The sequence below is a fragment of the Cetorhinus maximus genome, unplaced genomic scaffold (assembly GCF_964194155.1).
Source record: "Cetorhinus maximus unplaced genomic scaffold, sCetMax3.hap1.1 HAP1_SCAFFOLD_2262, whole genome shotgun sequence".
NCBI classification, from domain to species: domain Eukaryota; kingdom Metazoa; phylum Chordata; class Chondrichthyes; order Lamniformes; family Cetorhinidae; genus Cetorhinus; species Cetorhinus maximus.
This window is the reverse complement of record NW_027598201.1, coordinates 1-51,238: the sequence shown is the minus strand read 5'-3', so window position 1 is coordinate 51,238 and position 51,238 is coordinate 1. Positions and strand designations below refer to the sequence as shown.

The 51,238-nt window shown below is 54.8% G+C and overlaps 2 protein-coding genes across 2 annotated transcripts; one reads left to right on the top strand and one right to left on the bottom strand.

Moving 5' to 3' along the window:
- Nucleotides 1-4,346: 4,346 nt before the first annotated feature.
- On the bottom strand, nucleotides 4,347-34,210 carry LOC144677156 (red-sensitive opsin-like). Its single transcript, XM_078537358.1, has 6 exons — nucleotides 34,059-34,210; nucleotides 31,692-31,988; nucleotides 28,499-28,667; nucleotides 27,051-27,216; nucleotides 23,392-23,631; nucleotides 4,347-5,815 (listed from the first exon to the last, which is right to left on the bottom strand). The coding sequence occupies exons 1-6, from the start codon at nucleotides 34,162-34,164 to the stop codon at nucleotides 5,699-5,701; spliced, it is 1,095 nt and encodes a 364-aa protein (XP_078393484.1). The 5' UTR covers nucleotides 34,165-34,210; the 3' UTR covers nucleotides 4,347-5,698.
- Nucleotides 34,211-37,042: 2,832 nt separating this feature from the next.
- naa10 (N-alpha-acetyltransferase 10, NatA catalytic subuni) lies at nucleotides 37,043-50,642 on the top strand (the record flags this gene model as incomplete). The annotated part of the gene is made up of 7 exons (XM_078537359.1): nucleotides 37,043-37,173; nucleotides 43,625-43,723; nucleotides 45,636-45,694; nucleotides 46,277-46,322; nucleotides 48,238-48,353; nucleotides 49,777-49,821; nucleotides 50,508-50,642. Coding segments are annotated over exons 1-7 (614 nt in total), but the record flags the coding sequence as incomplete, so codon positions are not given.
- Between the last annotated feature and the right edge of the window lie 596 nt (nucleotides 50,643-51,238).

The window sequence follows — 51,238 nt, the reverse complement described above, 5'->3', positions numbered from 1 at the left end:
CCCCTCCCTCACTCCCTCCCTCATCCCCTCCCTCATCCCCTCCCTCACTCCCTCATCCCCTCCCTCACTCCCTCCCTCACTCCCTCCCTCATCCCCTCCCTCACTCATCCCCTCCCTCACTCCCTCCCTCACCCCCTCCCTCACCCCCTCCCTCACTCATCCCCTCCCTCACCCCCTCCCTCACTCATCCCCTCCCTCACCCCCTCCCTCACTCATCCCCTCCCTCCCTCTCCCTCACCCTCACCTCCAGCCGACACTCGGTCCCGTGCAGCAGTTTGACGCTGATCTGCATCGCGCCTGAAGCCGGAGCCGAGTAGGCCGCAGCTTAAAGGGACAGGCACCCGGTCCGAGTTAAAGGGACAGGCACCCGGTCCGAGTTAAAGGGACAGGCACCCGGTCCGAGTTAAAGGGACAGGCACCCGGTCCGAGTTAAAGGGACAGGCACCCGGTCCGTGTTAAAGGGACAGGCACCCGGTCCGAGTTAAAGGGACAGGCACCCGGTCCGTGTTAAAGGGACAGGCACCCGGTCCGTGTTAAAGGGATAGGCACCCGGACCGAGTTACAGGGACAGGCACCCGGTCCGGGTTAAAGGGACAGGCACCCGGTCTGAGTTAAAGGGATAGGCACCCGGTCCAGGTTAAAGGGACAGACACCCGTTCCGGGATAAAGGGACAGGCACCCTGACCGGGTTAAAGGGTCAGGCACCCGGTCCGGGTTAAAGGGAAGAGCACCCGGACTGGCTTAAAGGGACAGGCACCCGGTCAGGGTTAAAGGGACAGGCACCCAGTCTGGGTTAAAGGGACAGGCACCCCGTCCGGGTTAAAGGGACAGGCACCCGGTCCGGGTTAAAGGGACAGGCACCCCGTCTGGGTTAAAGGGACAGGCACCCGGTCCGGATTAAAGGGACGGGCATCCTCCTGGACTGGGTTAAGAAACAGGCAGAGGCTTAAAGGGACAGGCACCCCAGGTGAGTGAAGAGGGGTGGGGTTGCAAAGGGACAGGTACGCAATGGGACAGCTTAAAGGGACATGCATCCAGGGCGATATTTAAAAGGGCTGGCACCCACCTCCCACACCCTCCTCCCCCCCGACCCACCAGGAGAAGGTTACCAGGGTATTCACCATGGGACAAGGAGAGAGGCTTCAAAGAGCAGGACCCAGTTACAGGGAGGCAGTATTAGCAGCATAGCTCAGGATGAGGGAGTTCTTAAAGGCCCAGTCACCAATCCCAAAGGCTGTAGCCACCAGGCCCGAGAGCCAGCTCCCCATGGATCCCAGAACCTACTGGCGTTCAGATGCCCAATGATGAGGAATGCTTCAAAATGAAACAAAACCATTGGTGGAAAATTCAGAAGTGAGTGAGGGACAAACACACAGACACTTGTGCAAAGTGATGCATAATTTGTATTTAACCTAGAAAATAATCTCTATAGACAATCAAACTATCAGACTCTTTTAATGAGAGGTTTAAAATACAATTCACTATCTGGAAAAACCCTTTTAAAAAGCTTTACACCAGCACAAACGTCTGCTCAAGTTGTTAAGCGTTATAAATCCCCATGTCTATATTTATAATGGGTAATCCTATGTCAACAGGTCACGGCGTAATTCCACCTCCCACCAGTGCAGGCACTGCAGCATAATTACAACGTGACAAGTTTACATAGGCAATTTCCAGTCGATGTAAAATTTGCGGCGCAAGTAAATAAAAATCAAGGACAGGTTTTATGATATTACAAGATAGATTTATTACAGGAACGGGGGTGGGTGGGGTTGGAGGGAGTACTGAGGTCTTACAATTTGGTGGCGGTAACAGTGCTTAAGTAAAAGGTGTTGGAAGAGAGTGAGAAATGTACATCAGCCTGGAGTGGGGGGTGGTGGTGGTGAGAAGGCGGGATGGGGGTCTGTAGGGATGCGCGGGTGTGTAACAGAGTGTGGATGGAACTCAGCAATTGCAATCTCCTGCCGGTGGGGTTGTGGGCGGGTGGGTCCAGTTTGACAACTTAGGACCCTCCCCGCCAAAGCTCCTCACAGCCCGGAGTGTTTATTTTTTGAACTGTGGTCACTGTTGTAATGTTGCAAATGCCAATTCATGCACAGCAAGATCCCACAAACAGCCATGTGAGAATGACCCGGACCATCTGCTTTTAGTGATGTTTGGTTGAGGGATAAAAATTAGCTCCAGGACACCGGGGAGAACTCCCCAGCTCCCTCTCCCTCACGTCCCCACTCTTCTCCCAATAGTGGCCGTGGGATCTTTCACACCCACCAAAGAGGGCGGACAGGCCCCGGTTTAACGTCCCATCCCGCTCCCATGGTGCGGCGCTCCCTCAGTGGACAATCAGATCGGAGTATGTGCTCAGGGGTGTGGGAACCAAGAGAAAATATTAGAGAGGAATACTAGGGTGCACAAAATACTGGGAGGGACAGATAGCACTAGTGTAGAGAATAGTAAGTTAATGGGCAAAGTCGGGGTGAGGGAGAAAGTAACAGAATCTAAATCAGGATTACGATGTCTGTGTGTGAGTGCACGGAGTACAGTGAATAAGATTGGGGAGTTACAGGCGCAGATTCCCTTGTGGAAATATGATGTTGTGGCGATAACAGAGACCTGGCTCAAGGAAGGGCAGAACTGGGGTGAAATATTCCCGGGTACAAGGTGTTCAGAAGAGATAGGAAAGGAAGACAGGTGGTGGTATTGGTTAAGGAGAGCATTGCAGTGCTGGAGAAAGAGGGTGTCCCAGAGGGTTCAAGGACAGAATCTATTTGGCCAGAGCTAAGGATCAAAAATGGGGCAATTACATTGCTCGGTGTAGATTATAGACCGTCAACTAGTGAGAAGGACGTAGAAGAACAAATCTGCAGGGAAATTACAGAGAGATGCAGGCATTATAGAGTAGTTATAATGGGGGACTTTAACTACCCGAATGTAGACTGAGACAGTGGTAGTGTAGAGGGCGGAGAGGGGTAAAAGTTCCTAGACTGTGTTCAGGAGAACTTTCTACAGCTGTATGTGTCCAATCTAACAAGAAAAGACGCACTGTTGGACCTGGCTCTTGGAAATGAGGTGGGCCAAGTAGATCAAATGTCAGTGGGGGAGCATTTAGGAGACAGCGATCTTTGTATTGTAGGTTTTGTGATGATGATAGAAAAGGACAAATGAAAAATTGGCAGGAAAAGCTGTAGCTGAACAATGGGCTACCTTCAAAAAGGAATTGGTTCGGGCACAGCCAAGGAATATTCCATCGAAAGGGAAAGGTAGGGCAAACAAACCCAGAGCTCCCTGAATGAAAAAGGAGATAGAAATTAAGATAAAGAAGAGAAAGTGTGCTTATGACAGGTGTCAGGTAGAAAATACAATTGAGAACCAAGAGGAATACAGAAGGTTCAGAGGGGAGGTGAAAAAGCATATTACAGAAGCGAAGAGGGATTATGAGAAAAGACTGGCAGCCAACATAAAGGGGAATCCCAAAGTCTTCTGTAGACATATAAATAGTTGAAGAGTGGTATAAGGAGGAGTAGGGCCGATTAGGGACCTAAAAGGGAATTTACACATGGATGAAGGGGCCATGGCTGAGGTATTAAATGAATACTTTACATCCACTTTACCAAGGAGGTAGATGCTACCCAGGCCATGGTGACAGACGAGGAAACTCTGTCACTAGAAGGGTTCAAAATTGCTAAGGAGGAAGTGTTGATTAGACTGTTGGTACTTAAAGTTGACAAGGCACCGGGACCGGATGAGATGCATCCAAGGATACTGAAGGAAGTGAGAGTAGAAATTGCAGGGGCACTGGCCATAATCTTTCAGTCTTCCCTAGACTCAGGGGTGGTGCCAGAGGACTGGAGAATTGCAAACATTACACCCTTGTTCAAAAAAGGTTGTAAGGATAAGCCCAGCAATTACAGACCAGTCAGTTTAACTCCAGTGGTGGGCAAGATTCGAGAAACAAATATTCGGGATAGAATTAGTAGCCACATGGAAAAATATGGGTTGATAAGGAAGAACCAGCCTGGGTTTCTAAAGGGGAAATCGTGTTTAACTAACTTGCTGGAGCTTTTTGAAGAGGTAACAGAAAAGGTCGATGAGGGTAATGCTGTTGATGTGGTGGACATGGACTTCCAGAAGGCATTTGACACAGTGCCACACAACAGACTTGTGAGAAAAGTTATTGCTTAGGGAATAAAAGGGACAGTAACAACGTGGATACAAAATAGGCTGAAAAATAGGAAGCAGAGAGTAATGGTCAATGGATATTTTTCCGGCTGGAGGAAGGTTTGGGGTGGAGTTCCCCAGGGTTGGTATTGGGACCCTTGCTTTTCCTGATATATATTAATGATCTAGATCTTGGTGTGCAGGGAACAATTTCAAAGTTTGTGGATGATACGACACTTGAGAGAATTGTAAACTGTGATGAGGACGGTGTGGAACTTCAAGAGGACATAGACAAGTTGGTGGAGTGGGCAGATAGGTGGCAGATGGAGTTCAGTGCGGAGAAGTGTGAGGTGATGCATTTTGGTAGGAAGAACATGGAGAGACAATATAAAATAAGGGGTGAAATTTTGAAGGGGGTGCAGGAGCAGAAAGACCTGGGTGTATATGTGCAGAGATCATTGAAGGTGGCAAGACAGGTGGAGAGGGCGGTTAATAAAGCAGATAGTATCCTGGGCTTTATTAATAGGGGCATAGAGTACAAGAGCAGGGAGGTTATGCTGAATTTATATAAGACACTCGGTTAGACCTCAGCTGGAGTATTGTGCACAGCTCTGGGCACCACATTATAGGAAGGATGTGAACACGTTGGAGAGAGAGCAGAAGAGGTTTACAAGAATGGTTCCAGGGATGAGAAACTTCAGCTATGAGGATAGATTGGAGAGGTTGGGACTGTTCTCCTTGGAGAGGAGAAGGCTGGGAGGAGATTTGATAGAGATGTTCAAAACCGTGAGGGGGCTGGACAGAGTAGATCGGGAGAAGCTGTTCCCACTCGTAAAAGGATCGAGAACCAGAGGGCACAGATTGAAAGTGATTTGCAAAAGAAGCAAGTGTGACGTGAGAAATAAACTTTTTCACACAGCGAGTGGTTTGGGGTCTGGAACGCACGGCCTGGAAGTGTGGGGGAGGCAGGTTCAATCGAGGCTTTCGAGAGGGCATTGGATGGTTATTTGAATAGAAACAATGTGCAGGGGGAACGGGGAACAGGCAGGGCAATGGCACTAGGTCATAATGCTCATTCGGAGAGTCGGTGCAGAGACGATGGGCTGAATGGCCTCCATCTGTGCCATTAAAATTCTGTGATTCTGAGTGGGATTCGAACCCACAAACCTCAATATCCTGGATTAATCCTAATCTTAGACAACAGCAAAAGGAGCCCGGGGCCAGACTAAAGGGGTCAGTGGACAAGAAACAAAGACACAACAATGCACATGGCACAGAATACTAGTTATAAGAGATACCGGGCTGACTGTGTGCCAAGGCCCTGGAGAAAGCCTTTATTCTTATCAACATTATTCAAAAGCACAGCTCACGCTGTCGATGTATTACAGCCAAAAGGCCAATGAGGAATCCGGCAGTGTAACAGGAGAATTGTCCAAAAGGGGAAATTGTAGAGTAACTGATAGCAGAGGAGGAAGAGAGCAGACTTCCAGGGATCCCGGTCAGACACGGCAGCATCCCACACCGTTCCCGGGTATTCCGTCTCTCATGCCGGAGAAACTGAGGAGTTGGAAACGGACGATACTTCTGTCTTGGACGTTGAAGAGACCTCAGACCCATCGTCCACCTTCTTCCCAAAGAGTTGCATGATACAGTTCCGGAACTGACAGATTCGAATGAAACACGGTTAGATACAGAGCAACACCCCCTCTACACCATCCCCATCAAACACCCGCTCTACACCGTCCCCATCAAACACTCGGTCTACACCGTCCCCATAAAACACCCCCTCTACACCGTCCCCATCAAACACCCCCTCTACACCATCCCCATCAAACACCCGCTCTACACCGTCCCCATCAAACACTCGGTCTACACCGTCCCCATAAAACACCCCCTCTACACCGTCCCCATCAAACACCCCCTCTACACCATCCCCATCAAACACTCGGTCTACACCGTCCCCATAAAACACCCCCTCTACACCGTCCCCATCAAACACCCCCTCTACACCATCCCCATAAAACACTCCCTCTACACCGTCCCCATCAAACACCCCCTCTACACCATCCCCATAAAACACTCCCTCTACACCATCCCCATCAAACACTCGGTCTACACCGTCCCCATCAAACACCCCCTCTACACCGTCCGCATCAAACACCCCCTCTACACCGTCCCCATCAAACACTCGGTCTACACCGTCCCCATCAAACACCCCCTCAACACCATCCCCATCAAACACCCCCTCTACACCATCCCCATCAAACACTCGGTCCACACCATCCCCATAAAACACCCCCTCTACACCGTCCCCATCAAACAGCCCCTCTACACCATCCCCATCAAACAGCCCCTCTACACCATCCCCATCAAACACTCGGTCTACACCGTCCCCATCAAACACCCCCTCTACACCATCCCCATCAAACAGCCCCTCTACACCATCCCCATCAAACACTCGGTCTACACCATCCCCATCAAACACTCGGTCTACACCGTCCCCATCAAACACCCGCTCTACACCATCCCCATCAAACACTCGGTCTACACCGTCCCCATCAAACACCCCCTCAACACCATCCCCATCAAACACCCCCTCTACACCATCCCCATCAAACACTCGGTCCACACCATCCCCATAAAACACCCCCTCTACACCGTCCCCATCAAACAGCCCCTCTACACCATCCCCATCAAACAGCCCCTCTACACCATCCCCATCAAACACTCGGTCTACACCGTCCCCATCAAACACCCCCTCTACACCATCCCCATCAAACAGCCCCTCTACACCATCCCCATCAAACACTCGGTCTACACCGTCCCCATCAAACACCCCCTCTACACCATCCCCATCAAACAGCCCCTCTACACCATCCCCATCAAACACTCGGTCCACACCATCCCCATCAAACACTCGGTCCACACCATCCCCATCAAACACCCCCTCTACACCGTCCCCATCAAACACTCGGTCCACACCATCCCCATCAAACACTCCCTCTACACCGTCCCCATCAAACACTCCCTCTACACCATCCCCATCAAACACCCCCTCTACACCGTCCACATCAAACAATCAGTCTACACCGTCCCCATCAAACACCCGCTCTACACCGTCCCCATCAAACACTCAGTCTACACCGTCCCCATCAAACACCCCCTCTACACCATCCCCATCAAACACCCCCTCTACACCATCCCCATCAAACAGCCCCTCTACACCGTCCCCATCAAACACTCGGTCCACACCATCCCCATCAAACACTCCCTCTACACCGTCCCCATCAAACACTCAGTCTACACCGTCCCCATCAAACACCCGCTCTACACCGTCCCCATCAAACACCCCCTCTACAGCATCCCCATAAAACACTCCCTCTACACCGTCCCAATCAAACACCCCCTCTACACCATCCCCATCAAACACTCAGTCTACACCGTCCCCATCAAACACCCCCTCTACACCGTCCCCATCAAACACCCCGTCTACACCGTCCCCATCAAACACCCCCTCCACACCGTCCCCATCAAACACTCAGTCTACACAGTCCCCATCAAACACCCGCTCTACACCATCCCCATCAAACACCCGCTATGCACCGTCCGCATCAAATATCCCCTCTACACCATCCCCATCAAACACCCGCTCTACACCGTCCCCATCAAACACCCGCTCTGCACCGTCCGCATCAAACATCCCCTCTACACCGTCCCCATCAAACACTCAGTCTACACCGTCCCCATCAAACACCCCGTCTACACCGTCCCCATCAAACACCCCCTCTACACCGTCCCCATCAAACACCCCCTTTACGCCGTCCCCATCAAACACCCCCTCCACACCGTCCCCATCAAACACCCGCTCTACACCGTCCCCATCAAACACCCGCTCTACACCGTCCCCATCAAACACCCGCTCTGCACCGTCCGCATCAAACATCCCCTCTACACCGTCGCCATCAAACACTCAGTATACACCGTCCCCATCAAACACCCCGTCTACACCGTCCCCATCAAACACTCCCTCTACACCGTCCCCATCAAACACTCCCTTTACACCGTCCCCATCAAACACCCCCTCTACACCGTCCACATCAAACACCCCCTCTACACCGTCCCCATCAAACACCCCCTCTACACCATCCCCATCAAACACCCGCTCTACACCGTCCCCATCAAACACACCCTCTACACCGTTCCCATCAAACACCCCCTCTACACCGTCCCCATAAAACACTCCCTCTACACCGTCCCCATCAAACACTCCCTTTACACCGTCCCCATCAAACATCCCCTCTACACCGTCCCCATCAAACACCCGCTCTACACCGTCCCCATCAAACACCCCCTCTACACCATCCCCATCAAACACCCGCTCTACACCGTCCCCATCAAACACTCAGTCTACACCGTCCCCATCAAACACCCGCTCTACACCATCCCCATAAAACACTCCCTCTACACCGTCCCCATCAAACACTCCCTCTACACCGTCCCCATCAAACACTCCCTCTACACCGTCCACATCAAACACTCGGTCTACACCATCCCCATCAAACACTCGGTCTACACCGTCCCCATCAAACACCCCCTCTACACCATCCCCATCAAACACCCCCTCTACACCGTCCCCATCAAACACTCCCTGTACACCGTCCGCATCAAACACTCCCTCTACACCATCCCCATCAAACACCCCCTCTACACCGTCCCCATCAAACACTCAGTCTACACCGTCCCCATCAAACACCCCCTCTACACCGTCCCCATCAAACACCCCCTCTACACCGTCCGCATCAAACACTCGGTCTACACCATCCCCATCAAACACCCCCTCTACACCATCCCCATCAAACACCCCCTCTACACCGTCCCCATCAAACACGCCCTCTACACCGTCCCCATCAAACACCCCCTCTACACCATCCCCATCAAAAACCCCCTCTACACCGTTACCATCAAATACTCCCTCTACACCATCCCCATCAAACACCCCCTCTACACCATCCCCATCAAACACCCGCTCAACACCGTCCCCATCAAACACCCCCTCTACACCATCCCCATCAAACACTCGGTCTACACCATCCCCATAAAACACCCCCTCTACACCGTCCCCATCAAACACCCCCTCTACACCGTCCGCATCAAGCACTCGGTCTACACCATCCGCATCAAACACTCCCTCTACACCATCCCCATAAAACACCCGCTCTGCACCGTCCGCATCAAACACTCGGTCTACACCATCCCCATCAAACACTCCCTCTACATCGTCCCCATCAAACACTCCCTCTACACCGTCCCCATCAAACACCCCCTCTACACCATCCCCATCAAACACTCGGTCTACACCATCCCCATAAAACACTCCCTCTACACCGTCCCCATCAAACACCCCCTCTACACCATCCGCATCAAACACCCCCTCTACACCGTCCCCATCAAACACCCACTCTACACCGTCCACATCAAACACCGCCTCTACACCGTCCCCATCAAACACCCCCTCTACACCGTCCACATCAAACACCCCCTCTACACCGTCCCCATCAAACACCCGCTCTACACCATCCCCATCAAACACTCGCTCTACACCATTCCGGTCAAACACCCACTCTACACCGTCCCCATCAAACACCCCCTCTACACCGTCCCCATCAAACACTCCCTCTACACACGTCCGCATCAAACACTCGGTCTACACCATCCCCATCAAACACCCCCTCTACACCGTCCCCATCAAACACTCAGTCTACACCGTCCCCATCAAACACGCCCTCTACACCATCCCCATCAAACACTCGGTCTACACCGTCCCCATCAAACACCCCCTCTACACCGTCCCCATCAAACACCCCCTCTACACCATCCCCATCAAACACTCCCTCTACACCGTCCCCATCAAACACGCCCTCTAGACCATCCCCATCAAACACTCCCTCTACACCGTCCCAATCAAACACCCCCTCTACACCATCCCCATCAAACACTCAGTCTACACTGTCCCCATCAAACACCCCCTCTACACCGTCCCCATCAAACACCCCGTCTACACCGTCCCCATCAAACACCCCCTCCACACCGTCCCCATCAAACACTCAGTCTACACAGTCCCCATCAAACACCCGCTCTACACCATCCCCATCAAACACCTGCTATGCACCGTCCGCATCAAATACCCCCTCTACACCATCCCCATCAAACACCCGCTCTACACCGTCCCCATCAAACACCCGCTCTGCACCGTCCGCATCAAACACCCCCTCTACACCGTCCCCATCAAACACCCCGTCTACACCGTCCCCATCAAACACCCCCTCCACACCGTCCCCATCAAACACTCAGTCTACACAGTCCCCATCAAACACCCGCTCTATACCATCCCCATCAAACACCTGCTATGCACCGTCCGCATCAAATACCCCCTCTACACCATCCCCATAAAACACCCCCTCTACACCGTCCCCATCAAACACCCCCTCTACACCGTCCGCATCAAGCACTCGGTCTACACCATCCGCATCAAACACTCCCTCTACACCATCCCCATAAAACACCCGCTCTGCACCGTCCGCATCAAACACTCGGTCTACACCATCCCCATCAAACACTCCCTCTACATCGTCCCCATCAAACACTCCCTCTACACCGTCCCCATCAAACACCCCCTCTACACCATCCCCATCAAACACTCGGTCTACACCATCCCCATAAAACACTCCCTCTACACCGTCCCCATCAAACACCCCCTCTACACCATCCGCATCAAACACCCCCTCTACACCGTCCCCATCAAACACCCACTCTACACCGTCCACATCAAACACCGCCTCTACACCGTCCCCATCAAACACCCCCTCTACACCGTCCACATCAAACACCCCCTCTACACCGTCCCCATCAAACACCCGCTCTACACCATCCCCATCAAACACTCGCTCTACACCATTCCGGTCAAACACCCACTCTACACCGTCCCCATCAAACACCCGCTCTACATCATCCCCATCAAAAACCCCCTCTCCACCATCCCCATAAAACACCCCCTCTACACCGTCCGCATCAAACACCCCCTCCACACCGTCCCCATCAAACACCTGCTCTACACCATCCCCATCAAACATTCGCACTACACCATCCCCATCAAACACCCGCTCTACACAATCCCCATCAAACACCCGCTCTACACCGTCCCCATCAAACACCCCCTCTACACCATCCCCATCAAACACTCGGTCTACACCATCCCCATAAAACACCCCCTCTACACCGTCCGCATCAAACACTCGGTCCACACCATCCCCATCAAACACTCCCTCTACACTGTCCCCATCAAACACTCCCTCTACACCATCCCCATCAAACACCCCCTCTACACCGTCCACATCAAACACTCGGTCTACACCATCCCCATCAAACACCCCCTCTACACCATCCCCATCAAACACTCGGTCTACACCGTCCCCATCAAACACCCCCTCTACACCATCCCCATCAAACACCCCCTCTACACCGTCCCCATCAAACACTCCCTCTACACCGTCCGCATCAAACACTCGGTCTACACCATCCCCATCAAACACCCCCTCTACACCGTCCCCATCAAACACTCAGTCTACACCGTCCCCATCAAACACGCCCTCTACACCATCCCCATCAAACACTCGGTCTACACCGTCCCCATCAAACACCCCCTCTACACCGTCCCCATCAAACACCCCCTCTACACCATCCCCATCAAACACTCCCTCTACACCGTCCCCATCAAACACTCGGTCTACACCATCCCCATCAAACACTCGGTCTACACCGTCCCCATCAAACACCCCCTCTACACCGTCCCCATCAAACACCCCCTCTACACCGTCCCCATCAAACACGCCCTCTAGACCATCCGCATCAAACACTCCCTCTACACCATCCCCATCAAACACCCCCTCTACACCGTCCCCATCAAACACTCAGTCTACACCGTCCCCATCAAACACCCCCTCTACACCGTCCCCATCAAACACCCCCTCTACACCGTCCGCATCAAACACTCGGTCTACACCATCCCCATCAAACACCCCCTCTACACCATCCCCATCAAACACCCCCTCTACACCGTCCCCATCAAACACGCCCTCTACACCGTCCCCATCAAACACCCCCTCTACACCATCCCCATCAAAAACCCCCTCTACACCATCCCCATCAAACACCCGCTCAACACCGTCCCCATCAAACACCCCCTCTACACCATCCCCATCAAACACTCGGTCTACACCATCCCCATAAAACACCCCCTCTACACCGTCCCCATCAAACACCCCCTCTACACCGTCCGCATCAAGCACTCGGTCTACACCATCCGCATCAAACACTCCCTCTACACCATCCCCATAAAACACCCGCTCTGCACCGTCCGCATCAAACACTCGGTCTACACCATCCCCATCAAACACTCCCTCTACATCGTCCCCATCAAACACTCCCTCTACACCGTCCCCATCAAACACCCCCTCTACACCATCCCCATCAAACACTCGGTCTACACCATCCCCATAAAACACTCCCTCTACACCGTCCCCATCAAACACCCCCTCTACACCATCCGCATCAAACACCCCCTCTACACCGTCCCCATCAAACACCCACTCTACACCGTCCACATCAAACACCGCCTCTACACCGTCCCCATCAAACACCCCCTCTACACCGTCCACATCAAACACCCCCTCTACACCGTCCCCATCAAACACCCGCTCTACACCATCCCCATCAAACACTCGCTCTACACCATTCCGGTCAAACACCCACTCTACACCGTCCCCATCAAACACCCCCTCTACACCGTCCCCATCAAACACTCCCTCTACACACGTCCGCATCAAACACTCGGTCTACACCATCCCCATCAAACACCCCCTCTACACCGTCCCCATCAAACACTCAGTCTACACCGTCCCCATCAAACACGCCCTCTACACCATCCCCATCAAACACTCGGTCTACACCGTCCCCATCAAACACCCCCTCTACACCGTCCCCATCAAACACCCCCTCTACACCATCCCCATCAAACACTCCCTCTACACCGTCCCCATCAAACACTCGGTCTACACCATCCCCATCAAACACTCGGTCTACACCGTCCCCATCAAACACCCCCTCTACACCGTCCCCATCAAACACCCCCTCTACACCGTCCCCATCAAACACGCCCTCTAGACCATCCCCATCAAACACTCCCTCTACACCGTCCCAATCAAACACCCCCTCTACACCATCCCCATCAAACACTCAGTCTACACTGTCCCCATCAAACACCCCCTCTACACCGTCCCCATCAAACACCCCGTCTACACCGTCCCCATCAAACACCCCCTCCACACCGTCCCCATCAAACACTCAGTCTACACAGTCCCCATCAAACACCCGCTCTACACCATCCCCATCAAACACCTGCTATGCACCGTCCGCATCAAATACCCCCTCTACACCATCCCCATCAAACACCCGCTCTACACCGTCCCCATCAAACACCCGCTCTGCACCGTCCGCATCAAACACCCCCTCTACACCGTCCCCATCAAACACCCCGTCTACACCGTCCCCATCAAACACCCCCTCCACACCGTCCCCATCAAACACTCAGTCTACACAGTCCCCATCAAACACCCGCTCTATACCATCCCCATCAAACACCTGCTATGCACCGTCCGCATCAAATACCCCCTCTACACCATCCCCATAAAACACCCCCTCTACACCGTCCCCATCAAACACCCCCTCTACACCGTCCGCATCAAGCACTCGGTCTACACCATCCGCATCAAACACTCCCTCTACACCATCCCCATAAAACACCCGCTCTGCACCGTCCGCATCAAACACTCGGTCTACACCATCCCCATCAAACACTCCCTCTACATCGTCCCCATCAAACACTCCCTCTACACCGTCCCCATCAAACACCCCCTCTACACCATCCCCATCAAACACTCGGTCTACACCATCCCCATAAAACACTCCCTCTACACCGTCCCCATCAAACACCCCCTCTACACCATCCGCATCAAACACCCCCTCTACACCGTCCCCATCAAACACCCACTCTACACCGTCCACATCAAACACCGCCTCTACACCGTCCCCATCAAACACCCCCTCTACACCGTCCACATCAAACACCCCCTCTACACCGTCCCCATCAAACACCCGCTCTACACCATCCCCATCAAACACTCGCTCTACACCATTCCGGTCAAACACCCACTCTACACCGTCCCCATCAAACACCCGCTCTACATCATCCCCATCAAAAACCCCCTCTCCACCATCCCCATAAAACACCCCCTCTACACCGTCCGCATCAAACACCCCCTCCACACCGTCCCCATCAAACACCTGCTCTACACCATCCCCATCAAACATTCGCACTACACCATCCCCATCAAACACCCGCTCTACACAATCCCCATCAAACACCCGCTCTACACCGTCCCCATCAAACACCCCCTCTACACCATCCCCATCAAACACTCGGTCTACACCATCCCCATAAAACACCCCCTCTACACCGTCCGCATCAAACACTCGGTCCACACCATCCCCATCAAACACTCCCTCTACACTGTCCCCATCAAACACTCCCTCTACACCATCCCCATCAAACACCCCCTCTACACCGTCCACATCAAACACTCGGTCTACACCATCCCCATCAAACACCCCCTCTACACCATCCCCATCAAACACTCGGTCTACACCGTCCCCATCAAACACCCCCTCTACACCATCCCCATCAAACACCCCCTCTACACCGTCCCCATCAAACACTCCCTCTACACCGTCCGCATCAAACACTCGGTCTACACCATCCCCATCAAACACCCCCTCTACACCGTCCCCATCAAACACTCAGTCTACACCGTCCCCATCAAACACGCCCTCTACACCATCCCCATCAAACACTCGGTCTACACCGTCCCCATCAAACACCCCCTCTACACCGTCCCCATCAAACACCCCCTCTACACCATCCCCATCAAACACTCCCTCTACACCGTCCCCATCAAACACTCGGTCTACACCATCCCCATCAAACACTCGGTCTACACCGTCCCCATCAAACACCCCCTCTACACCGTCCCCATCAAACACCCCCTCTACACCGTCCCCATCAAACACGCCCTCTAGACCATCCCCATCAAACACTCCCTCTACACCGTCCCAATCAAACACCCCCTCTACACCATCCCCATCAAACACTCAGTCTACACTGTCCCCATCAAACACCCCCTCTACACCGTCCCCATCAAACACCCCGTCTACACCGTCCCCATCAAACACCCCCTCCACACCGTCCCCATCAAACACTCAGTCTACACAGTCCCCATCAAACACCCGCTCTACACCATCCCCATCAAACACCTGCTATGCACCGTCCGCATCAAATACCCCCTCTACACCATCCCCATCAAACACCCGCTCTACACCGTCCCCATCAAACACCCGCTCTGCACCGTCCGCATCAAACATCCCCTCTACACCGTCCCCATCAAACACTCAGTCTACACCGTCCCCATCAAACACCCCGTCTACACCGTCCCCATCAAACACCCCCTCTACACCGTCCCCATCAAACACCCCCTTTACGCCGTCCCCATCAAACACCCCCTCCACACCGTCCCCATCAAACATCCGCTCTACACCGTCCCCATCAAACACCCGCTCTACACCGTCCCCATCAAACACCCGCTCTGCACCGTCCGCATCAAACATCCCCTCTACACCGTCCCCATCAAACACTCAGTCTACACCGTCCCCATCAAACACCCCGTCTACACCGTCCCCATCAAACACCCCCTCTACACCGTCCCCATCAAACACCCCCTCTACGCCGTCCCCATCAAACACCCCCTCCACACCGTCCCCATCAAACACCCGCTCTACACCGTCCCCATCAAACACCCGCTCTACACCGTCCCCATCAAACACCCGCTCTGCACCGTCCGCATCAAACATCCCCTCTACACCGTCGCCATCAAACACTCAGTATACACCGTCCCCATCAAACACCCCGTCTACACCGTCCCCATCAAACACTCCCTCTACACCGTCCCCATCAAACACTCCCTTTACACCGTCCCCATCAAACACCCCCTCTACACCGTCCACATCAAACACCCCCTCTACACCGTCCCCATCAAACACCCCCTCTACACCATCCCCATCAAACACCCGCTCTACACCGTCCCCATCAAACACCCCCTCTACACCATCCCCATCAAACACCCGCTCTACACCATCCCCATCAAACACTCGGTCTACACCATCCCCATAAAACACCCCCTCTACAACGTCCCCATCAAACACCCCCTCTACACCGTCCGCATCAAACACTCGGTCTACACCATCCGCATCAAACACTCCCTCTACACCATCCCCATAAAACACCCGCTCTGCACCGTCCGCATCAAACACTCGGTCCACACCATCCCCATCAAACACTCCCTCTACACCGTCCCCATCAAACACTCCCTCTACACCATCCCCATCAAACAACCCCTCTACACCATCCCCATAAAACACCCCCTCTACACCGTCCACATCAAACACCCCCTCTACACCATCCGCATCAAACACCCCCTCTACACCGTCCCCATCAAACACCCGCTCTACACCGTCCACATCAAACACCGCCTCTACACCGTCCCCATCAAACACGCCCTCTACACCGTCCCCATCAAACACCCCCTCTACACCATCCCCATCAAACACTCGCTCTACACCATCCCCGTCAAACACCCACTCTACACCGTCCCCATCAAACACCCGCTCTACACCATCCCCATCAAACACTCGGTCTACACCATCCCCATAAAACACCCCCTCTACACCGTCCGCATCAAACACCCCCTCTACACCGTCCCCATCAAACACCCGCTCTACACCATCCCCATCAAACATTCGCACTACACCATCCCCATCAAACAGCCGCTCTACACCATCCCCATCAAACTCCGCTCTACACCGTCCCCATCAAACACCTCCTCTACACCATCCCCATCAAACACTCGGTCTACACCATCCCCATAAAACACCCCCTCTACACCGTCCCCATCAAACACTCGGTCCACACCATCCCCATCAAACACTCCCTCTACACTGTCCCCACCAAACACTCCCTCTACACCATCCCCATCAAACACCCCCTCCACACCATCCCCATCAAACACTCGGTCCACACCATCCCCATAAAACACCCCCTCTACACCGTCCCCATCAAACACCCGCTCTACACCGTCCCCATCAAACACGCCCTCTACACCGTCCCCATCAAACACCCCCTCTACACCATCCCCATCAAACACTCGGTCTACACCGTCCCCATCAAACACTCGGTCTACACAATCCCCATAAAACACCCCCTCTACACCGTCCGCATCAAAAACCCCCTCTACACCGTCCCCATCAAACACCCGCTCTACACCATCCCCATCAAACACTCGCCCTACACCGTCCCCATCAAACACCCGCTCTACACCATCCCCATCAAACACTCGCTCTACACCATCCCCATCAAACACCCGCTCTACACCATCCCCATCAAACACCCGCTCTACACCATCCCCATCAAACACCCGCTCTACACCATCCCCATCAAACACCCGCTCTACACCATCCCCATCAAACACCCGCTCTACACCATCCCCATCAAACACTCGGTCTACACCATCCCCATAAAACACCCCCTCTACACCGTCCCCATCAAACACCCCCTCTACACCGTCCGCATCAAACACTTGGTCTACACCATCCGCATCAAACACTCCCTCTACACCATCCCCATAAAACACCCGCTCTGCACCGTCCGCATCAAACACTCGGTCCACACCATCCCCATCAAACACTCCCTCTACACCGTCCCCATCAAACACTCCCTCTACACCATCCCCATCAAACACCCCCTCTACACCATCCCCATAAAACACCCCCTCTACACCGTCCACATCAAACACCCCCTCTACACCATCCGCAACAAACACCCCCTCTACACCGTCCCCATCAAACACCCCCTCTACACCGTCCACATCAAACACCCCCTCTACACCGTCCCCATCAAACACCCCGTCTACACCGTCCCCATCAAACACCCCCTCCACATCGTCCCCATCAAACACTCAGTCTACACAGTCCCCATCAAACACCCGCTCTACACCATCCCCATCAAACACCTGCTATGCACCGTCCGCATCAAATACCCCCTCTACACCATCCCCATCAAACACCCGCTCTACACCGTCCCCATCAAACACCCGCTCTGCACCGTCCGCATCAAACATCCCCTCTACACCGTCCCCATCAAACACTCAGTCTACACCGTCCCCATCAAACACCCCGTCTACACCGTCCCCATCAAACACCCCCTCTACACCGTCCCCATCAAACACCCCCTTTACGCCGTCCCCATCAAACACCCCCTCCACACCGTCCCCATCAAACACCCGCTCTACACCGTCCCCATCAAACACCCGCTCTACACCGTCCCCATCAAACACCCGCTCTGCACCGTCCGCATCAAACATCCCCTCTACACCGTCCCCATCAAACACTCAGTCTACACCGTCCCCATCAAACACCCCCTCTACACCGTCCCCATCAAACACCCCCTCTACACCGTCCGCATCAAACACTCGGTCTACACCATCCGCATCAAACACTCCCTCTACACCATCCCCATAAAACACCCGCTCTGCACCGTCCGCATCAAACACTCGGTCCACACCATCCCCATCAAACACTCCCTCTACACCGTCCCCATCAAACACTCCCTCTACACCATCCCCATCAAACAACCCCTCTACACCATCCCCATAAAACACCCCCTCTACACCGTCCACATCAAACACCCCCTCTACACCATCCGCATCAAACACCCCCTCTACACCGTCCCCATCAAACACCCGCTCTACACCGTCCACATCAAACACCGCCTCTACACCGTCCCCATCAAACACGCCCTCTACACCGTCCCCATCAAACACCCCCTCTACACCATCCCCATCAAACACTCGCTCTACACCATCCCCGTCAAACACCCACTCTACACCGTCCCCATCAAACACCCGCTCTACACCATCCCCATCAAACACTCGGTCTACACCATCCCCATAAAACACCCCCTCTACACCGTCCGCATCAAACACCCCCTCTACACCGTCCCCATCAAACACCCGCTCTACACCATCCCCATCAAACATTCGCACTACACCATCCCCATCAAACAGCCGCTCTACACCATCCCCATCAAACTCCGCTCTACACCGTCCCCATCAAACACCTCCTCTACACCATCCCCATCAAACACTCGGTCTACACCATCCCCATAAAACACCCCCTCTACACCGTCCCCATCAAACACTCGGTCCACACCATCCCCATCAAACACTCCCTCTACACTGTCCCCATCAAACACTCCCTCTACACCATCCCCATCAAACACTCGGTCCACACCATCCCCATAAAACACCCCCTCTACACCGTCCGCATCAAACACCCCCTCTACACCGTCCCCATCAAACACCCGCTCTACACCGTCCCCATCAAACACGCCCTCTACACCGTCCCCATCAAACACCCCCTCTACACCATCCCCATCAAACACTCGGTCTACACCGTCCCCATCAAACACTCGGTCTACACAATCCCCATAAAACACCCCCTCTACACCGTCCGCATCAAAAACCCCCTCTACACCGTCCCCATCAAACACCCGCTCTACACCATCCCCATCAAACACTCGCCCTACACCGTCCCCATCAAACACCCGCTCTACACCATCCCCATCAAACACTCGCTCTACACCATCCCCATCAAACACCCGCTCTACACCATCCCCATCAAACACCCGCTCTACACCATCCCCATCAAACACCCGCTCTACACCATCCCCATCAAACACTCGGTCTACACCATCCCCATAAAACACCCCCTCTACACCGTCCCCATCAAACACCCCCTCTACACCGTCCGCATCAAACACTTGGTCTACACCATCCGCATCAAACACTCCCTCTACACCATCCCCATAAAACACCCCCTCTACACCGTCCGCATCAAACACTTGGTCTACACCATCCCCATCAAACACTCCCTCTACACCGTCCCCATCAAACACTCCCTCTACACCATCCCCATCAAACACCCCCTCTACACCATCCCCATAAAACACCCCCTCTACACCGTCCACATCAAACACCCCCTCTACACCATCCGCATCAAACACCCCCTCTACACCGTCCCCATCAAACACCCCCTCTACACCGTCCACATCAAACACCCCCTCTACACCATCCGCATCAAACACCCGCTCTACACCATCCCCATCAAACACCCGCTCTACACCATCCCCATCAAACACTCGGTCTACACCATCCCCATAAAACACCCCCTCTACACCGTCCGCATCAAACACCCCCTCTACACCGTCCCCATCAAACACCCGCTCTACACCATCCCCATCAAACATTCGCACTACACCATCCCCATCAAACAGCCGCTCTACACCATCCCCATCAAACTCCGCTCTACACCGTCCCCATCAAACACCCCCTCTACACCATCCACATCAAACACTCGGTCTACACCATCCCCATAAAACACCCCCTCTACACCGTCCCCATCAAACACTCGGTCCACACCATCCCCATCAAACACTCCCTCTACACTGTCCCCATCAAACACTCCCTCCACACCATCCCCATCAAACACTAGGTCTACACCATCCCCATAAAACACCCCCTCTACACCGTCCGCATCAAACACCCCCTCTACACCGTCCCCATCAAACACCCGCTCTACACCGTCCCCATCAAACACCCGCTCTACACCGTCCCCATCAAACACCCCCTCTACACCATCCCCATCAAACACTCGGTCTACACCATCCCCATAAAACACCCCCTCTACACCGTCCCCATCAAACACCCCCTCAACACCGTCCGCATCAAAAACCCCCTCTACACCATCCCCATCAAACACCCGCTCTACACCATCCCCATCAAACACCCGCTCTACACCATCCCCATCAAACACTCGGTCTACACCATCCCCATAAAACACCCGCTCTACACCATCCCCATCAAACACCCGCTCTACACCATCCCCATCAAACACCCCCTCTACACCATCCCCATCAAACACTCGTTCTACACCATCCCCATAACACACTCCCTCTACACCATCCCCATTAAACACCCCCTCTACACCGTCGGCATCAAACACCCCCCCCATCAAACACCCGCTCTACACCATCCCCATCAAACACTCGGTCTACACCGTCCCCATCAAACACCCCCTCTACACCATCCCCATCAAACACTCGTTCTACACCATCCCCATAACACACTCCCTCTACACCATCCCCATTAAACACCCCCTCTACACCGTCCGCATCAAACACCCCCTCTACACCGTCCGCATCAAACACCCCCTCTACACCGTCCGCATCAAACACCCCCTCTACACCGTCCGCATCAAACACTCCCTCTACACCATCCGCATAAAACTCCCCCTCTACACCGTCCCCATCAAACTCCCCCTCTACACCATCCCCATCAAACACTCCCTCTACACCGTCCCCATCAAACACTCCCTCTACACCGTCCCCATCAAACACTCCCTCTACACCGTCCCCATCAAACACTCCCTCTACACCATCCCCATCAAACACTCCCTCTACACTGTCCCCATCAAACACCCCCTCTACACCGTCCCCATCAAACACCCCGTCTACACTGTCCCCATCAAACACCCCCGCTACACCGTCCCCATCAAACACTCCCTCTACACCGTCCCCATCAAACACCCCCGCTACACCGTCCCCATCAAACACTCCCTCTACACCATCCCCATCAAACACCCCCGCTACACCGTCCCCATCAAACACTCCCTCTACACCATCCCCATCAAATACTCCCTCCATACCGTCCGCATCAAACACTCCCTCTACACCGTCCCCATCAAACAGTCCCTCTACACCGTCCGCATCAAACACTCCCTCTACACCATCCCCATCAAACACTCCCTCTACACTGTCCCCATCAAACACCCCCTCTACACCGTCCCCATCAAACACCCCATCTACACTGTCCCCATCAAACACTCCCAGGACAGATACAGCACGGGGTTAGATACAGAGTAAAGCCCCCTCTACACCGTCCCCATCAAACACTCCCAGGACAGATACAGCACGGGGTTAGATACAGAGTAAAGCTCCTTCTACACTGTCCGCATCAAACACTCCCAGGACAGGTACAGCACGGGGTTAGATACAGAGTAAAGCTCCCTCTACACCATCCCCATCAAACACTCCCAGGGCAGGTACAGCACGGGGTTAGATACAGAGTAAAGCTCCCTCTACACCGTCCCCATCAAACACTCCCAGGACAGGTACAGCATGGGTTAGATACAGAGTAAAGCTCCTTCTACACCGTCCCCATCAAACACTCCCAGGACAGGTACAGCACGGGGTTAGATACAGAGTAAAGCTCCCTCTACACCGTCCCCATCAAACACTCCCAAGACAGGTACAGCACGGGGTTAGATACAGAGTAAAGCTCCCTCTACACTGTCCCCATCTAACACTCCCAGGACAGGTACAGCACGGGGTTAGATACAGAGTAAAGCTCCCTCTACACCGTCCCCATCAAACACTCCCAGGGCAGGTACAGCACGGGGTTAGATACAGAGTAAAGCTCCCTCTACACCGTCCCCATCAAACACTCCCAGGACAGGTACAGCACGGGGTTAGATACAGAGTAAAGCTCCCTCTACACCGTCCCCATCAAACACTCCCAGGACAGGTACAGCATGGGTTAGATACAGAGTAAAGCTCCCTCTACACCGTCCCCATCAAACACTCCCAGGGCAGGTACAGCATGGGGTTAGATACAGAGTAAGGCTCCCTCTACACCGTCCCCATCAAACACTCCCAGGGCAGGTACAGCATGGGGTTAGATACAGAGTAAGGCTCCCTCTACACTGTCCCCATCAAACACTCCCAGGACAGGTACAGCACGGGGTTAGATACAGAGTAAAGCTCCCTGTTTAGGATAAATGTCAAGTTGTCCGTTTCCCACTTGGAGAAGGTCGGAGGGGATTCTGATTCCAGGTACATGGGCTGGGATAATGAGTAACAAAGGAATTTGTTTGAGTTGAGAGAAGCTGATTCTTCCTGACCTGTCTGTTCATGAAGACGTAGATGACTGGGTTGTAGATGGTTGAACTCTTGGCAAAGTAGGAAGGCAGGGCAGCTGCAATCGGGCTGAATGTATAGCCAGGGTGTAAGGCAGCGAAGGTAGCTAAAACGGCGTAAGGACCCCAACAGAAGCAGAAAGCCAGAATCATCACAACCACCATCCTAGAGACCTCCCTCTCAGCTTTCTGTGTTGTTTCAGACTCCTTCTGCTGCATGGCAACCTGAAAGGGCAACAGGATATATCACCGAGCCCCAGCTCACACTGAGCCCCAGCTCACACCGAGCCCCAGCTCACACCGATCGCACACCGGCTCACACCGATCGCACACCGGCTCACACCGATCGCACACCGGCTCACACCGATAGCACACCCGCTCACACCGATAGCACACCCGCTCACACCGATAGCACACCGGCTCACACCGATAGCACACCGGCTCACACCGATAGCACACCGGCTCACACCGATAACACACCGGCTCACACCGATAGCACACCGGCTCACACCGATAACACACCGGCTCACACCGATAGCACACCCGCTCACACCGATAACACACCGGCTCACACCGATAACACACCGGCTCACACCGATAGCACACCCGCTCACACCGATAGCACACCCGCTCACACCGATAACACACCGGCTCACACCGATAGCACACCAGCTCACACCGATAGCACACCCGCTCACACCGATAGCACACCCGCTCACACCGATAGCACACCGGCTCACACCGATAGCACACCCGCTCACACCGATAGCACACCGGCTCACACCGATAGCACACCGGCTCACACCGATAGCACACCGGCTCACACCGATAGCACACCGGCTCAGCACCGATAACACACCGGCTCACACCGATAGCACACCGGCTCACACCGATAACACACCGGCTCACACCGATAGCACACCCGCTCACACCGATAGCACACCGGCTCACACCGATAACACACCGGCTCACACCGATAGCACACCGGCTCACACCGATAACACACCCGCTCACACCGAGCCCCAGCTCACACCGATAGCACACCGGCTCACACCGATAGCACACCGGCTCACACCGATAGCACACCGACTCACACCGATAACACACCGGCTCACACCGAGAGCACACCGGCTCACACCGATAGCACACCGGCTCACACCGATAGCACACCGGCTCACACCGATAGCACACCCGCTCACACCGATAGCACACCGGCTCACACCGATAACACACCGGCTCACACCGATAGCACACCGGCTCACCCCAGCTCACAACCCACACTGGCTCACACCAGCTCACACCGATAGCACTCTAGCTCACACCAGCAGCACACCAGCTCACACCCATAGCTGGCCAACTCACTCAAGTGAATGAGTTTGAGAGTGTGTGTGTGTATGAATGTGTGTGTGTGAGAGGGGATGCGTGTGAGAGGGGGCCTGTATGTGTCTGTGTAGGAATTTGGTCGTGTGTGTGTGCATATGTATGTGTGAGTGAATGAATGTGTGTGTGAGGGAGAGAGAGTGTATTTGTCTGTGTGTTTATGAGGGTGTGTGTGCGTGAGTGTGTATGTGTAAGTGAAAGTGTGTGTGTGTGTGTTCATATAAGTGAGTATGTGTGCGTGTAAGTGAGTGTGTGTGAGTAAGTGTGTGGGTGTGCTTGTGTGTGTAAGTGAGTGTGTGCAAGTGTGTAACTGAGTGTGTGTGTGTAAGTGAGTGTGTGTGAATGTGTAAGTGAGAAGGTGTGTGTATGTGAGAGGGTGTGTTTGTGTAAGTGAGAATGTGTAAGTGTGTGTGCAAGTGTAAGTGAGTGTGTGAGAGTGTGTGAGTGTATGTGAGTGGGTGTGTTTGTGTAAGTGAGAATGTGTGTAAATGTGTGTGGGTGTTTGTGTAAGTGAGAATGTGTGTGTCTAAGTGAGTGTGCGTGTGTGTGTAAGTGAGTGTGTTTGTGTAAGTGAGACTATGTGGGTGTGTGTGGGTGTTTGTGTGAGTGAGTGTGCGTGTGTGTGTAAGTGAGAATGTGTGCGTGTGTAAGTGAGTGTTTGAGTAAGTGAGAATGTGTGTGTGTGTGTGTGTGGGTGTTTGTGTGCGTGTGTAAGTGAGTGTTTGTGTAAGTGAGAATGTGTGTGTGTGTGGGGGTGTTTGTGTGAGTGTGTAAGTGAGTGTTTGTGTAAGTGAGAATGTGTGTGTAAGTGAGACTATGTGGGTGTTTGTGTGGGTGTGTGTGGATGTTTGTGTAAGTGAGAATGTGTGTGTGGGTGTTTGTGTGAGCATGTAAGTGAGTGTTTGTGTAAGTGAGAATGTGTGAGTGTGTAAGTGAGTGTTTGTGTAAGTGAGAATGTGTGCGTGTGTGGGTGTTTGTGTGAGTGTGTAAGTGAGTGTTTGTGTAAGTGAGAATGTGTGTGTGTGTGTGGGTGTTTGTGTGTGTGTGTAAGTGAGTGTGTGTGTGTGAGTGTGTAAGTGAGTGTGCATGTGTAAGTGAGAATGTGTGCATGTGAGAGTGAGTGTTTGTGTAAGTGAGAATGTGTGTGTGTGTGTGTGGGTGTTTGTGTGAGTGTGTAAGTGAGTGTTTGTGTAAGTGAGAATGTGTGTGTGTGTAAGTGAGAATGTGTGTGTGTGTGTGGGTGTTTGTGTGAGTGTGTAAGTGAGTGTTTGTGTAAGTGAGAATGTGTGTGTGTGTAAGTGAGAATGTGTGCGTGTGAGAGTGAGTGTTTGTGTAAGTGAGAATGTGTGCGTGTGTGGGTGTTTGTGTGAGTGTGTAAGTGAGTGTTTGTGTAAGTGAGAATGTGTGCGTGTGTAAGTGAGTGTGTGTAAGTGAGAATGTGTGCGTGTGTAAGTGAGTGTGTGTGTAAGTGAGAATGTGTGCGTGTGTAAGTGAGTGTTTGTGTAAGTGAGAATGTGTGTGTGTGTGTGTGGGTGTTTGTGTGAGTGTGTAAGTGAGTGTGTGTGTAAGTGAGAATGTGTGCGTGTGTAAGTGAGTGTTTGTGTAAGTGAGAATGTGTGTGTGTGTGTGGGTGTTTGTGAGAGTGTGTAAGTGAGTGTTTGTGTAAGTGAGAATGTGTGTGTGTGTGGGTGTTTGTGTGTGTGTGTGTAAGTGAGAATGTGTGTGTATGTAAGTGAGTGTTTGTGTAAGTGAGAATGTGTGTGTGTGTGGGTGTTTGTGTGAGTGTGTAAGTGAGTGTTTGTGTAAGTGAGAATGTGTGTGTGTGTGGGTGTTTGTGTGTGTGTGCAAGTGAGTGTGTGTGTGTGTGTGTGTGTGTGCATGCGTAAGTGAGAATGTGTGCGTGTGAGAGTGAGTGTTTGTGTAAGTGAGAATGTGTGTGTGTGGGTGTTTGTGTGAGTGTGTAAGTGAGTGTGCATGTGTAAGTGAGAATGTGTGAGTGTGTAAGTGAGTGTTTGTGTAAGTGAGAATGTGTGTGTGCGTAAGTGAGTGTTTGTGTAAGTGAGAATGTGTGTGTGTGTGGGTGTTTGTGAGTGTGTAAGTGAGTGTGCATGTGTGTGTAAGTGAGTGAGTGTGCATGTGTGTGTAAGTGAGTGAGTGTGCGTGGGTGTGAGTTCCTGAGCACGGTGCCTGGGTTGGAGCCGATGTGTCGATGGGTTGAGGCGGTGAGGTGTGCTGTGCTGGTAACACTGTAGGATGCTACTCACAGCTCGAATGGCCATCCAGACTTGTAAATAACAGATGATGATGATAGCGAGAGGGAGGACAGCGCAGGTGATGATCAGTGAGACCATGTACGATTTATTCCCAGCGTCTGTACTCCCACTAAACACATCCGGACCACACGAGGTCTTCAATCCATGAGGCCAGTATCTAATGTTGGAGTAAATACCTTAAAATCAGGGAGTCAGAAGCAAATCAAGGCAGGGAAATATCTTAACCCCACTATTATCATATCCGACTATAGTTAACAACAGTATGGCCCAGGTTCCACTTACAGCCCCCTCAAATACAGAGGAGCCATCATCGAACTAAATGGAGGAACAGTCTCGAGGAGCTGAATGGCCACACCCTCCTTATCTTTATTCATTCGTGGGATGTGGGCTTCGCTGGCTAGGCCAGCAATTATTGCCCATCCTTAATTGCCCCCTTGAGAAGGTGGCGGTGAGCAGCCTTCTTGAGCCGCTGCAGTCCCCGTGTGATGTAGGTACATCCACAGCGCTGTTAGGGAGGGAGTTCCAGGATCTTGACCCAGCGACAGTGATATATTTCCAACTCAGGGAAATCAGCCAGGGTTCCTGCTCCTGATCACTGTCCAGTGATCCCTGGGTTAGAGAGAGAGAGAGGGGAAATCAGCCAGGGTTCCTGCTCCTGATCACTGTCCAGTGATCCCTGGGTTAGAGAGAGAGAGGGGAAATCAGCCAGGGTTCCTGCTCCTGATCACTGTCCAGTGAGCCCTGGGTTAGAGAGAGAGGGGAATCAGCCAGGGTTCCTGCTCCTGATCACTGTCCAGTGATCCCTGGGTTAGAGAGAGAGAGGGGAAATCAGCCAGGGTTCCTGCTCCTGATCACTGTCCAGTGATCCCTGGGTTAGAGAGAGAGAGAGAGGGGAATCAGCCAGGGTTCCTGCTCCTGATCACTGTCCAGTGATCCCTGGGTTAGAGAGAGAGAGGGAGAGAGGGAGAGGGGAAATCAGCCAACATTCAGGCCAGATTTTACCAATAAGCGGGTACTGGGAATTGGAGTGTCTGGTTTACAATGTCAAATAGAACAGGAACTTTGTCAATGGGTTAACACGCGAGCTATCTGCTCCTTCTCTCATTTCCTGTTTGATGTACATCTACGTTTCAAATGAAATCTGTCAATGTAAACATTACGCTGCAGCGCTGCCAGTGGCAGGCGGGTGTAACTGCACTGTGACATGTTTACATAGGCAGTTCCCATGATAAAGGTGAGCTGGGAATTTGGACTGAAAATGTAGAAGAGAGAATGATGTGCTTCTACATTTCCCATTCACATGATAATGAGACAGAATCAAGAGCTAAAAATGTAAATGGAAATGGAAAGTCAGGGGATGGGCAGGAGTGAGGGGGGTGGAAAGAGAGGCAACGGGAGGAGGTTGAGGGAAGAGGGAGGGCAGGGTGGAGGGTCCTCACCTGCTCCAGCCGAACATGGGAGGCAGGCACCACAAAGTGGACCAGCACCAGGAGAAGATGATGCCAACAATTGCCCAGGTCTTGTCAAACTTGATATTACCGAACGGTTTACAGACAACGAGCCACCTCTCCCAGGCGATCATCGTCAATGACCAGAGAGCTGTAATACCTGCCCAAGAGAAAAGGCAGTGTACTCACATCAGTGAACGTGGCAGAGAGAGAGAGAGAGAGACAGAGAGAGAGAGAGAGAGAGAGAGAGAGGCAGAGAGAGAGAGAGACAGAGAGAGAGAGGGAGACAGAGAGAGGGACAGAGACCGGGAGAGAGAGAGAGAGAGAGAGGGAGACAGAAAGAGATAGACAGACAGAGACACAGAAAGAGAGAGAGAGAGACAGAGAGAGACAGAAAGAGAGCGAGATCCGATCAGAGAGCCGTGACTAGGGTTAAGCCTCCAACAAACTGGACTCAAACCTCATTTCCCGCTCCTGAACTCCTGAACACCCGCCTCTGAACCCCAGACCCCCCTCTGAACCCCACACCCCCCTCTGAACACCACACCCCCCTCTGAACCCCACACCCCACTCCGAACCCCACATCCCCCTCTGATCCCCACATCCCCCTCTGAACCCCACACCCTCTCTGAACCCCACATCACCCTCTGAACCCCACACCCCCCTCTGAACCCCACATTCCCCTCTGAACTCCACACCCTCTCTGAACCCCACATTCCCTCTGAACCCCAGACTCTCTCCGAACCCCACATTCCCCTCTGAACCCCACATCCCCCTCTGAACCCCACACCCTCTCTGAACCCCACACCCCCCTCTGAACCCCACATTCCCCTCTGAACCCCACACCCTCTCTGAACCCCACACACCCCTCTGAACCCCACATCCCCCTCTGAACCCCGCATTCCCCTCTGAACCCCACACCCTCTCTGAACCCCACATTCCCCTCTGAACCCCACATTCCCCTCTGAACCCCGCTTTCCCCTTCTGAACCCGGCACCCCCCTCTGAACCCCACACCCTCTCTGAACCCCACATTCCCCTCTGAACCCCACATTCCCCTCTGAACCCCACATCCCCCTCTGAACCCCACATCCCCCCTCTGAACCCCACACCCTCTCTGAACCCCACACCCCCCTCTGAACCCCACATCCCCCTCTGAAACCCTGAACCCCCTCTAAACCCACAGTCCCTTCAGAACCCCATTCCCCTTCTGATCCCCACATTCCCCTCTGAACCCCACAACCCCTCCGAACCCCACATCCCCCTCTGACCCCCACATCCCCCTCTGAACCCCACATCCCCCTCTGAACCCCGTTTTCCCCTTCTGAACCCTGCATCCCCCTCTGAACCCCACACCCTCTCTGAACCCCACATCCCCCTCTGAACCCCACATTCCCCTCTGAACCCCACACCCTCTCTGAACCCCACATCCCCCTCTGAACCCCACACCCCCCTCTGAACCCCGCTTTCCCCTTCTGAACCCTGCATCCCCGTCTGAACCCCAGACTCTCTATGAACACCACATTCCCCTCTGAACCCCACATCCCCCTCTGAACCCCACATCCCCCCTCTGAACCCCACACCCCCCTCTGAACCCCACATCCCCCTCTGAACCCCACATCCCCCTCTGAATCCCACATCCCCCTCTGAAACCCTGAACCCCCTCTAAACCAACAGTCCCTTCAGAACCCCTTTCCCCTTCTGATCCCCGCATTCCCCTCTGAACCCCACAACCCCTCTGAACCCCAGACCCTCTCTGAACCCCACATCCCCCTCTGAACCCCACACCCCCCTCTGAACACCACATCCCCCTCTGAACCCCACATCCCCCTCTGAACCCCACATCCACCTCTGAACCCCACATCCCCCTCTGAACCCCACAGCCCCCTCTGAACCCCACATCCCCCTCTGAACCCCGCATCCCCCTCTGAACCCCACATCCCCCTCTGAACCCCACCCCCCTCTGTACCCCTCATCCCCCTCTGAACCCCAGAACCCCCTCTGAACCCCACATCCCCCTCTGTACCCCTCATCCCCCTCTGAACCCCAGAACCCCCTCTGAACCCCACATCCCCCTCTGAACCCCTGAACTCCCTCTGAACCCCATTCCCCTCTGAACCCCACCCCCCCTCTGAACCCCACACCCCCCTCTGAACCCCACACCCCCCTCTGAACCCCACACCCCCCTCTGAACCCCACACCCCTCTCTGAACTCCATAATCCCTAAGCATGATCCCAGATCTCCACCCTGATCTCCGGTCCCCACCCTGATCCCAGATCCCCATACGTTCCCAGATCCCCCATTCCAACCCCAGACCCCCCACCTTGACCCCAATTTCCCACCCGGTCCCAGATCCTCATCCAATCTCATGTCCCTTTACTCCTTCCCCCTTACAGTCGCGCAGGGTTTTGGCGAGACCACATCTGGAACAACGGTGCGCGGTTTTGGTCCCCACGTTTAAGGAAGGATAGACTCTCATCGGAGGCGGGTAGAGGGAAGGTTCACTCGATTGGTCCCTGGGATGAGGGGGAGGGGGTTGTCCTACGATGAGAGGCTGAGTGAATTGGGCCAATGTTCTCTGGAGTTTAGCCGAATGAGAGGCGATCGCATTGAGACGGACGAGATTCTGAAGGGGTTTGACAGGGTGGGCGCGGAGAGATTGTTTCCGCTGGTCGGAGGGGGGGGGATCTAAAACACGGGATGGGGAGCAGCTTCAGGATAAGGGGGGCCGATCGCTTAGGACCGGGATGAGGAGAAATTTCTTCACTAAGAGGGTGGTGGACCTCTGGGATTCTCTCCCCCCCCGCCCCCCCCGCTCCCAGAGGGTTGTGGATGCTCCATCGCTGAAGACTGGGACGGGTAGATGTTTGGTCTCGGGGGTAGGGTGGGGTAGGTCCGATGGGCCTGTGGTCAGCTCCCGCCCCTGGCTCTTGTGCCCTTGTCCCTGCAATCGTCTAAAATATTAACACCGTCTCTCTTTCAGGTACTGCCCCGCTGACCCCAAGGCCCGAGGAGAGGTTGGTGGGGTGGGGGTGGGGGGTGGGGGGTGGGGGAGGGTCAATAAACACCGGTCTTGCCAACGATGCTCACCCTCCTCCCCCCACCAACCAAGAAGGAATATAACAGCAGCAGCCGGCTGGAGGGGCTGAATGGCCTCCAGCTCCCCCTTGTCCTGTGACCTTACCGCACACGGACACGGTGAAGCCCTCGAAGACGCACACGGCGTGTCCCAGGATGAAGAAGCCAAAGAATTGGTTGTAGATGCTGATGGTGCTGGCGAAGAAGGTCTCTCCCAGGTCCGCAATCGCCAAGTTGACCAGGATCCAGTTGAGGGGGTGGCGCAGCTTCTTGTATTTGCAGGTGGCGGCCAAGATCAGGCCATTGCTGAAGACAGAGGCGGCCACCACGAGAACCATCCAGAAGCTGCTCAGGTGGTAAACCCACCGGGGGACAATGTGGTAGTTGGGGCCTTCGTACGGACCTGGAGAGAGGGAGAGAGAGAGAGAGAGAGAGAGAGGGAGAGGGGAGGGGGGAGGGGGGTGGAGAGAGAGGAGGGGGACGGAGAAGAGATGGGATGGAAGAGAGGGTGAGGGGGGGAGTGGGGGAGAGGGGGATGGGGGAGAGTGGGACAGGGAGAGAGGGAGAGAGAGAGAGAGAGAGAGAGAGGGAGAGGGGAGGGGGGGGGAGAGAGATGGGGGAGAGTGGGACAGGGAGAGAGGGAGAGGGGGAGTAGGGAGAGGTGGAGAGAGGGAGCAGGAGAGGGGAATGAGGAAAGACGGAGAGGGGGAGAGAAGGGGTCAGGGGGAGAGGTGGAGGGGGAGTGGGAGACAGAGGAAGGGGACGAGGAGGGGAGGTGGAGAGAAGGGGTGATGGATAGGGGAGGGAGGGGGAGAGAGGGAGTGGGGAGAGGGAGTGGGGAGAGAAGGGGAGAGGGAGAGAGGGTGAAGGGAGAGAAGGGGAGAGGGAGAGAGGGTGAGGGGAGTGCAGAGAGGGGGAGAGAGGGAGGGGAAGAGGGGAATGGAAAAAGAGGGAAAGGGGGAGAGAGGGGTGGGGGGGAGAGATGGAGATGGGCGATGGATGGGGGAGGGAGACAGAGGGAGAAGGGGAGAGATGGAGAGAGGGAGAGAAGAGGTTATGGAGAGGGGAGGGATGGGAAGAGAGGGAGAGGGGTGTGGAGAGACAGAGCGAGAGAGGGAGAGAGGGTGAGAGGAGTGGGGAGACAGAGCGAGAGAGAGAGGGAGAGAGGGAGTGGGGAGAGAGGGAGGGGGAGAGGGGAGAGAGGGAGGGGGTGAGGGGAGAGAGGGATGGTGGAGGAGGGGAAGGAAGGAGGGTTGGAGAGAGAGGGGGAGGGGGGGCGGAAGTGGAGGAGGAGTGAAGGGGAGCGGGGAGAGAGGGATTTCGAGAAAGATGGGGCGGGGGGTTGAGCGATGGAGACAGAGAGGAGAGGAGGTGGGGAGATGGAGGGGGACAGAGTGGGAGTGGGGGGAAAAGGCGAGAGGGAGACAGGGAGGGGAGAGAGTACAGCAAAGACATGAAGGGGGAGATGGAGGGGGTGATTCGCTTGTGGGTAGAGGGAGAGGGAGGGAGATTGGAAAGGAGGGGAGGGAGGAGGAGTGAGCAATGAAACCATTAGGAGAGAGCTCTCCGAAATACTTTGCAGAACGATGAACATGGAATGTATTCCCCCCACCCTCCCCTCTCTCTCTGACTCTCTGTCTCCCCCACACCCATTCTCCTGAGCCCCGGACTCTAGCTTCACATGTAAGTGTGGGGTGTGGTGACGATGTTAATGCTGACGCAGCCTGGTGAGTCTTTCCTGACCGGTTACAACCTCCCCGGGCAGAGAGCCCTGTGTGTGTGTGAATCTTCATTCAGCACCTTCCCCGGCCCCTCCATACCTCCCTCAGAATAATGGAGACCGGAACCCCTTAGCAAAGGCCACGTCAGCGGTGAGAGAGTTTGTGGTCAGGGGGAAGCGTTTAATCCAATATTGGTGCTTGTTTGAACTATCAGGAAAGATTAAACAGGAAAGAGAAGGCTGAGGGAAGGGGGTGACCTGATCGAGCTCTTTAAAACGATGGAGGGGGTTTCGATAGGGTCGACGTAGAGAAGATGTTTCCACTTGTTGGGGGAGGAGACCAGGACTAGGGGAGGGGGGGCCATCGATATAAGACAGTCCCTAATAAATCCAATCGGTGGGGAGGGGGGAATTCAGGAGAAACGTCTTTACCCAGAGAGCGGGGAGAATGTGGAACTCGCTCCCACAGGGAGTGGTCGAGGTGAATCGTGTCGATGTGTTTAAGGGGGGAGCTGGATAAACACACGAGGGGGAAAGGACTAGAAGGGTATGGGGGAGATGAAGAGGGGGTGGGAGGAGGCTGGTGTGGGGCAGGAGCGCCAGTACAGAGCAGAGAGGCTGAATGGCCTTTCCTCCATCCAGGTAACTGCGAATACCTGCGTGGGCGCAGATGGTCTTCAGGTAGTTTACCTACGAAGCCACGGTTGCTGATTTACTGGTCTCCAGCACCGCCCCCCCCTCCCTTTCACTCACCCCTGGTGCTGTTAGTGTTGGTGTAGGTGAAGATGCTGCTTCTGGTGGTCTCATCCTCATATCTCCTCCTCGCAGCCAAGGCCACCGAACTCCAGGATTCCGTCATCTCCCCTGGTCTCCGCAGCTCCGAGCGCCCCTCGCGTCTCCGATCAGTGACCTTGTGAACCAGTATGGGGATCGGCGGGAAGCTTTTATACGGCACACGGGGCTTTATCGCCTCGCTCCCCTGTTCAGAACCTGATCTCTTAATTGAGATGATAGGATGTAGGACCCTCACTGCTCCTCCGGCCGCTCCTGTGCTTGTCCTGACGTCAGTCCGCGGGTTAAGAGCCGGGGGCTTTTCTGGGCACTTCAGGTGAAGGGCTTCACATTCTGGGGTCAAGATTAATCGGGATTTGGCTGGAGATAATCTGCGCTTAACATCCTCCAGTTCTCCCGTGCCTCAGTCCCACCGGAACCAAACTGGGTCAACACTCAAGCTGCGGGGCATGGGAGCCAAAACGCCAGCAGGTTGGGAGCCATCGCTGAGGCTGCATTTCCAGGTGTGGTCACTGCCTCACAAGAAGGAAGTTGACCTTATCGATGGGATAAAGCCAGGGAGAGATGGAAGGATTGGGCCCCTTTCTCACCAGGGGAGGAGGAGGCTAAGAGCAGGTACCCTTGCTGGCCCTGGGGAGGATTCAGAAGCGACTCGGTGATGTAGACCATGACAGGCTGCTTCACCTCGCCCAGGGGAAACTACCATACGTCCGGTCAGAATTTCGGAACAAATCAGCTGGACAACTTCATTTGAGGGAGCGAGGGAGCGAGCGGCCAGTCTATGGGGTAAGGCTCCCTCGAGATACGCCATTCCTGATTCATTCGGGCACAAACTTGGACAGCGAGATCGGATCGTCGCCTATAGGGGACTGGAGGTCTCTGAGATGTGGCAAGTGTAGCCTGTAGGCAAGGAAGAGGCGCTCCCCTCAGCTTGACCTCCATCACTGGGAGCTTTCCTCCTCTTGACGTATGGGAGTCCGTGGTGGGTCAACCAATCAAGATCGAGCCCCGGGGTTGGTCAATAACTCCAGCGCTGCCTCAGGTGACAAATAGCGCAGGACGAGGTGAAACAGGGGGCTATTCTCATCTAGAAATTCCTATGCGGTTAAGAAATAAAAGTTCCCATTTCTCCGGCATCTTTTGCTATGTCAGGACTCCCAAATCCATCCACGGCCAGTAAGATACGTTTCAGTGCGGTCGATTTATGACGAGGCAGAAACTTGCGCACAGCAAGCTCCCACAAGCAGCAGTGTCACAATGACCCAGGTCACCTGCTTCTACTGATGTTGGGTGAGGGATAAATATTGGCCCCAGGACACCAGGAGGAACAATGGTGGATTCAGTGATGGTAATGCCATTGAACGTCAAGGGGCGATGGTTGGATTCTCTCTTGTTGGAGATGGCCATTGCCTGGCACTTGTATGGCGCGAATGTTACTTGCCACTTGTCAGTCCAAGCCTGGATATTGTCCAGGTCTTGCTGCATTTGGACATGGACTGCTTCAGTATCTGAGGAGTCAGGAATGATGCTGAACATTGTGCAATCATCAGCGAACATCCTCACTTCTGACCTTATGATGGAAGGAAGGTCATTGATGAAGCAGCTGAAGATGGTTGGACCGAGGACACTAACCCTGAGGAACTCCTGCAGTGATGTCCTGGAGCTGAGATGACTGACCTCCAACAACCACAACCATCTTCCTTTGTGCTAGGTATGACTCTAACCAGTGGAGAGTTTTCCTCCTGATTCCCATTGACTCCAGTTTTGCTAGTGCTCCTTGATGCCACACTCGGTCAAATGCTGCCTTGATGTCAAGGGCAGTCACTCTCACCTCACCTCGGGAGTTCAGCTCTTTTGTCCATGTTTGAACCAAGGCTGTGATGAGGTCAGGAGCTGAGTGGCCCTGGCGGAAGCCAAACTGGGCATCAGTGAGCAGGTTATTGCTAAGCAAGTGCCACTTGCTAGCACTGTTGATGACCCCTTCCATTACTTTACTGATGATGGAGAGTAGAGTGATGGGGCGGTAATTGGCCGGGTTGGATTTGGCCTGCTTTGTGTGTACAGGACATACCTGGGCAATTTTCCACATAGCCGGGTAGATGCCAGTGTTGTAGCTGTACCGTGGTGACTCAGAGGTGAGCGTGAATTTAAACAGCATTAGAAACTGGGAGAAAGGCAATGAATACTTTGAACAGGGAGGTTGGGTGGATGGCAAAGGGGGTGAGGACATCTTCCTTTGGGCTCTGGCGGCTGGGTTAGAAAGAACCATAGCTGATTGGGTGAGAGTCCCAACTAGAATGCGGTTGGCACAATTTCAAGGCCGTCTCCAGTTCTGGGTCCATGATCCGAAGGCAGGAATTTGTCTTCATTAAGTGGGGTTCCATATTGACCCCAGCCTAGAGGACGAAGGAAGCGGTCATTCGACAACAAGTGGCATCACAGCTGTCCTCACTCCCTCCTCTGGAACCTGGGGAGTGCTCACTGGACCAGGATCAAACCCAAGACCAGGGTCAGGATCAAACCCAGGACCAGGGTCAGGATCAAACCCAGGACCAGGGTCAGGATTAAACCCAGGACCAGGGTCAGGAAGATCCCAGTTTGATTTACTTCCCCATTACCGGAATCTGATGCTGCCCCTTTAAGAATGGGCGGAGAATAGAAATAGGGCCTTCCACCTGATTGGCTGACAGCTGGTACCGGAATGCAAGAATCATTGGTGGCCTGGGCTGTCAGTCAAAGCTGCTCTACCAGCTGATTGGTAGATGGATCTGTCAATCCAGAGGCGGGCCTGCCGATTGGTTGAAAGACCGGAGGTTGCGGCCCTAGTCTTTAATCCCGCCTTCCTGAGGGATGATTGGCTGATGCAGATGTCAGTCTGCTGGGCTCCAGAAGGTGATTGGATGGGAGGTCAGGGGGGGCGGAGCCGTTCTGCCGGCAGGCGATTGGCGGAGAGGCGCCGCCAATGAGAGGCGGCCGCGGCGGGGTCAGGTGGTGTTTGCTGTCGGTTGAGGTGGTAGAGTCGGTGGCTGCTGGATCGGCAGTTGAAAACGGCGCCATGAATATCCGAAACGCCCGGGTGAGTGAGTGAGCGAGGGGGGAGCCCGGCGCAGGGCCCGGGCATTTAAATGAATGGAAAGCAGCGAGGAGCCGCGGCGATCCTGACAGGAATGATCCCAAAAATCCACTGCCGATCCCGGCCGAACGTAGCACGCTGCACATCATGGCGGAGCACACGCCCCGCCCCCCGCGGGCAGTGCCCCGCCCCCAACTTCCCCGCCCCATAACCTCGCGAGCAGAGCCCCGCCCCCTCTTTCCCCCGCGGGCAGAGCCCCGCCCCCTCCCCCATGTGGTCAGAGCCCCGCCCCCCCACCCCTCCCCCCACCTCCTCCCCCCCACCTCCTCCCCCCCACCTCCTCCCCCCCACCTCCTCCCCCCCACCTCCTCCCCCACACTCCTCCCCCCCACCTCCTCCCCCCCACCTCCTCCCCCCCACCTCCTCCCCCCCACCTCCCCCCCCCACCTCCTCCCCCCAGGCAGACCCCCATCCCGCTCTCCCCCAGCTACACTGCCCCCTCCCCCCAGACTCACCGCCCCCTCCCCCCCAGACTCACCGCCCCCCTCCCCAGACACACTGCCCCCCTCCCCCCAGACTCACTGCCCCCTCCCCCAGACTCACCGCCCCCTCCCCCCAGACTCACCGCCCCCCTCCCCAGACACACCGCCCCCCTCCCCCCAGACTCACCGCCCCCTCCCCCCAGACTCACCGCCCCCTCCCCCCAGACTCACCGCCCCCTCCCCCCAGACTCACCGCCCCCTCCCCCCAGACTCACCGCCCCCCTCCCCAGACACACTGCCCCCTCCCCAGACTCACTGCCCCCTCCCCCCGGATTCACTGCCCCCTCCCTCCGGATTCACTGCCCCCTCCCCCCGGACTCACTGCCCCCTCCCTCCGGATTCACTGCCCCCTCCCTCCGGATTCACTGCCCCTCCCTCCGGATTCACTGCCCCCTCCCTCCGGATTCACTGCCCCCTCCCCCCAGACTCACTGCCCCCTCCCTCCAGATTCACTGCCCCCTCCCTCCTCCCCCCAGACTCACTGCCCCCTCCCCCCCAGACTCACTGCCCCCTCCCCCAGACTCACTGCCCCCTCCCTCCAGATTCACTGCCCCCTCCCTCCTCCCCCCAGATTCACTGCCCCCTCCCCCCGGATTCACTGCCCCCTCCCTCCGGATTCACTGCCCCCTCCCCCAGACTCACTGCCCCCTCCCTCCGGATTCACTGCCCCCTCCCTCCGGATTCACTGCCCCCTCCCTCCGGATTCACTGCCCCCTCCCTCCGGATTCACTGCCCCCTCCCTCCGGATTCACTGCCCCCTCCCCCAGACTCCACTGCCCCCTCCCTCCAGATTCACTGCCCCCTCCCTCCTCCCCCAGACTCACTGCCCCCTCCCCCCGGACTCACCGCCCCCTCCCTCCTCCCCCCAGACTCACCGCCCCCTCCCCCCGGACACGTTGCCCCCTCCCCCCGGACACGTTGCCCCCTCCCCCCGGACACGTTGCCCCCTCCCCCCGGACACGTTGCCCCCTCCCCCCGGACACGCCGGTGCCCCGGACACGTTGCCCCCTCCCCCCGGACACGTCCCCCCCCCCCCCCCGGACACATTGCCCCCTCCCCGATTGCTCAGTGGAAGGAGTATGTGGGAATTAGCTGCTGGACGAGGCCAATCTGCCCCACGAGTCCTGCTGCCCCATTTGCTAAGAGAACAGCTGATCTCCAGCCTCTCAACCCCGCTGCCCTGCACCCCCCCCCACCCCCCCCCACGTGCCTCAGTTCCCTTCATCGACCGTCTCCCCCTTGAACCTATACAACGATGCAGGATCCCCAGAGAATCCCGAAGATTCACAACCCTCGGAGTGAGGAAACGTCTCCGCAATCTCACTCTGAAATGGCTGCCCCCTTATCCTGAGACCGTGACCCCCCACCCACCCACCCTGTGTTTGAGGTTGTCCAGCAGAGGGAGGGAGGGAGGGGGTCCGAAGGGAATCAGCCTCTCTGCACCCGCCCTGTCAAAGCCCTTCCGAATTTAAATTTCAATGCGACCACCTCTCATTGTAAACTCTGGGGGGACATGGACCTGTTGGCCTCAATCTCTCCTCCTAGGAACATCGCCCGATCCCAGGAATCAACCCTAGTCTGTTCCATCCCTAAGTACCTTTGCTGGGATAAATGCAAGACTGCGCGGTATTCCAGACGTGAGTCCGACTCAATCTCTGTTCAGTTGCAACAAGACCTCCTCGCTCTTCCAGCCCAGCCCCCTGATTTGGGGAACAAAGTGGAAGGTGGGGAGTGGGTGAACAGGGGCTCCGGGTGGGTACAGGGGGAGAGAGAGAGACTCTCTGCGCCGCTACCCCTGGATGATCCTGTTCGATCGGCGCTGTTTGGTTCAGGACTAATTTTGCCCTGGCACCAAAGGTTGATGTTTGCACCGTCGGTGCACGGGTCTGAGACCTCCCCCCCCACCGGACGGCCGGATTCGCAGAGAGGTTTAAGCGTTCCGAGGCCAGGATGTGTTAATTCCTCCCCACCCACAGCACAGCCGGGCGTTTCATTCCCGTCCGAGCGCGGAGGGGGCTGGGAGCTGCTATTCACTTCCCCCGTCGGAAGCTGCACTGCCAATTCCATCCCCCTCCTGACCAGGGCCGATCCTCGCAGGTTTGTCGGGTGTGTACCCTCGAGGGTTTATCGAGTGTGTACCCTCGAGGGTTTATCGAGTGTGTACCCTCGGGGGGATCCTCGAGGGTTTATCGAGTGTGTACCCTCAGGGGGGATCCTCGAGGGTTTATCAAGTGTGTACCCTCGGGGGATCCTCGAGGGTTTATCGGGTGTGTACCCTCGAGGGTTTATCGAGTGTGTACCCTCGGGGGTTTATCGAGTGTGTACTCTCGAGGGTTTATCGAGTGTGTACCCTCGGGGGTTTATCGAGTGTGTACCCTCGAGGGTTTATCGAGTGTGTACCCTCGAGGGTGTATCGAGTGTGTACCCTCGAGGGTTTATCGACTGTGTACTCTCGAGGGTTTATCGAGTGTGTACCCTCGGGGGTTTATCGAGTGTGTACCCTCGAGGGTTTATCGAGTGTGTACCCTCGAGGGTTTATCGAGTGTGTACCCTCGGGGGTTTATCGAGTGTGTACCCTCGGGGGTTTATCGAGTGTGTACCCTCGGGGGTTTATCGAGTGTGTACCCTCGGGGGGATCCTCGAGGGTTTATAGAGTGTGTACTCTCGGGGGATCCTCGGGTTTATATCTGCTGGTGTTTCTGCTGCACATGAATCTTTCTCTAATCCCCCTTCATCACACCCTATCAGAATACCTTTCAATCCCCTTCATCACACCCTATCAGAATACCCTTCAATCCCCTTCATCACACCCTATCAGAATACCCTTCTGTCCCTTCATCGCACCCTATCAGAATACCCTTCAATCCCCTTCATCACACCCTATCAGAATACCCTTGAAAACCCTTCATCACACCCTATCAGAATACTCTTCAATCCCCTTCATCACACCCTATCAGAATACCCTTCAATCCCCTTCATCACACCCTATCAGAATACCCTTCAATCCCCTTCATCACACCCTATCAGAATACCCTTCTGTCCCTTCATCGCACCCTATCAGAATACCCTTCAATCCCCTTCATCACACCCTATCAGAATTCCCTTCAATCCCCTTCATCGCACCCTATCAGAATACCCTTCAATCCCCTTCATCGCACCCTATCAGAATACCCTTCAATCCCTTCATCGCACCCTATCAGAATACCCTTCAATCCCCTTCATCGCACCCTATCAGAATACCCTTCAAACCCCTTCGTCACACCCTATCAGAATACCCTTCAATCCCCTTCATCACACCCTATCAGAATACCCTTCAATCCCCTTCATCACACCCTATCAGAATACCCTTCAATCCTCTTCATCACACCCTATCAGAATACCTTTCAATCCCCTTCATCGCACCCTATCAGAATACCCTTCAGTCCCCTTCATCACACCCTATCAGAATACCCTTCAATCCCCTTCATTGCACCCTATCAGAATACCCTTTATCACACATTATCAGAATACCCTTCAATCCCCTTCATCGCACCCTATCAGAATACTCTTCAATCCCCTTCATCGCACCCTATCAGAATACCCTTCAATCCCCTTCATCACACCCTATCAGAATACCCTTCAATCCCCTTCATCGCACCCTATCAGAATACCCTTCAATCCTCTTCATCACACCCTATCAGAATACCTTTCAATCCCCTTCATCGCACCCTATCAGAATACCCTTCAGTCCCCTTCATCACACCCTATCAGAATACCCTTCAATCCCCTTCATCGCACCCTATCAGAATACCCTTTATCACACATTATCAGAATACCCTTCAATCCCCTTCATCACACCCTATCAGAATACTCTTCAATCCCCTTCATCGCACCCTATCAGAATACCCTTCAATCCCCTTCATCGCACCCTATCAGAATACCCTTTATCACACACTATCAGAATACCCTTCAATCCCCTTCATCACACCCAATCAGAATACTCTTCAATCCCCTTCATCGCACCCTATCAGAATACCCTTTATCACACACTATCAGAATACCCTTCAGTCCCCTTCATCACACCCAATCAGAATACTCTTCAATCCCCTTCATCACACCCTATCAGAATACCCTTCAATCCCCTTCATCACACCCTATCAGAATACTCTTCAATCCCCTTCATCGCACCCTATCGGAATACCCTTCTGTCCCTTCATCGCGCCCTATCAGAATACCCTTGAAAACCCTTCATCACACCCTATCAGAATACTCTTCAATCCCCTTCATCACACCCTATCAGAATACCCTTCAATCCCCTTCATCGCACCCTATCAGAATACCCTTCAATTCCATCATCGCACCCTATCAGAATACCCTTCAATTCCTTCATCGCACCCTATCAGAATACCCTTCAATCCCCTTCATCGCACCCTATCAGAATACCCTTCAATCCCCTTCATCGCACCCTATCAGAATTCCCTTCAATCCCCTTCATCGCACCCTATCAGAATACCCTTCAAACCCCTTCATCGCACCCTATCAGAATACCCTTCAATCCCCTTCATCACACCCTATCAGAATACCCTTCAATCCCCTTCATCGCACCCTATCAGAATACCTTTCAATCCCCTTCATCGCACCCTATCAGAATACCCTTCAATCCCCTTCATCGCACCCTATCAGAATACCCTTCAATCTCCTTCATCGCACCCTATCAGAATACCCTTCAATCCCATTCATCGCACCCTATCAGAATACCCTTTATCACACACTATCAGAATACCCTTCAATCCCCTTCATCACACCCTATCAGAATACTCTTCAATCCCCTTCATCGCACCCTATCAGAATACCCGTCTGTCCCTTCATCACACCCTATCAGAATACCCTTCAATCCCCTTCATCACAACCTATCAGAATACTCTTCAATCCCCTTCATCGCACCCTATCAGAATACCCTTCAATCCCATTCATCACACCCTATCAGAATACCTTTCAATCCCATTCATCACACCCTATCAGAATACCTTTCAATCCCCTTCATCACACCCTATCAGAATACTCTTCAATCCCCTTCATCGCACCCTATCAGAATACTCTTCAATCCCCTTCATCGCACCCTATCAGAATACCCTTCAATCCCATTCATCGCACCCTATCAGAATACCCTTCAATCCCCTTCATCGCACCCTATCAGAATACCCTTCAATCTCCTTCATCACACCCTATCAGAATACCCTTCAATCCCATTCATCGCACCCTATCAGAATACCCTTTATCACACACTATCAGAATACCCTTCAATCCCCTTCATCACACCCTATCAGAATACTCTTCAATCCCCTTCATCGCACCCTATCAGAATACCCGTCTGTCCCTTCATCACACCCTATCAGAATACCCTTCAATCCCCTTCATCACACCCTATCAGAATACTCTTCAATCCCCTTCATCGCACCCTATCAGAATACCCGCCTGTCCCTTCATCACACCCTATCAGAATACCCTTCAATCCCCTTCATCGCACCCTATCGGAATACCCTTCAATCCCCTTCATCACACCCTATCAGAATACCCTTGAAAACTCTTCATCACACCCTATCAGAATACTCTTCAATCCCCTTCATCACACCCTATCAGAATACCCTTCAATCCCCTTCATCACACCCTATCAGAATTCCCTTCAATCCCCTTCATCGCACCCTATCAGAATACCCTTCAATCCCCTTCATCGCACCCTATCAGAATACCCTTCAATCCCTTCATCGCACCCTATCAGAATACCCTTCAATCCCCTTCATCACACCCTATCAGAATACCCTTCAATCCCCTTCATCACACCCTATCAGAATACCCTTCTGTCCCTTCCTGCTGCTTGGCTCTGCAGTGAGCAGTTACGTACGTGTGTGATGATTCCTCTTGTCTGCTCGCAGCCTGAAGACCTGATGAATATGCAGCACTGTAACCTGCTGTGCCTGCCTGAAAACTACCAGATGAAGTACTACTTCTACCATGGCTTGTCGTGGCCCCAGGTGGGTTCTGATACCTTTATCCTCACGTTCTCGGGTGACATGACCAGCACTCTGCTACTCAGCCAAATTTACTCCCAGGCCCCCGTCCCACCAACAAACTGACTTGGCAGCTGTCTTAAGATGGAGTCTCGAACATCACACCAGAGAGCCACCTAGTGGCCGACCCTGCAACTACCCCCGTGACTGTTGACATAGAAAGAAGGACTTATCCATCTGTAGTGGCATTCGTCACCTCAGCAGATCTCAAAATGGTTCATGGTCAATGAAGTAGTTGTTTTTTTTTTGCAACAAGAGTAGCTCCTATGATAATGTAGGAAAGATAGCATAAAATAAAAACGCAAAGTGCCGGAAACCTCAGCGGCTCTGGCAGCGCCTGTGGAGAGAGAAACGGAGTTAATAGTTGGAGTCCGTCTGACTCTCCCTCCGAGCTGAAGGAGCTCCTCTGTCTGAAGACGAATCAGACCGAATCGAAATGTTAACTCGCTTTCTCTCTCCACGGTTGCCGATGGCCCCGCTGAGTTTTCCGGCATTTTCTGTGTTTATTTCAGGTCTCCAGCATCCGCAAGATTTTGCTTTTATCTGTAGGAAACGCAGCAGCTAGCTAACCGCACAGCAAGATCCCACAAACAGCCATGTCATAATAATCCAGACCATCTGTATTCATGATGTTGGTTGATGGATAAATGTTAGTCCATAGACACTGGGAAGAACTCCGTCCCCCCCTCACCCCACCCCCACTCTGCCCAGCAGTGGGACCTTTACACCCACCCGACAGGGCAGATGGGGGCCTCGGTTTAGCGTCTCGTCCTGAGAAACGGCATCTCTGACAGTGCGGCGCTCCCTCAGCACTGACCCTCCCACAGTGCGGCGCTCCCTCAGCACTGACCCTCCCACAGTGCGGCGCTCCCTCAGCACTGACCCTCCGACAGTGCGGCGCTCCCTCAGCACTGACCCTCCGACAGTGCGGCGCTCCCTCAGCACTGACCCTCCGACAGTGCGGCGCTCCCTCAGCACTGACCCTCCGACAGTGCGGCGCTCCCTCAGCACTGACCCTCCGACAGTGCGGCGCTCCCTCAGCACTGACCCTCCGACAGTGCGGCGCTCCCTCAGCACTGACCCTCCGACAGTGCGGCGCTCCCTCAGCACTGACCCTCCGACAGTGCGGCGCTCCCTCAGCACTGACCCTCCGACAGTGCGGCGCTCCCTCAGCGCTGACCCTCCGACAGTGCGGCTCTCCCTCAGCGCTGACCCTCCGACAGTGCGGCGCTCCCTCAGCACCGACCCTCTGACAGTGCGGCGCTCCCTCAGCACCGACCCTCCGACAGTGCGGCGCTCCCTCAGCACTGACCCTCCGACAGTGCGGCGCTCCCTCAACACTGACCCTCTGACAGCGCAGGAGCACATTAAGACTCTGCTGGGACCGTCGTGACGAGCCATCGACTTTAACCACTCGCGTTGAATCCAGGACTGACTCAGAGCTGAGAGTGAGACGGGAGGTGACGAGTCGATAACTGACGGAACCCATTTTAATTCGAAGTGTTCGCTGAAGGCCCTGACTCCAGGAAGTACTGATTGTGGGCAGGGTGTGCATGTCCTGTGTGAGATTTGCAAAGCTTTGCTCTGACAGGACTGTTTTAGCTGGGTCAAAATCCTGCAACCTAAAGGCCCTTCCAGCACACAGACTGGAGCTGTGAAGGCTGAGTGCCCATCGCCCCCTCTCCTCCAGAATAAACGGCAGCCGTACCCAGGGCCCCACATCCCCAGAGCTAGCTTGAACTGTTGGGAGCTGGAGTCCGGGATCCATCTCTCGGGAGGGTGGGTGTGCGTGTAGAGGAGGGGCAGAGACTGGGGACTGACCGGGAACAGGTTTCCCATCGTGTGGGTCACTAACTGTCCTTGTCCATCCTTCCAGCTTTCTTACATCGCCGAGGACGAGAATGGAAAGATTGTGGGCTACGTCCTGGCTAAAATGTAAGTGAGAGGCAGCCCCTCTCGAGTTTGCTCGTTCAGTTATACACAGACAGGCCGTCTGCTCTCTGTGCTGGGGTTTCTGCCCTGTACCAGCCTCTTCCCAACCCCACTCCCTGTGGGAGCGAGTTCCCCACTCTCTGGGTAAAGACCTTTCTCCTGAATTCCCCCTCCCCCCCGTTATTAGTGACTGTCTTATATTGCTGGCCCCCCACCCCACCTAGTTCTGGTCTTCCCCGCAACCCCTCCACACACATTTTCTGACTATCTACCCTATTGAAACCCTTTTCCTCATCTCTTCTCCCTTCTGTCCTGTCTTATCTCGATGGCCTGATTATGATCCACAGTTATCGAGGCGTGTGTTGTGCTAACAGGGTGTGGAGTGGACCCTGGAGCCTGTGTCAGCCTCGGTGTGTGTGTGTGTGTGTGTGTGTGTGCCCCTCAGTACCGCCCCGAGTGACACATTGACCCACTGTTACCTCGGGAAGTTTACCAAAGTCCCTCCGATGTATTCGCGCCCCCCCCCCTCCCTCAGCGAGTTTGATCCTCAATGTGTGAGTTTCATTTTCTCTCTCTCTCTTTCAGGGAAGAAGATCCTGATGATGTCCCTCACGGACACATCACCTCCTTGGTAAGGAGCCAGCGTCTCCGCAAGATGGAGGGCAGCCAGGCCAAGACTGGCCGGGCGTGGAAAAGAGGGAGGATGGAGACCGGGGAGGGAGGGAGGGAGGGAAAAGTGAGGATGGAAAGACAGAGAGGGGGATGGGAGTAGGCGAGGGCTTGTACAAGTCAGCAGCAACGTTACAGATTCCGATCTTCCTCCCTACCCCCTTTTCCATCTCTCTCTCCCCTTCTCTACCCCACTCCTCTGACCCGGTGTGAGTGCGATCAGGAGCAGGGCCTTTAGCCCACCCGTGCTGTGGTATTCCACCCCCTCCCCTACCCCACCCCCAGGCTCGATCCTATCTCACTGGAGGAGACGCTGGAACTCTACCTGTTGTGGACACTGCAGCAGGTCCGAGGCTGCCCTCAAGAGCAGCAGGTTTAGCTTCAGAGAAGCATCCTGGTCACGGACAGAGGATTTCTTTGTCCGAGCCTGGGTTGTATAGAGAGAGAGAGAGAGAGACCCCAATTGCAGATATCCGTAGGAGAAATGGAGTAACGTACTGCAGAGGCTACCTGGAAAGAATATTGTGTATAGTGGGAGTGTACATGAAGCTGTGAAGGTATCTCATCACTGAGAGACTCCTCTGTCCAGAGGCCAGAGAGGGGCAGCGATAGATGCCCCCTGTGTGGGGAGGGAGGGAGGGATGGGTGCACTTGACCCTCTCCGTCTCCAGGAGGATGATCTTCGAGTAATAGCTGCTGTCCCAGGGAGTGGGCTCCCCTCTCCTTCCAATGTAGCAGAAAATGCCGACAGAAGGATTTGCCCCCTCTTGACCACATTGTTTCCACCACCACCACACCACCTGCCCCCATCTCCAACCCCCTCACAATGGCTCAGCTAGTGAAGGTATTGAACGGTGCAGCATCTGGTCTGAATCCTGGGACGTGTGGGTGACTCTCCCCCCGGTGATTCACACTGAGAGGAGCACACGGGCTCCAGGTGAGGAGCAGCTGGGGAGGGCCACTCGGGGAGGAGGGGGGCAGCTTGGGGAAGGGGCAGGGGGGCTGCTCGGGGCTGGGTGGGGGGCCACTCTGGAAGGAGGAGCTGGTGGTGTTGTTACTGGGGCTGTACCCCAGTCAGATGAAGGACTTTGCAGAGGCAGGGTGCAGGAGTTTTGTGGTGTGTGGCCCCTTGACCTGTCTAATTGTAGAATAGGAGGAGGCCATTTGGCCCAAAGTGCCTGTGCCGGTTCGTTTAAAGAGCTATCCAATTAGCTCTCCTATCCCACCAACAACAACAGCCCTGAACACGCTTCTCCCTTGTCAGTGCAGCCGGACGTGGATCAGGTGGGATTTAACCTTCCGGATCCTGCTGCTTCTGGGGATCTGATGTGATTTAACCTCCCGCGTCCCAGGATCTGATGTGATTTAACTTCCCGCGTCCCAGGATCTGATGTGATTTAACCTCCCGCGTCCGGGGATCTGATGCGATTTAACTTCCCGCGTCCCGGGATCTGATGCGATTTAACCTCCCGCATCCCGGGATCTGATGCGATTTAACCTCCCGCGTCCCAGGATCTGATGTGGTTTAACCTCCCGCGTCCCGGGATCTGATGTGATTGAACCTCCCGCGTCCCGGGATCTGATGTGATTTAACCTCCCACGTCCCGGGATCTGATGTGATTTAACCTCCCGCGTCCGGGGATCTGATGTGATTTAACCTCCCGCGTCCGGGGATCTGATGCGATTTAACCTCCCGCGTCCCGGGATCTGATGTGATTTAACCTCCCGCGTCCGGGGATCTGATGCGATTTAACCTCCCGCGTCCCGGGATCTGATGTGATTGAACCTCCCGCGTCCCGGGATCTGATGTGATTTAACCTCCCGCATCTGCGGATCTGATGTGGTTTAATCTCACGTGCCCTGTTCCTTCTCCACAGGCAGTGAAGAGGTCCCATCGCCGACTCGGACTAGCCCAGAAGCTGATGGACCAGGCATCCAGAGCCATGATCGAGAATTTCAACGCCCGATACGTTTCCTTACACGTCAGGAAAAGGTACACTCACCGTCCGGATCAGGCGTGTCCCGTTCTAGATCCTCCCTCCCCGGAACTCCCTCCCTAACAGCACGGTGGGTGTACCTACACCACACGGGGACTGCAGCGGGTCAAGAAGGCGGCTCACCCCCCACCTTCTCAAGGGGGCAACTAGGGATGGGGCAATAAACGCTGGGCCCAGCCAGCGAAGCGCTACATCCCGCGAATGAATAAAAAAGATCTAGATCCAATCCAAGCATGTCGGGATCAAGATGCAAATCAAGCGTGTCCGGTTCTAGAGCCAGCCCGAGTGTGCCCCTTGGTTCTAGAGCCAGCCCGAGTGTGCCCCTTGGATCTAGAGCCGGCCCGAGTGTGCCCCTTGGATCTAGAGCCGGCCCGAGTGTGCCCCTTGGATCTAGAGCCGGCCCGAGTGTGCCCCTTGGATCTAGAGCCAGCCCGAGTGTGCCTCTTGGATCTAGAGCCGGCCCGAGTGTGCCCCTTGGAATTAGAGCCAGCCCGAGTGTGCCCCTTGGAATTAGAGCCAGCCCGAGTGTGCCCCTTGGAATTAGAGCCAGCCCGAGTGTGCCCCTTGGAATTAGAGCCAGCCCGAGTGTGCCCCTTGGAATTAGAGCCGGCCCGAGTGTGCCCCTTGGATCTAGAGCCGGCCCGAGTGTGCCCCTTGGATCTAGAGCCGGCCCGAGTGTGCCCCTTGGATCTAGAGCCGGCCCGAGTGTGCCCTTGGATCTAGAGCCGGCCCGAGTGTGCCCCTTGGATCTAGAGCCGGCCCGAGTGTGCCCCTTGGATCTAGAGCCGGCCCGAGTGTGCCCCTTGGATCTAGAGCCGGCCCGAGTGTGCCCCTTGGATCTAGAGCCGGCCCGAGTGTGCCCCTTGGATCTAGAGCCGGCCCGAGTGTGCCCCTTGGATCTAGAGCCGGCCCGAGTGTGCCCCTTGGATCTAGAGCCGGCCCGAGTGTGCCCCCCGGTTCTAGAGCCAGCCCGAGTATGTCTGGCTCTGGCCCGTGTGCATCCGATTCCAGATCTGTCTGTGACACGGCCGGTTCTAGATCGGGCTGAAGAGCCCTGGTCCTGGATATAACCGGAAGGTGCCCGGCTCTGGATCGGGCTGGAGTGTACCCGGCTCTGGCGGCAGAGTGGGGCGGGGGGGGAAGGGGGTTGCGGGTCACTGTTAGGTAGGGAAAATGGCAGCCGGTTGGTACACAGCAAGCTCCCACCAACGGCCGGGTGCGGGTGAGCGTTATCTGAGGCGGCGGGTGAACGTTCTGCCAGGGCTGCCCGTTCCAGCTGGCGCCAGGGTGAGCAAGCAGAGGGAGATCCTGGCCACCCTCTGGGCCATCGGCAGAGGAGCATGTTGAAAGGCTGCAGTACCCTGAGGGTGTTAATCTGTGAATTTTAACTCCTGCTTTTCTGATCTCTCCACCTTACAGTAACCGAGCGGCCCTTCATCTCTACTCCAACACGCTGAACTTCCAGTAAGTGCTCTTCGGACGTGATTTCAACCCCAAATCCTTTCTTCCTCACCCCCACCCCACCCACTTATCTCTAACTCCTCCAGCCCTACAACTCTCCGAGCTCTCTGCCTTGCCCCTCTAGCTTATCCCCGATTCCCATCGCTCCACCATCAGTGGCCGTGCCTTCAGCTGCCTGGGATGGGGGCCCTAAGCTCTGGAAATCCTCCCTCTAAACCTCTCCGCCCCTCTCCGTTTGCTTTCCTTGCTAAATTTACCAGCTCCGGAATCCCACTCCCCTTTGCCGCCTGGATCTCAGTTCAAGGTTCTGACCCCTTGTTCTGATTGTTTTCCCCCCCCCATCACCCCTCTCCGCTCCCACTGACTTAGAGGAAACAGTTTCTCTCCGTTGACCCTATTGAACCCTTTAATCATCTTAAAACCCCTTACCCCTTGATTAGATCATCCCTTAATCTTCGCCGCTTGCAGGAATAGAAGCTCCAGTTTGTATAACCTGTCCTCGCAGTTTAACCCCTTCAGATCCCACCCCCTGCCGGGGAGGTTTCTGGTGCCGCTCCACTGCTCCCTCCCGCAGGCCGGTATATCCTAGCTGAGCCGGTTATTCTCCACGGGCGCGGGTAAAGCCGTGTCTATGACCGAAGCATAGCCTCTGTGCCACTGTGTAAAAACTGCCCCTGTCCCCATCGCAGGATCAGCGAAGTGGAACCCAAGTACTACGCCGACGGGGAGGACGCCTACGCTATGAAGAGGGACCTGACCCTAATGGCTGATGAGGTTTGTTTCGTCTCCTTCAGGTTCCTCTTGGTCCTTCCGCAGCAGACTTTGTTAGTCTAGACAGCAGACACCTGAGAGATCAGCTGCTAGGAGGCCAGTCGGGTAGACGTAGAGAAGGGCATCTCCACTTGCACCATGAGACGTGGGAGCAGAAATTAGGCCATTCGGCCCATCGAGCCTGCTCCGCCATTCAATCATGGCCGATGAGTTTCTCAACCCATTCTCCTCACCTTCTCCCCGTAACCTTTGATCCCCCTTACCCATCAAGAAACCTATCTATCTGGGTGGGGGAGGGGAGGTGCGGGCGAGACCAGAACGCGGTGGGGGGTGGGGGGGTCATCGATATAAGACAGTCACTAATAAACCCAATCGGTGGGGAGGGAGGGTGCGGGCGAGACCAGAATGCGGTGGGGGGGGCCATCGATATAAAACAGTCACTAATAAACCCAATCGGTGGGGAGGGAGGGTGCGGGCGAGACCAGAATGCGGTGGGGGGGCCATCGATATAAAACAGTCACTAATAAACCCAATCGGTGGGGAGGGGGAATTCAGGAGAAACGTCTTTACCCAGGGAGCCGGGGGGAGAATGTGGAACTCGCTCTCCACAGGGAGGGGTCGAGGTGAATCGTGTCGATGTGTTTAAGTG

What these genes read in the sequence shown, in the direction of transcription:
- LOC144677156 (XM_078537358.1), bottom strand. Translation starts at nt 34,164, where the DNA reads ATGACGGAATCCTGGAGTTCGGTGGCCTTGGCTGCGAGGAGGAGATAT. An exon ending in CAACACTAACAGCACCAGGG is followed by an intron (nt 31,989 to 34,058) that starts GTGAGTGAAAGG and finishes CCCTCTCTCCAG; the next exon opens with GTCCGTACGAAGGCCCCAAC. An exon ending in TCTGGATGGCCATTCGAGCT is followed by an intron (nt 23,632 to 27,050) that starts GTGAGTAGCATC and finishes TTGCCCTTTCAG; the next exon opens with GTTGCCATGCAGCAGAAGGA.